This window comes from Hylobates moloch, unplaced genomic scaffold (assembly GCF_009828535.3).
Source record: "Hylobates moloch isolate HMO894 unplaced genomic scaffold, HMol_V3 SCAFFOLD_13, whole genome shotgun sequence".
Lineage (NCBI taxonomy): Eukaryota > Metazoa > Chordata > Mammalia > Primates > Hylobatidae > Hylobates > Hylobates moloch.
In genome coordinates this window covers 2,551,840-2,623,928 of record NW_026652288.1, presented here as the reverse complement: position 1 = coordinate 2,623,928, position 72,089 = coordinate 2,551,840, and the positions used below count along the sequence as shown (strand labels likewise).

At 45.2% G+C, this 72,089-nt stretch overlaps 1 long non-coding RNA gene across 1 annotated transcript; it reads right to left on the bottom strand.

The window, feature by feature from the left end:
* Positions 1 to 35,747: 35,747 nt before the first annotated feature.
* On the bottom strand, positions 35,748 to 55,500 carry LOC116480167 (uncharacterized). Its single transcript, XR_004251206.2, has 5 exons — positions 53,271 to 55,500; positions 53,103 to 53,174; positions 49,086 to 49,842; positions 39,643 to 39,832; positions 35,748 to 37,580 (listed from the first exon to the last, which is right to left on the bottom strand). It is a non-coding gene; the product is annotated as an uncharacterized LOC116480167 (long non-coding RNA).
* Between the last annotated feature and the right edge of the window lie 16,589 nt (positions 55,501 to 72,089).

The window sequence follows — 72,089 nt, the reverse complement described above, 5'->3', positions numbered from 1 at the left end:
GTTACTGATACTGTATCTGTCTTAGAGACAAGCAACCTGAGTTTCACAGAGAAGAAATAATTCCCCAAATCACAGAGCTAGAAAGTGGTACATCTTTTCGTTGATGCCAGATTTGTCATGTTTCAAAACCCATTCCCTCTGCCCAGCCTCTCTGAATCTGAGGAGCACTTGTGAACAGGGGCCTTAGTTCCACATGAAGAGCAGAGTGAAGAGGTGCAGGCAAGACTTCAGCGTGGTCACAGTCCTCTAGTGCTGCTTAGAAACAAACTTTGTAATCTCACTAATGGCCTATCAATCAAAACTACAACGTGATACTGCCTTACTCCTGCAAGAATGGCCATAATAAAAAAAATTAAAAAATAATAAATGTTGGCTGGGGTGTGGTGAACAGGGAACACTTCTACACTGCTGGTGGGAACGTAAACTACTACCACCACTATGAAAACAGTGTGGAGATTCCTTACAGAACTAAAAGTAGAACTACCATTTGATCCAGCAGTCCCACTACTGGGTATCTACCCAGGGGAAAATAAGCCATTATACGAAAAAGATACTTCCACACACGTTTATAGCAGTACAATTCACAATTGCAAAAATATGGAACCAGCCCAAATACCTGTCAATCAATGGTGGATAAGAAAATGTTATACACACACACACACTCCCACACACACACACACACACACCATTGAATACTATTCAGCCATAAAAAAGAATGAAATAATGGCATCTGCAGCAACCTGAATGGCATTGGAGACCATTATTCTAAGTGAAGTAACTCAGGAATGGAAAACCAAACATCATATATTCTCACTCATAAGTGTGGGAGCTAAGCTATGAGGATGCAAAGGCATAAGAATGACACAATGGACGGTGGGGACTTGGAGGAAAGGGTGGGAGCAGGTTGAGGGATAAAAAATGGCACAATTGGGTGCCGTGTATACTATTCGGGTGATGGGTGCACCAAAATCTCAGAAATCACCACCAAAGAACTTACTCATGTAACCAAACACCACCTGTTCCCCCAAAACCTATGGAAATAAAAATACAATTTAAAAAACCCAAAACCAAAGTTAACGTATTGTACACAAAAATTTAAGAGGGAAAACCTCATAAGTGTTCTTACCACAATAAAAGAAAATAAAAGAAAAAAAAACAAAAAAGAAAAGAACTTCAGGTTCCTCTGCGGCTGGGCAGACGTTTTCTTCTTCTGCCATTTCTCCAATTTCCCCATGTGTTGTACTCTTTGGGTTATTTTATACTAGAAGGAGTTGATAGTGAGATGCAAGAGTCTTCTGATTTTTTTAAATTGACAATTATATATATTTATGGGGCAAAATGTGATTCCTTGATATATGTATAAATTGTGGAATAATTAAATCAAGCTAACTAACTCATCCTCACCTTACTTATCAATTGTTTTGGTGGCGAGAACATTTAAAATCTAATCTTTTAGAAATTTTGAAATTTACACTACATTATTTTTAACTGTAGTCACCATGCCGTGCAATAGATCACTAAAACTTATTCCTCCTGTCTAATTAAAACACTGTTTTGACCCACAACTTCCCACTTCCATATCTTCCCACCTCCCTGCTACCCCATCCTGTGGTAACCATCTGCTCTCTGCTTTCAAGAGTTAAGCTTCGTTATATTCCAGATGTAAGTGAAAGCATGAAGTCTTGTCTTTCTGTGCCTGGTGTATTTCACTTACAGTAATGTCCTCCAAATTTACCCATGTTGTCACAAATGTCAGGAGTTTCTTCTTCTTTTCTTTTTTAAGACGGAAGAGTATGACATTGTGTATCTATACAGCATTTTCTTTATTCATTTATTCATTGGTGGACACCTGGGTTGATTCCGTATCTTGGATATTGTGGATAATGCTGTAGGGAACATGAGAGAATGCAGGTATCTCTTTGATATAGTGATTGCAATTCCTTTGGATATAAAACAAGTAGTGAGATTGCCAAATCATATGGTAGCTTTATTTTTATTTATTTTTGTTGTTGTTGTTGATACGGAGTCTCACTCTGTTGGTCTCACTCTGTTGCCCAGGCTAGAGTGCAGTGGTGTGATCTCGGTTCACTGCAACCTCTGCTTCCCTGGTTCAAGTGATTTTCCTGCCTCAGCCTCCCAAGTAGCTGGGATTACAGGCATGTACCACCATGCCTGGCTAATTTTTGTATTTTTAGTAGAGATGGGATCTCACCATATTGGCCAAGCTGGTCTCAAATTCCTGACCTCAAGTGATCCACCTGCCTTGGCCTCTCAAAGTGCAGGGATTACAGGCATGAGCCACTGCACCCAGCCTATTAATTTTTTGAGGGACTTTCCAAACTGTTTTTCATAATGTCTGTACTTATTTATATTTTCATCAACAAAGTACAAGGTTCTCTTTTCTCCACATCTTCATCTATACTTGTTACCTTTTAAAAAATAAGGTCTTGCTCTTTTGCCCAGGCTGGAGTGCAGTGACACAATCATAGCTCACTGCAGCCTCAAACTCCTGGGCTCATGCGATCCTCCCACCTCAGCCTTCTTAGTAGCTGGGGCTGTAGGCATGTGCCACTGCCCCTGGTTAAGTAGTTTTACAGATGCCGGGGGTGGGGCAGGGGCCCATTGGGTTGCTCATGCTGGTCTTGGACTCCTGAGCTGCTTACTGTATTAGACTGAGGATCTTTAATATCTCATCCTGTTTCCAGGCTTCTGAACCTCAACGTGTCCTGAATTGAACTCACTCAAACCCACTTGTCTTTCTGTGTTTCCCTCCTAAAGAATGACACCACCATCCACGTGGCTGTCTCAGCCATCCTGAACTTCAAAATCATCTTTCATCTGGGATCTTCTTCTCAAATTCCAAAATTCAATCACAGGAGTCATTCATTCCAGAACCCTGATATCTCCTGAGTCCATTATTTTCTCTTTAAACTCACCAATGTTACTTGAAGTAAAGACTGAATTATGTATTTTGGGGGTTCTAGATACTGCCTTCCCACCAGCACGTGTTTCCAGTCTCCCCACTTCCCAGGCCACCCATCAGCCTGTCGCCAAAGTGATCTTTCTCACATAAGCATTTGAGCAAAACTTTCTAGGCATCCAATCGCAGAATTCTTCTCCAGACAAAGTTGTAAACTTAGCAACTGACATAGGCATTTAATGGGGCTTCACAATGTAGGGTGAATACATGAATAAATGAATGAAGTAACTGTTTTTCTAAATTTACTTTATATACATAAAATATTATCTACCTTTGAACATTGAGTCAATCATTGGCTCGACACTTTGATAGCATTAAGGGGGATATCAGAAAATATTTTTAATTTCTTATTTAGAAAGTTAAAAAAAAATGCCCTGGGTTGTACGGTTATGTAACTCAACCCTTGAAATGTAAAAATTTTGTCTGTATGCACAATTAATTTTAAAAGTAAAGGAATATATATTCATAGCCTAATCTATGTTTTTATCATGTGCATGGCCTCATAAATATATATATATATATATATATATATATCTCAGTGTCTTTTTTTTCTTTTTAAAATTTGGAAATTAGTAATATGCTGTTTGGAATCTTTGTATAATGAAATTCATTGTCATATGAACCATGCATCCTTAATTTCTCTTAGTTTCTCTATTTGGGGATAATTAATGTATTGAGTTTTTCAAAAGAGAGGTGAGACATGCATATTCCTCAAAGCCTGGATACTCTTGTGTTGTGGAGGAATTTTCAGGGACTGCCCTGCCATAGAGGGTCTCTTTGTCTTATTCTTCTCAAGCCAAATTGTATGTGAAATGGAGAGAAAAATGTTTTATTGCTAATTTCAGTATGCACTCATTGGTGAGCACATTTTCTCCTAATGGCCACCCTCAGTGCTGCAAAATGTCACTGAGATTGTGCAGTGAAAGCCTTAGAATTAACCACTCATATTAATTATAGGTTCTACTGATGAATTCATTTAACTTTGACCTGGGAAGAAAAGTCATAAATTCACATCCATGTACAGGAGGAGAAGAAGGGGAAATGCTATAGAGACTGTGAGTTATTTATTTATTTATTTTTCTCAGCGCTTTTTAGCTCTGCAAACACAGTCTTGCCAGGATTATTTTCAGGTTATTTGTCTAGAGTCCAGAGGAAAGTGACTTTGTTTATTTTGTGGATTTACATGCCATTTCTACAAAATAATCTCTTTTTAAAAATGGATAAAATAGATTATATTAAATCAGAAAGGAAATATTGGTTTTAGTTCCTTGTGTAATCCAGGTAGATTAAGCAAAGCATTGTTGGAAAGGGACTGGACTGTATTTGGAAAGGAAAACAATACAAATCATGATAGTTGGTATCATGAGAATGTCACAAAGAGCAAAATATGAAGGAATGCAACACCTACTCTGCAGTGATGAGAAAGGAAAGAGAAGAGATCCGCAGGCATTCTATCTACAAAGGGCAGAAAGGCCACTACAGTTAGAAGCAGAAGATTTAGGTCGTGGTTGAGGGTGCCAATTACCAGTTAGGTGACCCTGGACAAGTGAATTAACCTTTTGGAGTCTTGTTTTCTCAGCTGTGAAATGGGGATAATGATTCACAGCGTTGTTGTGAGAATCAAATGAGAGAGATAATGGATGTGAAATGGTTTTGGAAACTGAAAGCATTGTAGAAACGTAAGGGAAATTACTGTTTTGATTATTGTATTTTTAAGAACAACTCCACATCTGTAATGCCAACACATAGTCCCCCTTCACAGGCGCAGTGATGACCCCTGCATGCATTTTTTCAGTCAACAAGAGCATCTCATGACTTCTGGTGAGTCTCATAGAATCTAGGCATGCGGAAAAGTTTCTCCTGATGTCAGAAGTGATGAAGACTGTACAGATGATTCTCCATAAAAATCATTGTTCTGCATTTTCTTTTCTTTAAATTATATATTTGAAACTTTTATTATATTTTATATTTTAAACTTTTATATACCTTAGAATCTAGGCTCACATAATTTTAGAGATGCTAGGGAACTGGATAGATCAATTCCGCTTCTTCTACTAAAGCCAGGGAAACTGGGACCCAGAGAAGCTAAGTGAATTGTCCAAGGACACACAGCAAGTAAGTGAGAGAGCTTGATTCCTCTGAAGGTTCTTCTAAAGTCTGTTAGACAAAATTTCTTTTTTCTTCTTTTTTTCAACATTTATTTTAGATACAGGTGTGCATGTGCAGATTTGTTACATGAAAATACTGCGTGATGTTGAGGTTTGGAATATGGATCCCATCACCCTGGTAGTGAGCATCATACCTGATAGGAAGTTTCTTACCTCCCACCCCGGTTGTCCACAGTATCTATTGTTCCCTTGTTCATGTCCATGTGTGCTCAATGCTTAGCTCCCATGTGAGAACATGTGGTATTTGATTTTCTGTTCCTGTGTTAATTTGCTTAGGATTATGACCTCCAGCTCCATCCATGTTCCTGCAAAGAACACGATTTCATTCTTTTTTATAGCTGCATATTATTCCATGGCAATTTTCTTTATCAAGTCTACCACTGATGGGCACTTGAGTTGATTCCATGTCTTTGCTATTGTGAATAGTGCAGCGATGAATGTATGAGTTCATGTGTCTTTTTGGTAGAATAATTTATTTTCTTTCAGGTATATACCCAGTAATGGGATTGCTGTTCAGGTATATACCCAGTAATGGGATTGCTGGGCCAAATAGTAGCTCTGTTTTCAGTTCTTTGAGGAATCCCCAAACCGCTTTCCACAGTGGCTAGGCTAATTTACATTCCCACCAAGAGTATATAAGCATTCCCTTTTCTCTGGAGGCCTACCAGCATCTATTGTTTTTTGACTTTTTAGTAATAGCCATTTAGATTGGTGTGAGATAATATCTCATTGTGGTTTTGATTGATTTGCATTCTCTGATAGTTATGTTGAGCATTTCTTCATGTGTTTGTTGGCTGCTTGTATATGTTCTTTTGCAAAGTATCTGTTCATGTCCTTGGCTCATGTTTTAATGAGGTTATTTGTTTTTTGCTTGTTGACTTAAGTTCCCTGTAGATTCTGGATATTAGGCCTTTGTCATATGCATAATTTGTGAATATCTTCTCCTATTCTGTAGGTTGTCTGCTCTGTTGATAGTTTCTTTTGCTGTGCAGAAACTCTTTAATTAGGTCCCTCTTGTCTATTTTTGTTTTTGTTGCAATTGCATTTCAGGACTTAGCCAAAAATTATTTGGCAAGGTCAATGTTGAGAAGAGTATTTCTTAGATTGCCTTCCAGGATTTTTATTGGTTTAGATTTACATTTATATCTTTAATCTATTTTGAGTTAATTTTTGTATGTGGTGAAGTGTAGGGATCCAGCTTCAATCTTCTCCATATGGCTAGCCAGCTATCCCAGCATCATTTAGTGAATAGGGAGTCCTTTCTCCATTGTTTGTTTTTGTTGGCCTTGTCAAAGATCAGATGGTTGTAGGTGTGTGGCTTTATTTCTGAGTTTTCTGTTCTTTTCCATTGGTCTATGTGTCTGGTTTTGTACCAGTACCATGCTGTTTTAGTTACTGTGGCTTTATCACATAGTTTGAAATTGGGTAGTGTAATGTTTCCAGCTTTGTCTTTTTTGTTTAGGATTGCTTTGGCTATTTGAGCTCTGTTTTGGTTCCACATGAATTGTAGAATAGTTTTTTTCTAGTTCTGTGAAGAATGACATTGGTAGTTTGATAAAAATAGCATTGAATCTGTAAATTTCTTTGGGCAGTATGGCCATTTTTATGATATTGGCATGGACACGGAGTGTTTTTCCATGTATTTGTTGTTGTCTCTGAGTTCTTACAGCAGAGACAAAGTTTCCTGATTGTAGGAAATAAAAAACAACTCTGTATAACTTAAACAAAGAGAAAGTTATTAGAATGATACAAGTGACCCCAAAGACTAACAGGAAACTTGTGGAAACAACTGACCTCAAGAAAGTCTGGAGGCTTCATGGCTAGACCAATGGGGATGCTAACACCTAACCCAAAACAAATCCCAAATATGCCTTCTCTCCAGGTTCAAAGTACCAGGAAGAGGTATCCAATTCAGGAGCCTCAGTCAGCTTGAAGCCTGGCTGCTGGGGTCAGGAAAGGTGGATCTTCTCATCAGTTTTAGATGTAGGGAGAATAGATATGTATATTAATGTCTAATCCTATTTTATACAATTATTATACAATTCTATAATTGCATATATTTTATTCAATTATATAACATATATATGTCAATTAGACATTAGTATATGACATGTTGGACTATTACCCAAAAAGAGAGAGGATTGGATGTTGAACAGCAAAAAACAAGAGAAGAACACTCCATGCCCATCAAAGTCAACCTTTTTAGAGGTGCAGAAACCCTTCTCCCTCTTGCCTAATGTGTTTTAACTATCCTTCATGGAAGCACTGACGCCCCAGGCTCCATCAGCTACCGCACCAGCTCTAAGGGCATGATCTAGGGATGTCTATTTTTCTAGTTAAGATTTAATCCACTTACAATATCTTCAATTTAGGACAAAATTATAAAGTTAACCAAAACCAGTGCATCTTATACAAAATAAAATGAGAAAGGGGATGTCTATAAGACAATGATCCAGTCATTCGGGATGAATCTGCCACCTTCAAAGTCTTTGGGTTCCTTATTCTGTGTATTCTACTCACTCCAAGACATTCCTGGGACTTCAACTTAAAAAAAATAAGAACCATAATTAAGTTCATGTTTCAATCAACTGCTGATGAAATTATTAAAATCACCCTGCTCCTTGGGACAGTTCACTGAATCAAGAATCTCTGCTTCTTGTACCCAGAACAATAAATCCAGCCTGACATGGAAGTGTGTGCTTTTCTTCTCCACTTGGACCCCTTATGCAAGTCCATGAGTATTGTCAAGTTTTTGCCAGTGTAGGCTGATTAGTTTCTACAAATACATATACAGTTTTTTTTGAGATGGAGTCTCGCTCTTGTCACCCAGCCTGGAGTGTAATGGCGTGATCTCAGCTCACTGCAACCTCCACTTCCTGGGTTCAAGCAATTCTCCTGCCTCAGCCTCCCCAGTAGCTGGGATTACAGGCACCAGCCATCATGCTCAACTAATTTTTTTATTTTTAGTAGAGATGGGGTTTCATCATGTTGGCCAGGCTGGTCCTGACCTCAGGTGATCTGCCCACCTCGGCCTCCTAAAGTGCTGGGATTACAGGCATGAGCCACCATGCCTGGCCTACAATTATATTTTAATTTTAAAACCTCTACTCCTTGGTTTGAACTTGTCCTTAACTCCCCAGTGGTCTTAATGGAAATGGACTTGGGTTATAGATCTGAAGTTAGGGAGCGGTATGTGTAACGCAATGGTGCAGTGGGAGTCGTCTCTTGCTGCTCCGTCAAGATCTTAACTGAGATACTTCATATTCACTCTTTTTTGTGTGGTGCTTAGTGCTAAGCAGTCGGAAATACTTGAAATCACATAGAGAGTCTGAATGTTACTTATTTTGGGGGCAGCATGCAAAACCCGAAAGATTAAGGCTGCCCGCGGGGCGGGAGTGGGATCACATTTCATGCCTTACCAGCAATTTTCCCTGGTCAAAACTAAGTGATAAGTTGTCCTTGATGACAGCTCTCCCAGTGGTACTTGGTAAAACGCTGTGCTAATTTGCAAGGAAGTTGGAAACAGCACTCCATACGTGGTCTTTTCTCGCTGCTCCTTGCAACAGCTTACCACACTGAACCGCGCTATTTAAAGGCCTGTTCCTCCCACTAGGCTTTGAGCTCCCAGGATCACCAGAGCGTGGGCTTGATCAGGTCTCTTCATTGCCACACAGTAGGGCTTGGAGAAAGTTTGTCACATTAAACAATCAGCTGGAAAATTTGGTAATGAAGTTTGGTGCCCACAGCATTATCTAAGTTAGAGGTGCAGTCTACAAAATCAACAAGTTCTCCCCAGGAAAGGGCAAACATTCATAACGGATCACATTTAAGCTTCAGGCATTTGGGGCCAACTTTATGTCAAATGGCAAGAGGAGCTCATGGGCTTGGCTTTATTTTATTGCCTCTGAATCTTTTCTGGTCTGGGATTATGAGAGAAAGAAAAATTATTGAGTGAAACAGGGAAGTGAATTATTTGAAAATGAGACCCTTGCTTAGAATCTCTGAAGTGGCACTGGCAGGAATGTGATGTATCCAGTAATTACAGGAGGGACAACATTGATCCAGGGTGACCCTCCCTGACAGCTCGAAGCAACCAGAGGACAGCTTGAACCAAATCGCTGGCCCCCATGATCCCACGGAGTCACAATCAGTGACGGAGCCGCAAAACTCTAATTCACACAAGACACACAAAACCAGCCACTCATTCTGCAAGAGTTATTTTTTGCCACACTTTCACACATAGGAAACTCATCTTCTTTCGTGAGGACGACAATGACGAAAGAGAGGTGCCCTGCGAGGGGCTGCGAGGCCTTCTCACCGCTGCGTCATTCCTTTGTCCCACAGAAGCCCTGATTCTCCCCCTGTCGCCCGCGGGACAGCTGCCAGCACACAGGTGTCAGAGAGCTGGCTAATCATCGCTGTGTTCTAGTTACATTTGTACATTTTTGGAATTCCAGCTTTTGGATGATTTTCCTCTCCACCGAATAAAACAGTAACGGCCTGCACCTGACATTGATGCACGAACACACTTTTCTGCCCTTTCCTTCACTGTCAAGGCATCTGAAATTCACGAGGGCATCAGTAACATGCACAAAGCCCTCAGCAGATTCCATCCGAGGCCAGCCTCTATTCACAGTCCTTGGAAGACTCCAGGAGACACTGGAAACCAGACCTCGGAGCCTGGGAATCTCTGTCCCACTGTGCAAATGATTCGTGGTGCTTTCTCCGGACTGTGTCATGCTATTTCTGAATCTCTTTGCCATTACGCGTCTAGCCATCCACACTCAGCAATCAGTGGGACTGCTGTGTGATGCTCGGCTGGGGAACAGGGCCATATGTTTCCAGAAATACCACTCCAGACTTGCTAGCTCTGGACTTGGGGAGATCAGATGGTTCATAAGTGGATTTGGCGTTGGCAGGCTTTCCACATTTATTTTCTTCTCTGAGGTTTCAAATGAAGATGTTAAGGTTGGTGTCTGCAAATCCAAATTACTTTGGACTTTTTAATTTTAATTATTAGGGAGGGAGTTTTAAATTTTACTTTCCAAATAATTGATATAACTTAAACTTTTATTATAAATAAAGTTAAATGTGCACATAAGTAGAGATTAAATATTAAACAATTAATAATCAATAAATAGACCATATGCCAAACTCAACTCGACCTCAGCAATTACATATATTGCGATGGTCACGTTTTATCCGTCAGTTGGAAGGGAAATACTGTGGTCTGAATGTTTGTGTTCCTCCAGATTCCTATGTTGGAATCTTAACCCCCAAGGTAACGGCATTAGGAGGTGGGGCCTTTGGAAGGGGATGAGGTCATGAGGGAAGAGCCCTCAAGATGTGAAAGGGAACTGGCTTGCTGCCTCGCTTCTCTGACCATTTGAGAACACAGAACGTGCCATTTATTAGGTTAGTGCAAAAGTAATTGTAGTTTTTGCAATTACTTTTGCACCAACCTAACATATACCAGGAAGTGGACCTCAGAAATACTAAATTTTGTTATGCCTGGAACTTGGACTTCCAACTTCCAGAACTGTGAGGAATCCATTTCTGTGGTTTATAAGCCACCCAGTCTATGGGAGTTTGTTTTCTAGCCTGAATGAATGAAGACAGGGAGTATTTTTGAAAGAGGCATTTATTTTTTCCCTAGTGAAAGTTAAGTTTTCTTCCTCCAAAATATTTACATGGTGAACTTTTAAAGAAAAAATATGCATTCAGTGAAGTGCATAAACCTTAGCTATACAGCCCAATTAATTTTTTTTACAAAGTGATCATACCTGTACACCAGAGCCAAGACTGGGACGTAAAACATTACCAGCACCCAAAAGCCCTCCTCACACTTCTGCTAGTCACCACCCCCGACCACTAAAGGTGCGCATGATCCTCGTCTCTGTCACTATAGATTAGTTTGCCTGCTTTTAAATTGTATGAATGAGTTTACGTAGGATGTGTTCTTATACATCTGCCTTCTTTCACTCAAGATTGTGTCTGTGAGATTCTTCGGTGTTATCGTGTAGCAGGGACTCACTCTTGTTATTGCTATGAAGAATTATTATTTCAAACCACTGCAATTTATTTATCTATTCTACATTTAGTGAACTTTTTTCTTGTTGTTTGGATGTTAAAAATTAGGCTTCTGTGAAAATCTGGTCCATATCTTTTAATGCACTGATGTACATGTTTGTTAGATATATATCCAGGAGAGGAACTGACATGCTTGTTGGGTATATGTGCGTACCCTTTCAGTTTTCCAAAATGTTTTCCAAAGAGTTTTCCAAAGTGGATGCACCAATTTACTTTTCCACTAGCAGTGTATGAAAGTGTTAGTTACTACACATTCTTACCAATACTTGACTTTGTCTTTCATTTTCACTTTAGCCATTCTGGTAGATGTGCAATAGTATAGAATTGTAATTAAAATTTGCATATTTATGATAGCTAATAATACTGGGCAGCTTTCCATATCTTATTGAACATTTTGTGAAGAGCCTGTTCAGGACTTTTGCCCATGATTTATTGGACTTTCTGTCCTTTTATATTAATTTGTATGAGTTCTTTATGTATCATGGATGCAGGTCCTTTTCACGATATTTGTACTGTGAAGATTTTTCTCACTATAGCTTGCTTCCTAACACTGTCCTAGGATTGACAGACTTGTTAATTTTCATGAGGTATAATTAATCAACACTTTGGCTTAAGTTTAATGTCCTTTCTACATGAAGGATAAGAAGGTATTCTATATTCTAGATGCTGTATTGTTTTGCTTTTCACATTTAGGTCTACAATCAATATGGAAATGACAATTTCCACATGATATGAGATAGGGATCAAGATTCATTATTTTCCTGTGTGGATATATAATAGATTGATCATACTTTAAGAAAGTTATTATTTTTCCATCATATCACAGTGTCACTTTTGTGGTAAGTCAGGTGAGTACATATGTGTGAATCTGTTTACAGATTCCTATTTTGTTCCTTTGGTCAATTTGTGTATCCTTGCACTAATACTACATTAGATTAATTATTGTATCTCTGTAATAGACTTGAAATCAGGAATTGTAAAGTCTCCAACTTTGTCCCTCTCATCTTTGCTATTCTTTGACATTTGAACTTCTACAAAGGATAAATTTGTTAATTTGCACACACAAACACACACACATCACTGTGTTGGAATTCTGATCAAGATTGCATTGAATCTATATATTGATGGGGGGGAGGAATACATTTAAAACATTAAGTCTTTAATTCATAAACTTAATAGGTATTTCTATTTAAGTTGGTCTAATTATTTTAGATAATGTTTACATAAGATAAAATTCACAATTTTAACCATTAACCACTTTAAAGCAAAAAATTCATTTTTAAGTATATTTACAATGTTGCACAACCATTACTCCTATCTAATTCAGAATATTTTCATCACCTGTATGCATTAAGCAATCATCGCTCATTCCCTCCTCCCTGAGCCCTTCGCAACCACTGATCTCCTTTCTGTCTATAATAATTTGCCTCTTCTGGACATTTTATATTAATGGGATCCTACAGTTTGTGGTCTTTTGTGTCTGACTTCTTTCGCTTTGCATAATGTTTTCAGTGTTCATCCATATTGTAGCTTATATCAGTACTTCATTTTTTATGGCTGAATATTATTCCATTGTGTGTATCCACCACAATTTGTTTATCCCTTCATAAACGGGTGGACATTTGGGTTGTGATATAGTTTGGCTCTGTGTCCCCACCCAAATCTCGTGTTGAATTGTAATTCCCAATGTTGAAGGAGGGACCTGGTAGGAGGTGACTGGGTTGTGAAGGTGGAATTCTCCATGCTGTTCTCATGATAGTGAGTGAGTTCTCACAAGATCTGATGGTTTAACAGTATGTGGCTCATCCCCCTCACTCTTTCTCTCTTTCTTGCCGCCATTAGAAGAAGGTGCTTGCTTCCCCTTCTCCTTCTGCCATGACTGTAAGTTTCCTGAGGCCTCCCAATCATGCTTCCTGTTACACCTGCAGAACTGTGAGTCAATTAAACCTCTTTTCTTCATTAAGAACTACCAGTCTCAGGTAGTTCTTTATAGCAGTGTGAGAATAGACTAATACAGGTTGCTTTCATTTTTTGGCTATTGTGCTATGCTGCTATAATTGGTGTACAAGTTTTTGTATGAACATATGGTTTCATTATTTTGGGGTGTATAACCTGAAATGCAATTACTGAGTCATATGCTAACTCTATGTTTAACTTTTCAAGGACTGGAAAACTGTCTTCCACAGTGGCTACACCATTGCACACTCCTACTAGCAAAGTATGAGCTGTCCAAAGACTTCATACATTGAATCTACACATTCTTTTCAACGGTTGTTATTATTTTTTTATTATAGCCATCCTAATGAGCATAATGTGGTAGGTCATTGTGGTTTCAATATATATTTTTCTATTGACCAAGGATATTGAGTATCTTTTCATGTGCTTATTGGACATTTGTATATCCTCTTTGGAGAAATGCCTATTCAAATCCTTTGCCTATTTTTCATTTGGGTTGTTTGTCTTTATTTTGTTGGTTTACATGAGTCCTTTATTCCTAACACTAGACAATTGTCAGATTTATGACGTTCAAATATGCAAATATGTTCTCACAGTCTGTGGGTTACCTTTTTACTTTCTCAACAATGTCCTGTGACACACAAAAGTTTTACGTTTTGGTGACATACAATTTATCAATTTTTTTTTCTTGTTCTATTTGCTTTTAATGTTATATTTAAGAAACTATTGCCTAGTTGAAGGGCATGAAGATTTACATCTATGTAATAAATAATTTTTTATTTCTCATATTGATATTGTATATCTGCTTTTTTTCCACTATCGGTCTTGCTAGGGAATTATTAATCTTATTTGCCTTTAAAAATGGCCGGGCGCGGTGGCTCACGCTTGTAATCCCAGCACTTTGGGAGGCCGAGGCGGGCGGATCACGAGGTCAGGAGATCGAGACCACGGTGAAACCCCGTCTCTACTAAAAAAAAAAAAAAAAAATTAGCCGGGCGTGGTGGCGGGCGCCTGTAGTCCCAGCTACCCGGAGAGGCTGAGGCAGGATAATGGCGTGAACCCGGGAGGCGGAGCTTGCAGTGAGCTGAGATCGCGCCACTGCACTCCAGCCTGGGTGACAAAAAAAAAAAAAAAAAAAAATTAACTTTGGGCTGTTTTTCTATTCTATTCATTATGCTTTCTATCCTTATTTTTATTATTTTCTTTTTTCTACTTTTTTGGATATAATATGCAGTTTTTTAAAGATAGCTTCTTATAATGAATTTCTAGTTAATTGATTTTCAATATTACTTCTATTGTAATGTATGCATTTATAAATTTTCCTCTAAGCACTGTGTCAGCTATACATCAAGTTTTGAAACATTGTATTTTCCTTGCCATCCAGTTAGCGTATGTTCTCAATTGCTTTGTAATTTCTTCTCTTCTCATGATTTACTTAGTAATGTATTGTTAAATTTCTAAAAATTTGGAAATTTTCTAGTTATTTTCTAGTTATCATTATTGACTTCTTGCTTGATCTCACTGTGGTTATAGAACACATTAAATCATTTAAAATGTGTTTAGAGTTGCTTTTTGGTCCATAATATAAACAATTTTTATAAATATTCTATGTGAATTTGAAAAGTTGAGTCTATTTTGATAACTGTGTTTTTCACACATTTGTAATTTGTTTAATTTTTATTGAGAGAATTGTTTGACAATCTTTCTATGATTGTGAATTTCTCTACTTTTTTAAGTCAATTTTTAGTTTTTGCTTTATGTGTTTTGAAATTGTGTTATTGGGTGCATAAAAAGTTAAGATTTAAATTTTCTGTTAAGTTTTCCTTTTATATTTCAAAATTTCCCTTTTTATCTCTAAAATACTTATTGCTTTAAAGTTCGCTTTACCTAAGTTGAGTTATACTAGATGTATTTTGGTTAGTGTTTTCAATGTATATAATTTTTGATTCTTTTATTTCAAATTTTCTCTATCCTTATGTTTAAATATATTTAATTTAAGCAACATATATGTTAATTTTAAAATACAGATTACAAAACTTTTGTCTTTTATTTGTATTATTTACATTTTCATGTAATGTCATCCCTTATGGTCTGGTATTTAAATCTATTATTTTACTAGTTCTTCCCATTTGTACTATCTGTTCTTTGTTCTGTTTTTCTCCCTTCTAGCTTTGTTTTTGATCAATTGTAACTATTTTTAGTTTTACAGTTAACCTTTGCACCTAATTAGTTATACATGCTTTTACTGTTCTTTTAGTGGTTACAGTAGAGATTGTAAGACTGTAACATGCATCCTTGATTTATTTGAGTGTCAGTTAAAAATGTTTCTTCTATTATTTCCTGGGTAATTCAAAAACACTGTGATACTTGGACTCCTGTTTTTTGTGTAATTGTTGTTATATTTCAATCTTATATTGTTACATTTTGTATAATTGTTGTTTTATTTTAATCTTAAATCTTATAAGATTTTAAAATCATAATGATACTGTGTAATCAACTAGAGTTAACCACATATTTACCTTGATGATTTTCATTTCTTCCTATGTTTCTGAGCTTCTTTATGGATTCATTTCACCTTCTGTTGAAAAACTAGTTTTTGTTTCTTTATATATATCTTTGGTATTGTTCTACTCATGATGAATTCTCAATTCTTTCTGTCTAAAAACTTATTCATTTCACTTTAATGTTTAAGAGCTATTTTTGCTATGTCTTGAATTCTAATTTGGAAATATTTTCTTTCAGCATCTAAAACTGCCATTTAATTGTCTCCTGGCTTCTGTTTAAGCTGCAAATGTAGTTGTCAGTCTTATTGTTGCTCTTTTGAAGGAAATGTTCCACTTTTGTTTTAAATAGTTTTACTAATGTTTTCTTTTTCCTTGTTTTTCAGCAGTTTTACTATAATGTGAATTGACTTTTTGCAGGTGGAATTTTAAAATAATCCCCCAATGACCCCTCACCCGTTTGTAATCATCTCTTTTTCAGTGTGGGTGGGACCTATGTATAGGATAAGACAGCACTCCTGAGATCATGCTATGTTGTGTATAAAGGGATTCTGCAGATGTAATCGGGGCCCCAGGTTAGTCGGCATTGAGTTCATCAAGGGTTAGATTATCCCACTTGGGATCTAAAAGACCACTTGGGTCTTTTAAAGACATCAGATGATGTCTTTAAAAGCAGAGAGGTTTCCCAGAAGCCATGCTGTGAGCTACTTATAGGTTCAAGTGGCCTGTAGCAACTTAGAGTGATCTTCCTACAGTCACTGGAAAAAAAATGGGACCTCAGTCACAAAACCATGTGGGATTCAATTCTGTCTGCAATTCCGAAAGAACTGAAATGAGGTCCCCATGCTATAGATAAGAACCACAGCCCTGGAAGACGCCTGGATTGCAGCCTTGTGAAAACCAAGCAAAGGACCCAACTGAGCCCTGTGTGGCTTTCAGTCCTACAGAGCTGTGAGATGATACGTTCATGAAGTTTTATGCCTCTAAGTTTGTGGCAATAGAAAACCAGTACTTGCATTGCATTTTCAAAATTTTGTTTGCTGCTTTTAAATCTTGCAGAGAGATAATCTACCTTTTAAAATTCGTGGATCATGTCTCATTTTTGTTTTGTTTTTGTTTTTGTTGTTGTTGTTGTTGTTGTTTTTTTTTTGGAAAATATCTAGCCAGAATGTCTTCAAATATTGCTTCCACTCTGATTTTTTTCTCTTTTACCTTTCTTGGTTTCCAAGAACCTGCAGGTTAGACATTTACAGAGTATCTCATGTATTTTACATTTCATGTATTTTGTTCCAAAATCATAGATTTTTGTGTCTCAATCAAAAGCTTGAAGCATGCATGAGATTCTGCCACCACCCGAGTGGGACATACTCCCTAATTTTTGTCTCTTCAGCTCCATTAAAATTTGAAACATCTTCATGGCTTTTGAGCATCTCAGTAGGCCCTTTCTGTTTTGTATCTTGACTGATTGCTCCATACATGCTCCGTTTAAAAGCTGGTCCAGTGCTTCAGGAGGAAATTACATGCAGACATTTGATTTGTTTTCTTGTGTTTCCTGTATTTCTGGGGTCTTTTTTCTTTCAGATCTGGCCGTTTGATGGTACTGAACTTCAGTTTTATCTTCCCAACTCAGTAAGGCTTCCGTTAGACCTAGGCCACAGTTTTCTCTTTAGACTTCATGCCTCAAAGTAAAAGTTGGGAAATGACTATGGCGGAAAAATATGTACAGAAAGTACAGACCAACTCATTTTCCTCCCCCACGCTGGAGTCTTGACTTTTCTAGTACTTCATTGATTTCCAATCTTCCAATGCTTTAAAATTGTTCCATTTTTAATGTTGTTCTCCATAGGAGGGTTCTTCTAATATCAGCGACCACAACAGATCTCAGCTAGTAGCAGTCAAAACAGTGTAGTAGGCATGCTCTAAGTGAATTTTCATTTATCAAAGAACCGACACCTCATACTCTTTAAATACTGCTTGAGGGCCGGGCGCGGTGGCTCACGCTTGTAATCCCAGCACTTTGGGAGGCCGAGGCGGGCGGATCACGAGGTCAGGAGATCGAGACCACGGTAAAACCTCGCCTCTACTAAAAATACAAAAAAATTAGCCGGGCGTGGTGGCGGGCGCCTGTAGTCCCAGCTACTCGGAGAGGCTGAGGCAGGAGAATGGCGTGAAACCGGGAGGCGGAGCTTGCAGTGAGCCGAGATTGCGCCACTGCACTCCAGCCTGGGTGACAGAGCGAGACTCCGTCTCAAAAATAAATAAATAAATAAATAAATAAATAAATACATACATACATACTGCTTGAGAATTAACAAACGAGGAACATGCTGAAAGAAAAGTGCTCATCGTTAACATGAAGCGTGTTCATGATTCATGGCAAAACGTGTTCATGGTTCAACAGGCCTCTAAATAGATAGAAAATACAAATACTTTGAAATAACTAAAAATGCAGATGAAAGTCACCATCATTAAAAATCATGAAGAAAGAGGAACTTCAGTTCAGAAGCTGGGACACAATGCGGTATCACCTGACCTCAGGTAATCAATACTGTGTGTAACCTGCCTGCATTTTATAGAACTTTGAGGCACACCTTTGGGAAAGTTCTCTGTTATACCTCTCAGTTCTGTCACTCATGCCTTGGGGCCAAGCCTTACTTTAGCAGGGGGAATTTCATAGAGGGCGTGCAGTTAAAACACATGGGTTGTGGGAGTTACATGGAATGGGCTTAGAATATTAGTTTACTCAACACATTATGTATTGAACAAATCGCTCACATTCTTAGTTTCAGTTTTTCCATTTGTGAAGTGAAGGTTGATGTGACGATTAGCATGGAATCCCCATCAATTGCCTGGTCCATGGTAAGATATGTGTGTGTGTGTCTGTCTCTCTCTCTCTCTCCCTTTAGGCATTGCCTTTTCATGTTCAGGGGCGTGTTATATATGACACCACTCTATTACTTCCTTCTTACATGGATCTGGCTTCAGTAACTTCTTTTTCAGCCTGTGATATGTGTGTGTGTGTGTGTGTGTGTGTGTGTGCGCGCGCGTGTGTGTGTGTTGGGGTAAGGGCTGGGCTAGAAAGGGATGGATAGTGGGAATTTATGCTGTGGGAAGCTACTCCATCACAATTCTGATGAGTCCAGCAGCCTATTCTCTGAGTAATCCAGGCAGCATTCATTATCCCCACCAGCCAAGAGGGTCAGCTTGGCCCTGGAAGCAAAGAAGGAGAAGGTGGCAATTTCTAACAGAGCAGAAGTGGTGGCAGAAGGATCACCTGTCTGTGGAGACCCTGAAATGATGCAATTACAGAACCAGCATAGGGGGAGATTTCAGGGTCACCCGGGCCAGGCCTTTGGAGGCCCCCTTGTGATGGGGTGATTATGAGGTGCACATGTGTGCAGAGGTTCTGGGGATGGGCCACACCAGACATCTATGTGGAGAGGCAAAGGAAATGGGATGTTACATTCCAGAGCACGCCAGGGAGAATCATTCAGCTCAGATGTCTGTGGAATCAGAGGAGGGTGGGGGGACCAGTGCAGGGGGTACCAGAGCTGGGAGAGAAACAGGCTGATAGGAAGCATGAGGGGGTGTCACAGTAAAGATGGCTAACACTAGCATGAACTGTCCTGGGTGAGTCCAGACAGCAAACTCTGAAGCCTCCAAATCTTCAGATTTTCCTCAAGTTAAGTGATGTTCTTGAATAGGAATATGTGTTTTTAAATTTTTAAAAATTATTATAAGCGGCCGTGGGCTTGGCTGTTACAGGAAGGCAGAGTGTGACCCGTTAGCTCATCACCCGCCTCCTGCCTTGGTCTTATGGGGTCAGAGACATGGTGGGGAAGCCCACTGTGTTTGGGATTCCAGAATAAACAATGGGTGGGTAGCTTGGGGCAAATGTCAAGCTGGAGAAAGCTGCCCCCCTGCAAATTCCTCCCTCAGCCCTTTATTTCCTAGGAGCCCGCAGAATAATGCGTAGCTGGAGGGTGTTCAGAAGGAGTTGTATTTAGATTCCACAAAAGCATGTGACAAAGCCTCATGACATTTTACTTGAAAAAATTAGTTCAGATTTGATGTGAGCACATCCATATGGATTTCACACCGGCAGAGGGACTCCAAGCAAAATGAAACAGTGGACAAGGACAGTTTTCCGGGGTGGGTGACTCCTGGCAGTGCGTGCTGAAGACGGCACTCTCTTCTGCCACGGAGCTTCCATTCTGTGTGCCAGGCCTGAGTGTCCTCAGTGCACACTGACCCAAGGATAACGCGGAAGGCCAGAGTGGACCCACCTGGAGGACCAGTCTTCACCATCGCCACTGTGTCCCAGGAGGATGGGGGAGGGTCCGGTTGCTGTCTGCCGTGCCCCTTCCTCAGCACAGTCATTAATTTCCTTTCTCTCTGCGTCAACAGTAACAGAATCAGAGAACCTGAATGGGAGGAGGATCACCCCGAGGTCACATTTCTGTTTTAATCAGCAAGGAATTTATGGAGAGAGGTGCTGTCATTTGCACCTGCAGCTATGGGGTGCCAAGTCCCTGTAGCTATGAGATGGCTGAGACCACAGCAGGCACCTGCTCTCTACCTGCACAGGCCTGGACATTGATTCCTGTCCTCTATTCCCCCAGGGAACCGGATCTTTATTGGGCCCCTTTAGATGCTGACAGGGCTTCATATGTACAGGGGTGATCAGGCATCTTCGACGATGAGCACAGAGATCAGTGAACCTCGTCTCTCCTGCTGGAAAAGCGGGGTAGCCGTGTGGGAAACTGTGTGAATGTGGGAATCAGGCCAACTCAGATTCAAGTATGGCTGCTTTATTGGCTTTGGCAGCTTTCTTAACCGTTCAGGGCTTCCATTTCCTCTTCAGTGTGCCAAGAAAATAATGCATACTTGGTAGGAATGTGATGCAGGTTAAAATACTGCCTTACATCTCCAAGTGCCCTAGACCGAAGATGGTACCTGGCACATGCCAGAGCAGGTGCTCTGTAAGTGTTTGTTGAACTGAACTTCACTGGTAAAAGCATCCAAAGTGCACCTGGACCCTGATGACACAGTAGTAACGCTGGCTTTGGAGGCAAAGAGCTGCAAGAAGCATAACTAAGTTGTGTTTTTTACCTTTGAGATCTTTAAGGTGTGCATGGTTCTAGGGGAAAAAATCAACCAGCAGTGGCTTGGAACACAAATACACACTGAAAAGTCATCACACTGGGTGGCTGTGAGGAGCCCAGTCCTCTTTACCATGGCTTAGGAAGGTGGGTGGGATAGACACTTTATTTTTGTGTGTGTGTGTGTGTTTTTAAAGGTGTTTGTTGCCAGAACTGTTAATGTCACTGGCATTCTGTGTCAGGCAGAAGGGACAGTCAGACCATGGCCTTCATGGTGCAAGGTGGACCTCACGGCTGAGCTGAGATTCCATGGCTGGTGTATCAATTGAAAGTGAGTTTACAAGCTCCAGGGATCCAGTTTTGCCCGGATTATGTTCATGTTTTGCTTCATAATGGAAAACTGCCTTTGTCAGTTAAATAGAGGGTGGAAATGGTTTACGTCTGGCTTTCATGCCACTCTTTCCTCTAGATAGGGAGATGGTTTCAGAGAACACGCATGGCATGCATCTCAAATACTTCAGAACACAGAGAAAAATAGCCCCGTTCTGTGCAGAAGACAAGCAATCACAGTTCCAACTGTTAAGCTTCTGTATCTAGCAGGAACTTTAGATTTATTATCTCATTGAATTAATTTTTTCAGACCACACCGGAGTTGGGCATTGCATCCACTTTACAGAGGAAGATGCTGAGGAAGCTGAGGAGATGGGATTTTCACCCAGGTCGCCTGTCTCTAGAGCCTGCGCGCTTCCCACTGGGGTTTTGCCTTTTGTGGGATTGAAGTTTGCTTCTTCCATGTTTCTCAGTCTTCCACCTCACCCTGCTTTAATGTGGGGCTGAGGTCAGTGCTGGCCTTTGAACAGTGTGAAGCTCCAAGCATTCCTTGTTTCTTGTTTTTCTTTGAGATTAGGTTGTTTTTGGCCAATTACACAATACTCACTGCAGACTGCAGAGTACAATTCGAACACCACGCTGAGGTATCCACAGAGGCCGGCACCACATCTTCATTTCCCACGTATTATTCACGTGCCACACAGGGGCCTCAGCTGCCCAGTCCACTTAGTGAGAATAGTTCTTTGGCCTAAAAGAAAGAGAAGAAGCAGCAAAAGAAGAGGGCAAGTGGGAACTGCTTTCATTCCCCACTGGGGTGATAAATAAAGGCTTATTCTCCTGATTTAGTTTAAAGAGATATAAATTTAGGCTTACAAAGAGAATAGTTGGTGATAGAGATTTTCTCAAACACACAGGTTGGTCTTACAATCAGAAGACTTTTTTATTTCGAAATAAATGATGCATTAATGAATTATTTGTACTAATATCTCTTGAATCCACCCATTTTCTCCACTGCCACGGCCGTCCTCTCCATCCGGGCTGTTGCCATCCCTGTTGAGGAGTGCCTAGCCTCTCACCTGACCTGTCGGGTCCAGATGTCCTGTGGGGATAGGGTGCACTTTAGCAGAGACCTACCTGACCATGCTCCGGTCATGCAGCCTTCCCTGGGTACCATCCCTGCAGAGCAAATCTCACTCCTGGCCTAATCTCCAGTGCTCTGGGCTGTGCCCACCTCTCCAGCTCACCTCTCCTCTCTGGGACCCACACCTGTGCCCCAACCATGTGGCGTGATTTATGGGTTTTCAGAGTCCTGTGCTCCCTGTACCCCAAGGCCTCACACCTGGCTTCATTGGCGCAGCCCTCTGTCTCCACTCCCTAGGGCTCCTCCACCCTCCCAGGGGTACCCTCCTCAAGAAGAAAGGCCCCGCTCCTCCAGATACTCCCTGTTCCCCTTGCCCAGCCTGCAGGGTTGGGGGTCGCTCCTGTTGGCTTCTGCAGCATCTTGTTTTTACCTTGAATTCCTCCCACTATGTTGTAAGCACTCATTTTGCTGGACTCCATCTGGGCAAGAATTGTCTTCTCATCAACTCTAGCACCTACCAGGCTGCCGGGTAAACAGGTTTGCAGGAACTGTTGAATCAGTAATCACTATTGATGGATTTTTTTTTTTTTTTTTTTGTTATTCTTCATCCAGCATTTATTGGGCAACCACCACATGTCAGGTGCCAGGTTACCTGATGCAGCCGGCTCAGGAAGCAGCAGTGACAAGAACGAGACTCTGGCAGCTCTGGGCATAAGGTAGGGAAGCCCCCAGCCCTGGGGTCTCTGTCTTAGGTATGTTTCAGGCGTGGGGTACCTGGAGCTGGTCAAGGAGCTATTCCTTAAACTCTTAGCCTTGTAAGGGCCTTGAGATGATCTGGCCTGTATTTTTAATAATTGTTTTAGCAGTGGAACCAGTTCTTAAAATATTATCGTGCATGAAATTTAATAAAAGAGCTAAAACTCTAGACTATTCTGGTTGAAACTGGGTAAGGGTCTGGGACTCTCACACACTGCGTATTTCTCATCCCAGTTGCCCAAAAATGGTTTGAAAAAATACAGATCTATCCTAACAACAGTCTGTAAGAGGGGAAATGACTTGTGTAAAACGACACAGCTAGGGGCAGGGAAGGCACTAGGACTTGAACCTGGCTACCTTTAATCCAAAGTTCATCTTTTCAATCCTGTATTCCACACTAATTCCTCCTTGTAACTATCTATCTGTTATCTATGTATCTATGTATCTATCTATCTATCTCTATGTCTCTGTCTATATCTATCAATCATCTATTATCCATCATTTATCTACCAACCAATTATCTATCAATCATCTATTATCCACTATCTGTCAATCATCTATCAATGAATTATCTAGCAACCATCTACCTACCATTTATAATCTATCAGTCAACCAATTAATCATCTATCAATTACCTATCATTTATTATTGTTCATCTATCACCATCCATTCATCATCTATCATCTATCAATTATATATCAACCATCTATCTATCATCTATCAACCAATCATATATCATTCTTCTTCATTATCATCATCAGCAGCAGCCATCTATTTGGCTTTCATTCTGTGCCACAGAGGTAAGCAATTTCCAAACAGTTGTTCTGTATTCATCCATTGGCCATAATTTTCTATGAATCCTGACCTGGTCTTTGCAGGACTGACCCCTCTAGGAACTATGCTGCCGACATGCGATGACCAGCAGTCTGAATGTCCCAAACCTGTTCAGGAGGTAAATGCTACCTTCTGCTTCCCCTTTTCTCATCTGACCTTAGCCTTTGCTGCATCTGAGCCAGGGACTCTTGATGTCCCACTTTCCTTTCCAGTCCTTCCCAGGCACATGCTCCCTGGGCTCCTTCCTCTTCCCTGGACATGGTGTCATAACTGACTTCAGTTTCCCTTGCATCAACCTCAGTCTCTGGGAACAAAGCCCAGTACTGACCCTTTGTGGATGGCAGCCTTGCCCCATGTGCCTTGAGACCTGGGGCTGGGTGCTTTCCCATGCACTTGTTGGCTTCTCCTTCAGTAAGACTCTATGATGCTGGGCCATGGGCTGCTGTGGAGACTAAGCTTCCATCCACTTTGCAGTGCCTTGAGTGCTGGATCTGTGGTGTGGGAGATGGTGAAGGGAAAGGGCTCTGGTCTGCACTATCTTTCTGGTCGCTCCAGAATCAGCCCACAGAAGCTCCATCAATATCACCACATGGCTGCCATAGTCACCCCAGGCAACTTTGTGCAACTGCAAAGCGCAGAGAAAGTGCAGAGGGCTCTGTGGGTGTGAATTCCTGATGAGTCCTAGAGGTGGAGTACATCATTCTCACCTGCCATTCTTGGCCAGAACTTTGACACATGGCTCCCCTTGAAGACAAGGGGGCTTGAAAATATGGTTGCTGGATGGGCTGCTGTTTTTCAATAGCAACTTTACATTATGAAAGGGAGCAGGGATCATTGTTAGACAGTCAACAATCTCTGTAAAACATGGCACTCATCTGATGTCCAGTGTTTTGTAAACTGCTCTTTTATATATTTTGTGCATTCATTGGTTGTTTCAGGCAGGAGAGTAAATCCAGTTCCAATCTGCCCACCTTGGCTAAAGTGGAATTCTCTTACTGCTTTATTCTTCACGCCTCTTTAAAAATTTTACTTGAGTGTTTTCCTTAGAGTTTACTGTATCTATCTATCTGTCTGTCTATCTATCTATCTATCTATCTATCTATCTATCTATCTATCTATCTATCTATCTATCTATCTATCTATCTATCTATCTATCTATCTATCTATCTATCTATCTAATCTATCTATCTCTATACCTTTAATTAATCATTGTCTACCCTCCAGTTCTATAATACCACTCTACTTGTAGTGTAAGATCTTACAACAGTATACTCCTGATTTCTTCTTCCTGTCTTTTATGTTACTGCCTTATATTTTATTTTTACATATGTTATAAACTGACAATGCATGGATACTAGGTTTGCTTTGGACAGTCAGTTATCCTTTAGAGCAATTAAAATGAAAAAATCCTTTTTAAATTTACTTTCACTTATGCCATTTTCAGTTGTCTGCAGATCTAAGTTTGCCATTTTCAGATTAAGTTTGCTTGAAGAACTCCCTTTAATATTTCTTACAGATAAAATCTTGTGGCAATTAATTCTCTCAGTTTTTGTCTCAGAAAAAGCCCTTTATTTTTCTATCCTTTTGACAAATGTTTTTACTTGGTATAGAATTCCAGGTTGACAGTTTTTTCTTTGTGCTCTCAGCACTTTAAAGATTGTAATCTATTGTCTTTTGCTTTGCATAGTTTTTTAACAGAAGTCTACTGTAATTTTTGTTTGTTTGTTTTTGGATGCTATGTGTCTTTTTTCTCTGGCTTCCTTCAAAATTTTTCTTTACCTTTAGCTTTCAGCAGTTTGAATATGTATGCATTTTTGTCTATTTGTTTTGTTGATATTTATCCCACTGGGATTTCTTTGAGCTCAATAGTTGTGTATTTTTGGTGTGTTTCACTAATTTCGGGAAAACCTTGGCCATTACTTATTGAAATATTTTTTCTTCCACACTGCCCCCCTTTTTTCCATCTGGGATTCCAATTATATCTATACTAGATCATTTTCTACCGCCCCATAACTCTTGCATGCTGTTTCCTATTTTGTCACTGTTTTATCTTTGTCTTTCAATCTGGCTGATTGCTATTGACATTCAAGTCACTGGTTCTTTACTGAGATGCCTTAAGACTACTGATGGGCCCATCAGAAACATTCTCTATTTCTGTTCCTGCCTATTGCAGCCTCCCTTCCACTATTTCTAGTATTTATAGTTGACTCTTACATTTTTAAATTTTTTTTGAGGCAAGATCTCACTCTGTTGCCCAGACTGCAGTGCAGTGGCATGATCACGGCTCACTGCAGCCTTGACTTCCCAAGGCTCAAATGATCCTCCCGATTCAGCCTCCCGAGTAGCTGGACTTACAGGTGTGTAACACTATGCCTGACTAATTTTTGTATTTTTTGTAGAGATGGGTTCTCACTCACTCTATTGCCAGGCTGGTCCCGAACTCCTGGGCTCAAGCAATCAGCCCAACTCGGCCTCCCAAAGTGTTGGGATTACAGGTGTGGGCCACCACACCTGGCCTGATTCTATCTTAGAGTTTTCGTCTCCTTACTGAATTTCCCCATTTCTTTTTGCATGTTGCCCATTTTTTACTTTAGCACTTTTAACATATTTTTCATCGTTATTTTAAATTTCCATATGATAGTTTCAATGCCAGGGTCATATTTGTATCTGGTTCTGTTGTGTACTTTGTCTCTTGATTGCATGTATATGTTTGCCTTGCTTCTTTGCATAGCTCACAGTTTTTGAACACTTTTCACAGAACAGTAGAGTCTGAGGAAACAGAATTTATACCTGAAAATGAACATACAATTTCCTTCCCCATGCCTTTAGTGTGGGGAGTTCAGTTAATCGAGTCAGTAGTGGCTCTTGCTTTGGATTTTGTTGTTGATGGGGTCACCCCCAGGGTGTCTCAGCCTTCTAGGGGTCCCTTTTGTTTAGGGTGGATTTACTGGGAGATTTTTGTCAATGACTGTGCCACCTTCAGCTTTAGATCTTCCCTGTGCATCTGCACCTCAGAAAGGCACCCCTTTGTCCTCATTCTTCCCCAGCAGTCAACTGCATTTCCTTGTTACTGGGTGCCTCCAGCCTGGTGCTGGGGTGAGGGTGATGGCATTCCTTCCCATGCTGGGTTAGCTTCAGTCTCTGGTAGGCCCCGTGTCCCTGCATCTCAGGGCTGGGGTCTTCAACCTGATCCTACCTTTCTCCAGCAGTACAGGTGTCTCACTCTCCGGGCCTAAGGTATTTTCCAGCTCCTCTTTCAGGCGTAGTGGGCCTTCTCTTGCGTTCTGGAGTAGAAAGCTTTAGGTCTTCTTTTCCATGGGCACTTCCTCCCTTTATCACAGTGGCTGCCATTTCTCCTCGTCTGTTACTTGGTGAACCTGAAAAAAAGAACCTATGAATTTGTGTGAATTCCTTTTTTCTTTTCTTTGCTTCCAGTGGTTCCATACTCTTGCACTAGCTCACATTTGTTCTTTAGTAACTTGTTCAAACTTTCAGCTGAATTCTTCTTGCTAGCTTCTATGCTGCCCACCAAAAGCAAGTGTTTGAGTTTCATCACTCCTCTATGGCTGTTTCCTTAGGATCTGGGTTCACTGGTGTCACTCTGACTTCAGCTCTCTATTGGATTCAAGTAAAGATATTATTCTATGGATTATATGTCTTTTTTTGTATTGTGGTGAAAGCAGGCATGATGTTATCTAGCTTTCTACCTTTTAAGGGGAAGCCAGAATCTGCTTTTTTTTTTTTTTTTTTTTGAGATGGAGTCTTGCTCTGTTGCCTAGGCTGGAGTCTAATGGAGCAGTCTCAGCTCACTGCAACCTTTGCCTCCTGGATTCAAGCAATTCTCCTGTCTCAGCCTTCCAAGTATCTGGGATTATAGGCATGTGCCAACATGCCTGGCTAATTTTTGTATTGTTAGTAGAGATGAGGTTTCGCCATGTTGGCCTGTCTGGTCTCGAATTCCTGACCTCTGATGATCCGCCCTCCTCGACCTCCCAAAGTGCTGGGATTACGGGCATGAGCCACCGCGTCCAGCCTGCCTTCATATTTTAAATTTACTAGTAGCTCTTTTAGTTCTCTCAATATTTTCTTTCTGAGCATCCTGTTCTTGCAATATGGGTGCAGTATCTTCTCTCATAGGTGACTATTAATGATAATGTCTCCTTCTTAAGTTTCTTTTTTCCATTATAGTCTCTGCTTCCTACAGGTTGCTTTGCTCCCATTTGATTGTTCTGGTCACTGGCTTCCTTGTTAGGAGCACTTCTCTGATGTCTAGAATTCCTTGACCATCAGCTCATGATTAAGAGTGACAGGTCAGCAATCAGTTTCGCAGTTCTGAAAGCTTGAGCAGAGTTGGTCAACCGTGGGCTTCCCTGCAGAGCCTCTGATGTCAGCTTCTTGGTTCTTTCCTCTTTGGTGACTCAGAGTCCCAAAAGGAGGTCCTTCCAGTCTCCCATATGGAGAAATATGTCTGGCTGCCTCCTGAAAGCTGAGTATCTGGTTCCAGAGTATTTCATTTCAGTTTTAAAGGGACTTTACAAATGTCTTTCTGGAATACTATTCCTCTTTCTTTGTTTATTACTCCTTTTTCAAATCTAGGAAAAGTTGTGCCTATTTAGAATGCCTAAATAGACTTGAACATTTAATTAAACTCTGCAGGATGGCCTTGTTCCTACTTTCCTATCAACTTCCTAGGAGTGTAAACATTAGACTTTCAAGCCCAGAACAAAGGACTTTTATGTGCTTCTCCCTTTCAGCCCTGAGACTGGGTGCAGGCTCACAGATCCTCCATGTTTATGAAGAGAAAAAAGTTATGAAGAGGCTGATTAGCCAAAGCCTCAGCCCTGGGCTCCTGGTGAGTGCTGGGCAGAACGTTGCTTTGCTTCTGCATCTATGTTTGTGCCATGCTGCTCAGGATTTTAGACTTTCTTCCAGAGACCAGGAGCTCATCTGCACCAACAAAGAGTGATGGCAAATGGTCAGAGGAAAAAGGCGGCCAGAGCTGGCAAGACTTAGGAGGTGGCCCTGCGGTAGGGAGGAGGGTGTGTTTCTCCTTCTCATCACCGGCTGCAATCCCCTGGGGCTTGGCATCTTGCCAAGCTGTTGCACATCCATCCTGTGAATCCTCCCAATGGCCTGCGAGCCAGGAACAATGAATTTTATGACCCCCGCCCCCCTCCCCCACTTAAAAGTTGGGTACATTGAGGCTCAAGAGGAAAGGACTTTCCTAAGGAAGAGTGCTTCTGTGTGCGCAGCAAAGAGCTGACGTCTCAGGGGCTTGACGCTGCAGCCGTTGGTGGGCGCTAGCCCGAATTAATGAAGTGGGGCTTCACCAACACCTGGGTATGTGCGGAAACTTGGGATGGGCTCGTGTACAGTTAATGAAGAGAAATCCTTGGCACCTGGTTTAAGAAGTGGAGAAGCTGAGGTAATGGGTGCATGGCTGGCTGGCCTAGAAGTACAGAGCTCTCAGGTACCTGTGGGCAGTCTCTACCCTTGGCCATAGACAGGTGGCTTATGGCCTCTGCAGTGCTGTCTGTGCAACTGATTTCTTCATCATGAAGGTTACAGATGAGCTTGTTCTCCACTCTGCATTAACATAAATTCTGAATTAGTAATGCTGAAATAAATAAATTCTCATTGTGAAATACGTGAGAGGGAGGTGGCCGGGCAGGCAGCTGGGAAAGCAGGGCGACTTTGGACAGGAGCACTCTTCGGCTTCATTCACTCTGTGACCCCCAGCCTCCTGCCAGCCAGTCAGGTTCTAGCTGAGGTTTGCCTGCTTTTCCTAGTGTGGCCCATAAGTATCTCCAGGCACACACAGCAGACTTTCCTGGTTGCCCGTGATTGGCCTCTTCATTTGAGTTTCTTTAAAAAACAAAACTGGGTAGGAGCCCCTTAGCATTCCAGCGGGGCTGCCTGTGCTAATGTGCTAGAGGATGCCGGGCCGCTCGTGTGCCCAGAGCTTGAGAAATGACCAGACAGTGCCAGGCTCCTGGTGTTAGCTGTCAGCAGCGCCGGTAGGATAATAAATCAACCTGTCTCATGTCAGGGGTCAGCTCGTTTGATGTTTAAAGCATTTGGGCCAATCTAATCAGCCCGGGCATAGCCCATCCGAGCATGAGCCGCTGCCGCCATGACGAAGCTGAGCTTGCTCTGAGCCGATGTTCCCTGACCTGACGGCTTTGGGGCCTTGGGACCAGGCAGGTGCAAAGTACAGAGTCTGGAGTTGAGGGACAGGGGCCTCCTGCTAGCGTGCGTTAGCCGGGAGAAAATCTTGTATTTGGGAATGGCGGGGGCCAGTTACCAGCTGTTTAGCGTGAGGAAGACTTGGCTTTAATGCTTCATTTGGTAACCCTCTTAGTGCACTTAGGAGCAGGGCCGGCTCTGCAATTTGCGGGGCCCCGTGCACAATGAAATTGTGGGGCCCTTTGTGTAAAAAGTGAGAGTGAAGTACCTTTGACGGCGGTGAAATGTAAGCTTTATCCTTTCTTCCACGGTCTTGCTCTTCACAAGGCAGGTTTTTATTTGATAATTACTGCAGTTCTAAATAAAACAAATAAAAATTTGAATTATCAGCATACATTTTACCTTTCGTCTTCATACTATGCAATGTTAGTTTTAAATGTAAATATGAGGATTTAACTTGCACAAAGAATCATATAGTGACACAATTCGTATTTCACGGCTTGTCTCCGGTGGGTGCCATGGAGAGATCAATCTGCAGTGAGCCAGGGAGGTTGAAGGAGGGACGGTCTCCCAGGCACAGAGCCAGTGAGGAGCGCTGCCTAGGCACTGGCGTCCTTGTGAACCCTGACAAGTGCCCAAGGCCCTCTCGACCCCTGTGTCCTGGCAGGGGACAGACTCTGGGAACCTCTGGACCCCTGTGTCCTGGCAGGGGACAGGCTCGGGGGAATTTGAGCCAAACATTTCCCCTCCACAGCCCACAGCCCCAACGAGAACATACAGGTGGCCCCAGGATCTTTACACCTTGGTGGAGAAACAGGCTCAGGATGTGGGTCAGGAACGACAGTAGGCGCCACCCCACCCAACGCCGCCCGCCCAGGCGGGGATGTGGGCCCTCCATGCTGAGGCCCCCGGGCAGAGGCCCCCCAAGGCTTGGATGACAGCAGGTGGTAGAGCAGAGGCAGGGCGGCCAGGTGAGGATGGCTGGGGCTTTGGAGCTGGTGGCCCGGACCTCACTTTGGAGCTGGTGGCCCGGACCTCACCCCAGGGAGGCGTGTGGTGGGGCCTCGGGTGGCCGAGCCTCCATTGTCTTGTTGATTTCTCTTGCAGAACACAAGTGCAGAGACAACATCAACAGACATTCGCGATAATGACAGCAGCACTGCGACCTTCTGAGCGGGCGGCGGGGCCTGCGTAGGTCGTCCCCATGCAGCCAGCCCTGCGGAGGTGGCGCCCGACGTCCAAGGTCAAAAGTAAGTTATCGTTTGTGATGGGTTCTCAAGCAGGTTGGAGAGAAACAGCTGAGAGTATCCAACACTCAACTGAAAGGCAGCAAAACATTCAGAGCTTGGGAGTAGGGGCCCTCAAGGAGGTGCTGTGTTATTTTTTTTTCTTTTTCTATGTGGGGATTAGGAGGGAAAAGAATATTATCAGCATTTAGAGACTATTTAAAAAATATGCACCCCAGGAAGGAGGAGGAAGAGCCCCAAGTGTGGGTGTGTGAGGAGAGACGGAAGGAAATAGTTCCAGGAGCCGGTCTGGCTCCAGGACTGAGTGGGAGAAGGTGTGGAGCTGAACGCTGAGCTGTCTCAGAGCCATGAGAAAGCACGGGACTGGGACACCTGCCTCTGGCTCCCCTGGAATTCCTCCATCAGCCTATCAATATGACACACACATGCCATTAACTTCTTTGTGCCTCAGTTTCCTTTTTTTAGGATATCAAGAAAATGTGGATTTAAGACAGTGACAAAAACAATGCCATCACTGCCTTAACACCACGTGGCTGCCTCTGTCTTGGGGGCAGGGGGTGTGTCCTCTTAGCAGTCGGGTCAGGGGAGGAGTCTGCAGATGGCAGCTTCCTGCCTGCAGAACCTGGAGTGGGAGAAGCCTGCATCTCAACGTGGGCGATATAGAAGAAGAGGCCTACGAGACATGGCTGTGGGGTTTCGGTTGGAGAAAGGCATGGTCTAGAAGAGAGGAGTGCAGTCAAGGGGTCTGTCTTTGAGTTTCCCGGATCTAGGAAGTTGACGAGGGAAGGGAAGAGGTGAGAGTAATGGAGTTTCCTGTGGAAGGAGCTAGGCAGCCCCCACAGCTCCCAAGGGTGGGACACAGGACGGGGAGGGCCTATGGCGAGCAGCATGGACCGCCTGTCCCAAAACCTTCTTATCCTCCTTTCTCCACTGCAAAGGCCTGAAAGCCTTGTTGCTCTTTTCAAGCGGCCTTGGCCCTGGAGGCCAATTCTGCACAGTTAGATGAAGGGAGAAAATCCCTGTGACCAAGGGGACAATTTTTCCTGAATAAAAATGCAAAGCCTGAAAAGCAGAGTGCGTTGGCGCCATCAGCCTGGTCTCTGGCCTGATGCCTGTAGGAGCCTTGGCCATGGGGGACCGCACTGCGGAGCCTGCCCTGGAGCAGCCAGCAGGAGAGGGCCATCTGGTCTATCGGGGTACCCTGGCAGTCCTCCAGGCCTGAAGGGCCTTCCTTGGACTTCTTGTCTGATGGAGAAAGCCACTGCTTCCTCATTTAAGCTGCAAGCCATCAGGTTTCCCGTTGCTGGTGCCTGGGCTTGCTTGCGGCAGGTGGCGGTGGAATCCCCGGCTCTTCCCGCAGCACCAGCCATCCAGGGTGCTAAAAGGGCCGAGTGAGGGGCTGTGATTTGCATGTCGATGGATCAGAGGCGGCCCCGGGAGGTGGGTGGGGGAGGCAGGGCCTTCTGCAAAGGTGAGAGGTGGAGCTGAGAGGACCTTAAGAAGTCCATGGTTACTGAGAGAGGCCTGGGGCAGGAGGGCAGATGCTAAATTCCCACCTACATCAGATGGAGTCGGGACATTTAGAATACAGCAAGGAAGGTGGTCCTGGGAGGTGGGGAGGGACTAGAGACCATCGGACTGACAGGGTCTCATGGAGATGGGAAAGTGAGTGAGGATGCATCCCAGGAGGTAACTCACCAGGGATGAGACGGTTTGTGACGTGAACGTGCAAGAGAAAGAGAAATGAATTCAGTCATGGGCATCAGACACAAAAGGGGCCGGGTGTGGTGGCTCACACTTGTAATCCCAGCACTTTGGGAGGCCGAGGTGGGTGGATCACCTGAGGTCAGGAGTTCAAGACCAGCCCAGCTAACATGATGAAACCCCGTCTTTACTAAAAATATAAAAATTAGCTGGGTGTGGTGGTACATGCCTGTAGTCCCAGCTACTCAGGAGGCTGAGGAACAAGAATCACTTGAACCTAGGATGCGGAAGTTACAGTGAGCCAAGGTCACGCTACTGCACTCCAGCCTGGGCGACAGAGTGAGATTCTGTTTCAAAAAAAGGGAGGTGGCTCTAGGTGGTGGCACCTGCCCTGGAGCTTGTGAGGGGAATGGACTCTGAGAAGGCCAGTTTGGGTGCCATCATTCTGCATGGCTGTGTTGGGTCCAGGTGTTCAGATGCCTATTCTTGCCACACTCTCCTGGCCATAGCTTTTTGTTTTATTTTTTCATAAAAATGTTTCCAAGGTGCTGGTACTTCCATGAGACCTTAGCCCAGTCCTGATGCCTCAGAGATCATTCCTCCTGGTATGTAAATCTCAAAGCCTGTGACTGCACAGGCTGTGGGGAAACACTGTCCATCTGTAAGAGGAGTGATGAGTGTGCACCCCTGAACCCGTCATCGCATTCAGCATGTACCCCCCGAACCCGTTATCACCTTGAGCGTGTGCCCCCATTAACCCGTCATCACCTTGAGTGTGTACCCCCTGAACACATCATCACCTTGAGTGTGTACCCCCGTGAACCCATCACCTAGAGTGTGTACCCCTGAACCCATCATCACCTTGAGTGTGTACCCCCTGAACCCGTTATCACCTTGAGCGTGTACCCCTGAACCTGTCAGCGTGTACCCCTGAACGCTTCATCACCTTGAGCATGTACCCCCGTGAACCCATCATCACCTAGAATGTGTACCCCCTGAACCCATCATCACCTTGAGTGTGTACCCCTGAACCCGTCATCACCTTGAATGTGTAACCCCTGAACCCATCATCACCTTGAGCGTGTACATCTGAAGCCGTCATCACGTTGAGTGTGTACCCACGAACCCGTCATCACCTTGAGTGTCTACCCCTGAACCTGTCATCACCTTGAGCGTGTCCCCCTGAACCCATCAGTGTGTACCCCTGAATGCTTCATCACCTTGAGCATGTACCCCCATGAACACGTCCTCACCTAGTGTACCCCTGAACCTTGAGTGTGTACCCCTGAACCTGTCATCACCTTGAGTGTGTACCCCTTGAACCTGTCATCACCTTGAGCGTGTACCTCTGAACCCATCATCACCTTGAGTGTGTACCCCCTGAACCCATCATCACCTTTAGTGTGTATCCCCTGAACCCGCCACTGCCTTACAATTTCGGGGACAAGGGAGGAAGGGAACGTGAGAGGCAGGACCCTTTGGGGAATAAGCTCAGCACGGGAGCACGTTCGAGGCTTTGAAGCCTGGAGTCTTAGGAAGCCAGTGCTGCCTAACTGACCTGCCTGAGTCTGAATCCTACAGTGATCCCCATGCAGATTCGTTTCCTCAGGGCATGTTCAGAAGTGCCCATGAAGGAAAGACTAGTGTCTGTCTGCATGGCTCCATCACAGCCCGGAACCCCAGGGCCTGTGCTAGGTTAGCGTGAAAGAAGTGTTTTCGCTTTCCCAGTCCCCAGGTGGGAGTTCCGTGACATTAGTGCCTTGTCCTGGTGTGAGTAGGGGTTTACATCTGCTGTGGGTTGAGAATCAGCTCCCTGTTCAGGAACTTACTCCTCTCTCTCCTTCACGAGATGCACATTTGGTTCTACTCCTCTGGGAGCAAGTCGAGTGGCAGCAGGAGCAGCTCAGAAAACCTCTCGTGCGGCCGGAGAAGGACCAGTCCTGAGGACGGTCCCCATCAGGGAGGAGCAGAGCCTTCGCCTCCTCACACTAGCCCAGACGTCCCGGAAGCCCTGCCTCTCCCTTGCCCAGAGTTTGGGAGCAGCTAAACCGGTGCAGATGCTTAGTGAGGTGGGATGGGACGGGGCCAGGAAAAGGTTTTATTTTTGACCGTCATGGTCTTCAAGCATGACAGCATCATGAGGAAGAGGAGATGTAATTTATTGAGCGAACTTTTCTGAAAGACCACCTAAGCCGGGTGTGCAGGAGACAACTGTGAGGTGCACACCTTCGTCACTGTGTCGGTGACAGGCAGCCTAACCTCGGCGGTGGTGTGCCCTGGATCAGCAGGCCCTGTTGGCCACACCTTCTGTGGAGCCCTGTGTGCAGAGGCCTTGGATGGGGCCAGGCCTCCACTCCCTCTTTGTGGTACCCTTGAGGCCACCTCATGTCTCAGGACCTCGGTTTTCTCACTCCTAAACCGACCTGCTTGGGTAAGAATTTTTCAGTTACCTTTGGCTCCTTTGGCTCACAGTTCTCAGCTTAACAGGGCAGGGAAACGGTCAGTGAATGGGTGTGAGTTAAATGCTAGAAATAGAGTTGACCCTTAGGCAACACAGATTTGAATTGGGCAGGTCCATTTGTACGTGGATTATTTTCCTCCCCTGCTACCCCAGAGACAGCAAGACCAACCCCTCCTCTGCCTCCTCCTCAGCCTACTCAATGAGGATGAAGACCTTTATGATGATCCACTTCCACTTAATGAATAGTAAATATATTTTCTCCTTCTTTTGATTGTCTTAAAAATACTTTTTAGCTTTATTGTAAGAATACACCTATAATACATAGTATATATATTTGTATAGCATGCAAAATTTGTGTTAATTGACTGTTTCTGTTATCTGCAAGGCTTCTGGTGAACAGTAGGCTATGAGTAAAGGTTTGGGGAAGTCAAAAGTTATACATGGATTTTCTTTCCACTCTACACGGGGTCGGTGCCCCTGTGTCTTGCATTGTTTAAGGGTCACTGTAGTATTAAATAGTCTCAAGTCTTCTTGAAGAATGGGAGTACTTCAGAAAGTACTTGGAAAGGACATTTCAAAGCAAAGCTATGAGTCAGGTGGCTGCAATGCTGGGGTCATGAGGTCCTTTTCAAAACTGGTGACAAATGATGAGCATTGTGTTGTCTTTGTGTGCGCACAGTGGGACGGCTTAGAGAAGCCCAAAGGATGGTGCACCCCTCATTCTGCAGCTGCGTGCTGGGCACCTACTATGTGCAGGGAGCTGCTGGCAAAACTGAGGTAATTTCACATGTGTGTCATGAGAATGAAGAGTGGTTCCGCAGTGCGGGGTCTACAAATCTACCCGTGACTTCAGGAATGAAGCTTAGAGAAGGGCACTGCCATTACATCCACAGGGCTGAAATTGAGCAGCAATCTCCTGGCACCGCACAGGAGGAGAGCCAGCACCAGGCTGCCCGACGTGCTACCTCCCTCCCCGCAGAATGCCACTGAGAGAGGCCTGAGCAGGAGCAGGGCAGCCCCAGCTGTGGATGATTCCATCAGGTCCGGTGGCCCGGGAGCTTCTCTCATGCGGATGGCAGGTCCTCGGCTCTCCATCCAGTCCCAGAGGGATGCGGGGAGAGTGGCAGGGACTTACAGGGTCTCAAGACAGTCACAAGAGGGGAGAAAGGGGAGGGATGGGGGGGTGAGGAAGGGTCTGACGGAGACCAGGGGACGAGACAAAGCAGCTTCTAAAAGGAGAGAGGTCAGAAAGCTAAGTGGGACTGTGCCTTTTGGGTGTTGTGGGAGGGGTGGCCTCGAGTTTCTAGAAACTGGTCATCCAGGGAGCCAGTCATCAGAGTGGAGGTTTGACTGCTGGAAATAGTTCAAAGGCAGAATCCAGGCCAAAAGGAGGAGGCCGGGAGTGGAGATCGCTGGCTTTCCCACCGTGGGGTCTCAGCGAGGAGCAAGTGGGAAGGTGTGAATGTTGCGAGAGAGACCCTCAGTGAGCAGAGGCGCTGATTCGAAATTCCCTCGTTGGTGTCTGCCGAATCCCGCGCAGGAGGCTGCAGAAGCCTGTGCCAGCCCAGGAACGTGTGGTTCACGATGTGATCAACAGTACAAAACAATGCTCCAGGCCTGTTTAGCTCATTAGCCTCGAACAGAGAAAATCAGGTGGCTGAATTTGAAGCGTGTGTGATAGACACTGGTGCCCCAGCCAGGGAGGGTGGGTCTCAGGACAGGCCTGCACGGCCTGCTTCAGGCCAGCGTTGCCGACAGTGGGCGGACTCACCCTAGGCCTCGTCAATCATGACCCCGTGGAACTTGGTCAGACAGGCGTGAAGCAAGATCCCCTTGTCCCTGAGGGGAGCAGCTCAGCATCTGGGTGAGAGGCCATCGCAGTGCAGACAGGCTGCAGAGGAGGCAGACACCAGCGGCTCGGTGGCGATGGTGGCCCCGGCAGGCAGGTGCTCACGGCTCAGGCCTCGGGGGTGCTGGCTGGGCCGGATTTATGCAAGGGCCTGGGCAGCAGCATTTCTGGAACTTTTGTTTTTTCTAATCTGGATGGTGGTTTAGTTTCAGGCTCTGTTATATAAGGTTTTTTCTTTTTTTTTTTTTTTAAATTGATGATTTGCTTTCTTTAACATACTTATTTCCAGGGGCAGAAGTTCAAAAAAAGTTTTAAGTTGAAGAACATATTGACACCTATAATAGAAACATATTTAATAATATATATTAAGAACAATGAAATCATAAAATATAGTTTTAATCCTTTTATGCAGGAAGAGGCCTCGGTGGTTGAGCCAGCCCTGGCATTTGCTGGTGAGAGACATGGCAGCCACACTGTAGGGCAAGGGGCATGGGTCAGAGGCAGGGGTCTGGGTTCAGGTCCCATCAGGACGCTGTCCACAGTACGATGGTGCACGTGTGGTCTAGCATAGCCACAACACTGACCTCTTACCGTTGTTGTGGAAATTAGTTGAATACAGACACACACAGGCACACACATGTACATGCACACATATACATGTGTGCACACGTGCATGTGTGCACATGCACACACACACACACGCATGAGCTCTTGGGATATGTGGACATGTGAAGCTCGGGGTGAAGCTGTGGTTCCACCTCGCCTTTAGTACTTTGATGAGGCTGCCTGTGACAGGAGTTTGCACAGAGCTGCCCATAACGGGAGGGTGGCTTGGGAGCACGTTGAATGGTGGGGGTCTCAGAAGAGACATCCTCTCGAGGCCTGCGGACTCTGGCTGGGTTGGTTTCTGCCAATGGGGGTGATGCTGGGGCGGATCTGTCTCTAGCAAATGGAGCCCCCACAGGATTGCCTGATTCACAGGAATCGTCTGTGGCTTTGCCAAGATAAAAAAATAAAGCCCTGGTGTGCAGTTGCCCATTTCCTCCCTGGAGTTCTCTACCGTGCAAACCACTTTCCTCCCATTGGCATGACTTGTTCCACCAATTTTCTGGGTGTTTTGGAAAATGTGGGGGATTTCTGGATAAATGTCGTGCAATTCGTAGCTTCGGGACTTGGGCCTTGCTTTGTGAAGCAGCTCTGTGGGTGGGAATTTTGACACCCGTGTGCAGGCGGGAAATCAAAGTCAGGGAATTGGGACCTTTCTCCTGGCAGCCAGTGTGGAACTTCAGGGGCTTGAAGGATTGGTGCTTCTGTTCCGCGACCACATTCTGTCACGCTTTCTTTGGGATGATCAGATGTGTAATTGCCTGAGTTTTGTGCCCCTGGAATGATAGCAGTGAAGGTAAAACTCGAGTTCCAGCCTTCACCTGCTGCATAATTTTGTGAGACTGGTGCCATGGACACTCTCAGTTCTGACTTCAAAGGTCTCTGTAGACAGCTGCATAGAAACTTGGAAGTCATCGTCCTCTTACAGCAGGATTTTCCTGCCCAAACAGCCATTCAAGCCCCTCTTTCTCATTCCTTCTCCCCTCCCACCTCTAACCCACCCACCTGTGCTGAGTGGTAGGAACAGGACAGGACCTCCCGGGTGGTCCATGAGACACACAGTGAAATGCTGCTGGTTACTGTTCCCACAGCAATGCTGTGGGCAGGAATGCCACTGACCAGGAAACTGGGCCTCCTAAGTTCTGGGGTGAGGAGGGGCGCGCCACTCCTGTCACTGCTGGGCAAACAAAAATGCTTCATTCGGGGAGCCCCCTGGTTATCCTAGGAAAGCACCAGAGACAGACCAGGGAGACGCTGGATGCAATATGACTTGCAATAAAAATAAAAATAGCCAAAATTGTATTTATGACTTCAGTGGTATAAAGAGAAACATTCATATGATACATTAAAATACTTTCTCAAAACTAATAATCTTTTTTAGTCTTCTGAGTTAACAAATACTGTGACCCTAAGCCCTGGACCTCCTGTGCTGGATGATGAGTCAGCCCTGACTGGTCCAGATCCTGGGGAAACAGTCTGAATAAATGAGAAATGGACAAGTGGCTTTTAATAACTTACCCATTTCCCGTAATAAAAATAACAATGTCCATAACAAAAGAGTAATGTGGATATATCAAGGAATAAATTACCTTGTCTGCCAATAGGACTTATGGTGCTTTGCCAGGATGTTTTTCCCAAGTTTAAAATAGAAATGGTTGGTGGTGAGCTGTGTGATGCCATCTCACATTGAATGGCTTCTCTATTTTCCTGACCCCAACATGTATCCTAGTGAGAGAAACAGACTGCCCTGATTATCCACTGAATTCCCAGAAGTGCTCACCGGAGGCTCACCTGTTGTTTTCAGTGAGAAGTTTCTTTGGAAGAAGACTTGTGTGTGGTTTCTCACTGTGTGTGTGCAGCAGAGGTCTGGATCCAAGCGCTGGGAAGCCTAGGTCATTTGTCATGGGCTGGTGACATGGGCTAGTGACATTTGAAGGGCTTTGGCAAGCCGTTCACCCCCTGGCCCTGGCGTCTTAGGAATCTGTAAAATGTATGATGTTCATGGCTCTGATACTGCAGTGGATCTTATCAGAAGTAAAAGTGACCTATGAGATAACACACAAGCATCTTCTTTGTAAAGAATAGAGTGTGTCTGATGTTATCATGAGATGATGATAATAATTTAGTAGCCACTTAGTAGGTAACTTGTCTGGACCTTTGAATACCAGGCTGGTTCACAGAAATATAGGAATGAAAGACCATTGGAATAGGTCTGCACACAACTAAATGGTAGGCAAGCTAACAGTATAATCGAAAGGGAAATTGTGTTCCCTCCTGGGCCTGCACTTTGTGGCTTTACCCTGAGTTCAGGTGGGGAGCATTAGAAGCAAATCTGCATCCCTTATACTGAGAAAAACAACAACCCCATGGCGAGACAGGGAAGGTGCTCAGTAAACTTCAGTTTGCTGACAGTCTGGTGTTTGTACTGGACCGGCTATCCTGGCTCACATCAGAAACCCATGTCTTCCCTCAGCATGATGAGAAGACCCAAGGAGATTTGTCACTTAGTGCCATGTCAGAGCTTGACTGATGGGGCACACTTAGACTTTAATGCCTACGGCACCTTTTGCAGTTGTGAGTGTGAGGGAGGATGGAAGGAGAGAAGAATTCTTTGAGGGATTGGGTTTAATGATGTAAGAAAGCATTTTAATGATGAGAAGGCTGCTTTCAGAACTCAAAGGACTATCTGAGCCCATTGAAAACTCTAGCCCACTCTGGCAACAGCCTTTCTGTCACACCTAAGTGGTGAAAAAAGGAAAAAAGAAAGGCTAAGAAGCACTTGTGAAGGTCACAGTCCAGGAACATGGACTCACTAAAAGACTGAGACCTCATCTTAGGGTCACGGAAGGCTTCTCTTCCTGATACCTTATGATGATATCAACTAGGCTTCTGTGTAATAACAGGAGATTACATTGAAAAGAACTGTGTGCCTCAGATGTTATCTAAGTAGGAGGCTTTAGGGAAACCTACAGACAACAGCAAAGGCAAAAACAAGGACACTAGAGAAAAATTTAGCCTTTGAAATTGCAGCTATATTAGAGTCAACACAGCCCAACTCCTTGACAGATAGATAAACATAAAACTTCACACTGAAGGTAAGAAACTATTTATGTCAGGTTTATTTATCTGATGTATCATGTCCACTTTTAAGAAAAAAAATACAAGGCATGCTAAAAGGCAAAAATCACAGTTTCAAGAGAAAAACCAACCACCAGAACCAGACCCAGATATGGCAGAGATTTGGGAATTATCAGACTTGGAATTTAAAACATCTATGATAAATATTTGAACGACTCTAATGGATAAAGTAGACAGCATGCAAGAACAGTTGGGTAATGTAAGCAGCGATGGAAGCTCTAAGAAAGAAGCAAAAGGGATTACTAGAAATCAAATACTTTGTAACAGAAATGAAGAATGTCTTTATGGGCTCATCAGTAGACTAGACTCAGTTGAGGAAAGAATCAGTGACTTTGAAGATATGTCACTAGAACCTTCCTAAAATGAAAAGCAAAAAGAAAAAAACATGAAAAAAAATCAAATAATTATGGGACAATTACGAAAGGTGTGTGGTTTAGTCCATTATCATGCTGCTATAAGGATATACCCAGGATTGGGCAGTTTATAAAGGAAAGCAAGTTTAATTGACTCACAGTTCCGCAGGGCTGGGGAGGCCTCAGAAAACTTACAATCATGGTGAAAGGAGAAGCAAACATCCTTCTTCACATGGTGACAGCAAGGAGAAGTGCAGAGTGAATGGGGGGAAAGCACCTTATAAAACCATCAGATCTCATGAGAACTCAATTGCTATCATGAGAACAGCAGCATGGGGGTAACTGCCCCCATGATTCTACTACTTCCCATTGGGTTTCTCCCATGACATGTGGAGATTATGGGAACTAAAATTCAAGATGAGATTTGAGTGGGGACACAGCCAAATCATATCAGTGTTACATGTGCAAACTGGGGATATCAGCAGGGGAAAAACAGAAACAGAAATATTTGAAGTAATATTAGCTAAGAATTTTCCAGAATTAATGGTAGACATCAAACCACCAATCTAAGAAGCCTACAGAGAAGCCAGGATAAACACTATATCAGACTTCTCTTTAGAAACGTAGTTTCTAAATGCAAGCGAGAAGAGTGTGGATAATATATTTAAAGAGCTGAAAGAAAAACATACCAACCTCAATTCTGTGTGCAGTGAAATTATCCTTCAAAAGTGAAGTAGAAAGAGCTTCTCAGACAAACAGAAATTGAGGGAATTTGTCTCCAGTTGACCTACTTTGTAAGAAATGTTAAAAGAAGTTCTTCAGAGAGGAGGTAAATGATATAGGCCAGAAACTCAGATATAATAAGAAAGGAGGAGTCTTAAGGAGGGAATAAATACAGGTAAAAATAAACCATTTGTTTTGTAAAAATTCTTAATTAACTGATAACAGTTTTGTCAAAATAATATCAATAATATATTGATTATAACTTATAGACAGTGAATTGAGTATCAGCAAAATGATAAACCAAGAGGGGAAGAATCAGGAGTGCTCTAAGGCGCCTACACTACTCATCAGGTAGTGTAGAGTTATTTGAAAGCAGGGTTATATTAGTTGTAAGTGTACACTGTAAACTTTAGGGCAATCTCTGAAAAAAATTTAAAAAGAAGTATAATTAATGGAAAAGTGAAATCATAAAATACTCAAAACAGAGAAGATGAAAAAACAACAAAGAACAGTGTAACAAATAAACTGTTTCAAATACAGTAGATACTAATCAAACTTTATCAATAACCACCTTAAATGTGAATGGTTTAAATATACCAATTAAAAGATACTGACTGAACTATACATTCAATACAAGAAACTTACTTTAAATATAACAAAGATAGATTAAAAGTAAAGACGTGGAGAAAGATATATCATGCCAACACTAATCAAAAGAAAGCTGGAGTAACTACTTTAATTCCAACCAAAGTAGACCACAGAGCAAGGAACACTGTCAGAGTTGAAGAGAGGCATTGTATAATGATAAAGAGGCAACTCTCCAAGAAGACATAACAATCTTTAATGTGTATGCACCTAAAGACAGAGCATCAAAATACACGAGGGAAAAACTTACAGAACTGCAAGGAGAAATAAGTAAATCCATTATCATAGTTGGAGACTTCAACACCCTTCTATTAGAAATGGACAGATCCAACAGGCAGAAAATCAGAAAGGAGATAGTTGAACTGAAACAGCTCCATCAATTGATATTGATAGAATGAAATTGATATTTATAGAATATTTCATCCAACAACAGCAGAGTACAAGTTCTTTTCAGGTTCACATGGAAGGTTCACTGAGATAGACCACATTCTGGGCCATAAGACATATCTTCACAAATTAAAAAAAATAGAAATTATATAAGTGTGCTTTCAGACTACAGTAAAATTAAACAAAACAAAATCAATAACAGCTAGATAGCTGTAACATCTCCCAAATATTGAAATTTAAAAATGCACTTCTAAATAGCGTATGAGGCAAAGAAGTCACAAAAGAAATTTTAAAATATTTTGAAATAGATGAAAATGAGAATACAATTTATCAAAATGAGTGGAATGCAGTGAAAACTGTGTAGAGGAAAATTTATACCATTGAACATACATATTTAAAAAATAAAGATCTAAACTCAATAATCTAAGCTTTCACCTTATGAAATTAGAAAAAAGCAAACAATCTAAAGTAAGCAGACGAAACAGGCATAATAAAAATTAGAGCAGAAATACATAAGTCCTCACAAATACCATTGCGACTTCAAGTGAAACAACATATGATGAAAACACTTTTTTTTCCTCATCAAATTTGTAACAAAATGATGTTGAGTGAAATGGTATCAGTCCAGGATGCGAGGTACATGACTTTGCTGCAAGTTGCAGTTTCTGAGAACTAACCAATGACATAAAATGAGAACTTCCTATAAAAGAAACTGAAAACAGAAGAATAATAGACAAAATCAACAAAACCAAATGCTAGTTCTTTGAAAAGCTAATACAATTGGTAAAGCTATAGTCAGGCTAACTTAGAGAGAGAGGATACAAATTACTAATATCAGAAATGAAGGCAAAGCTATCACTGCTGATCCCATGGACATTATAAGGGTAACAGAGGACTATTACAAGCAACTTTATGTCACAAATTTGATAACCTAGATGAAATGGATCAACTACTTAAATGGCACAATCTGCCAAACTCACACCAGAAGAAATAGGCAATCTGAATAGGTCTACTAAATAAATTGAATCAATAATTAATAATCTTTCAAAACAGAAAACACTAGGTCCAGATGGGTTCACTTGTGAGTTCTACCAAATATTTGAGGAAGAAATACCAATTCTTTACAATATTGAAGCAGAGAGAACACTTTATAACGCATTATATGAGTCAAGCATTACTCTAGTATCTAAACCAGATACAGTCATTACAAGAAAGGAAAACTAACTCATATCTCTCATGAACATAGATGCAAAAAATTCCCAACAAAATATTAGCATATTTAGTCTAACAATGTATACAAAATTATATATCATGACCAAGTGGGATTTGTTTCAGGTATGCAAGGCTGATTCAACATTCAAAAATTAATGAATGTAATACAGCACATCAACAGGCTAAAGAGGAAAAATCATTTGATCATATCAACAGATGCAAAAACATCATTTGACCAAACTAGGAATAGAGGATGCACTCATTTTCTAGGGATGCTCTAACAGTACCACAGACTGGGTAGCTTGAACCACAGAAATTAATTTTCTTACAATTCTGGAGTTCAGAAGTCTGAGATGAAGATGTTGATAGGGTTGATATTTTCTGAGGCCTCACTTCCTGGCATGATGGCAGATGACTGGGCCATCTTCTTCCTCTGTCCTCACACGGGCTTCCTTCTGTACATGTCTGTGTCCAAATTTACTCTTATATTGGATTAGGGCCCACCATAGTGAACTCTCTTTAACTTAATTACCTTTTAAAAGAGCCTATCACCAAATATAGTCACATTCTAAAGTACTGGATATTAGGACTTCAACATATGAATCTTAAGAGATGACATAATTCAGTCCATAACAGAAGGAAACTTCCTCGACCTAAAAGAACAAAAGAACATCTATAAAAACCAACCGACAAAACCAACTACGACTGCTCTGATGAAAGAGATCAAAGAATAGCTAAATAAAATTGATATTAATGTACAAAACGACTAAACGTTGTTAAAATGTCAGTTTCCCCAGCATGGTCCATAGATTCGACGCAATCCCAATCACTTTGTTGAAACCAACAAATTGGTTTTAAATTTTGTTTATTTCTTTAGAGATAGGGTCTTGCTCTGTTGCCCAGGCTGGAGTGCAGTGGCATGATTGTAGCTCATTGTAACCTTGAACTCCTGGGCCCAAGCAATCCTCCTGCCTCAGCCTCTCCAGTAGCTAGGACTACAGGCACATGCCACCATGCCCAGATAATTATTATCTTTTGTTTGTGGAGATAGGATCTTGCTATGCTGCCCAGGCTAGTCTGGAACTCCTGGCCTCAAGCAATCTCCCTGCCTTGGCTGCCCAAAGTGCTGGGAATTATAGGCATAAGCCACGGTAAAAACCTTCCATACAGATTTTAAAAACTTGTCCTGGTTTTAAAATGTGTATGGGAAGGCAAAAGATCCAGAATAGCCAATACAATATTAAAGAGGTATAAAGGTAGAAGACTGACACTACCTGACTTTAAACTTACTATTAAGCTAAACAATTCAGAACATGCAGTGTTGCAAATGAATGGACAAATATATCAATGGAACAGAACAGACAGCCCAGAAATAGACCCACACACATATAGAGTCAATAAAGCAGAAAAGGCAATTCAATGGTGAAATTACAGTTTTGTCAACAAATGGTGCTGGAAAAAATGGACATCTCCATGCAAGAAGACAAAAACAAATAAATAAATCTAGACGGAGACCTTGGAGCCCTCACAACAATTAAGTCATGAGGGATCACAGACCTACATGTAAAAAGCAAAACTAAAATAATTTCGAGAAAATGAAATAGAAGAAAATTTAGGTGAAATTAGGTTTCATGATGAGTTTTAGATATAATACCTAAACCATCATCCATTAAAGAAAAATTGATGTTAGACTTTGTTAAAATTAAAACTTCTGCTCCATGAAAGACATTGTTAAGAGAATGAAAAGACGAACCACAGACCAGGAGACAATATTAGCAGAAGTCATATTTCTAATGTCTTTTTGGACTTGTATTCAAAATATACAAAAAACCCCCCTCAGCAATAAGAAAACAAACAACCTAATTAAAAATTTGGCAAAAAATCTGAACATGCACCTGATTAAAAATTTACAGATGGCAAATATGCATATGAAAGATACTGAACATCATATGCCATTAGGGAATTGTAAATTTTAAAACAATACAACTCCATTATACACCTATTTAGAATGGCTAAAATCCAAAACGCTGACAGCCCCAAGTGCTGACAAGGGTATGGAGCAGTGGAGACTCTCCTTTTTTGTTGGTGGGAATGCCAAATGGTGCAGCCACTTTGGAAGACAGCGGGGCAGTTTCTTACCAAACCAAACATTCTCTTACTAGATGGTTGCTATTTACCAAATGCATTGAAAACTTACAGCCTCACAAAATCCTATACACAGGCGTTCAGAGCAGCTTTGCTTATACTTACCAAAAATTAAAAGCAAAAACTGAGAGAAGACATGTCCTTTGATAGGTGAATTGATAAACTGTAGCCCCTCAATACAATGTAATATGACTGAGCAATGAAAAGAAGTGAGCCCGCCGCCATGAAAAGACAAGGAGGGGCATCTGACATCACTAAGTAAAGGCAGCCAGCGTGAAAGGGCTAGATGCCGTAGGATTCCAATGGTACAGCATTCCGGAAAAGGCACGACTGTGGAGATGGTGAAAAGCTCAGGGGTTCAGTGTGTAGGGGTGGCATGTGGAAGGCGATTCTTAGGGCAGCAGAACTATTCTGTACGATTCTGTAGTGGTGGATACATGACATTGTGTATTTGTCAAAATCCATAGACAAACAAGGAGTTTGTCCTAATACATACACAACAAAAAAAATCCATACACAACAAGGAGTGAGCCCTAATGCAAGCTCTGGCTGTGGTTAGTATCATGTATCAATACCGGCTTATCAATTGTAAGGAACTTACCCCACTAATGGTAGATGCCAACAATAGGGGAGTGGGCAGTGGTGTGGGGAGACAGCGCATAAGGAAACCATCAGTACTTTCAGCTCAATTCTGTTACCCAAAACTGCTCTAAATAAATACAGTTTATTAACTTAAATAAAAACCTCTCTAGTTCTGCAACCCAAGAATAAAACTCTACATATTTAGGTATGTTTTCTTCAAGTATTTTTCTAGGTGAATTTTTTTTTCTTTTTTTTTTGAGACAGACTCTTGCCCTGTTGCCCAGGCTGGAGTGCAGTGATGCGATCTTGGCTCACTGCAACCTTCACCTCCCAGGTTCAAGCGATTTCTCCTTAGTCTCCCGAGCAGTTGGGAGTACAGGTACCCACCACTATGCCTGGCTAATTTTTGTATTTTTAGTAGATACAGGGTTTCACCATATTGGCCAGGCTGGTCTCAAACTCCTGACTTTGTGATCCGCCCGCCTCGGCCTCCCAAAGTGCTGGGATCACATGTGTGAGCCACCGTGCCTGGTCGTAGAATTTTTTTAATGATTCAGTTGGACTTGGTATTGGATATGTTGACTCGTAATCTAATGTATTGCTTTCCAATAAATCTTATAATAAATGTTAAGTATTCTGCCATGTCACTAAATATTCTATTAAGACATGGTTATTAATGGCTACCTAATATTCTATTATATGAACGATTTTTATGAATTGAAGTTTAGAATGCTTTTATCATTAACATTCTTCTATATAAGTCCTTCTGTAGGTTTTCAATGATTTCCTTTAATAAGTAAGTTTTTTTAATTATTAAAGTGGAATGACTAGATCAAAAGGGATCAACATTTTTAAGGCTTCTGATGCATGATGCATGGTGCAGTTTCACCTTCATTTTTTTTTTTTTTTTTTTTTTCAGATGGAGTCTCACTCTGTCACCCAGGCTGCAATGCAGTGGTGTGATCTTGGCTCACTGCAAGCTCCACCTCCTGGGTTCACACCATTCTCCTACGTCAGCCTCCCGAGTAGCTGGGACTACAGGTGCCCACCACCACACCCGGCTAACTTTTTGTATTTTTAGTAGATTCGGGGTTTCACCGTGTTGGCCAGGATGGTCTTAATCTCCTGACCTCATGATCCGCCCGCCTTGGCCTCCCAAAGTGCTGGGATTACAGGCGTGAGCCACCGCGCCCGGCCTCATCTTCATTTTTACCAACTTGCATCTTCTCCAAGTTGTGAAATTTTAGAGAGTAGAATGGGTGGAAGTGCTGATTAAAATTCTTCAACAAAAACTCATTTCAGTCCAGCCAGCGGTAGGTGAGCAGCTGCTATTTGCTGAGAATGCTGCTAAGTGCAGAGGACCTGAAAATGGGCAGGAGAAGGTCTGTGTCCTTGCCTTGCCCAGCGTGGTGGGAGACTCATGTAGAATGGTGTGCCCTGCATCCCATGGGGCACGGGGAGGGCCAGCGAGGGGCTTGGTAGACAGGAGGCTTCAGCTGGGCTTTGGAGGAAGAGCTCATGCTTGGAGGGTGTTCTAGGCGGCGGGAACAGTGTGGGCAAAGGTGCGGTGTCAAATGCTGCACCGTGTGTGGCTCTGGAGGCTCAGCACGAGGCTGGAAGTGGCCTGTGGGGCTGGGGACAGGGATTGACTTTACACAGTGTCTAAACAAGTTTTAGGGTTTTGGGGGGTTCATAAAATATTTTAGTGGATAAATGACATGGCCAAAGCTGTGAGGTTTTTTTTTTTAACCTTTTGTTTACAAAATTTCAAACACATACAAAAGAATGGTAAATTGAACCCCCAGGCTCCCACAGCCGGCTTCAACAATCACTAACACACGGCTGACCCCACTATGTTTAGCCCCTTCCTACCTCCCTCCCCACAGGTCACTCTGCAGCAAACCCATCTTTGCCCGTTTTAGAACAACTCTCTATCAGGTAAGGACACTGGCGTAAAAAAAAAAACAAAAACACACTACCATGGTGACACCTGACATGAGTAACAATAATTTCTCATCATTATCTATCTAGCTCAAGCTGCAAACTTACCTGTGTCACAACTGGTTTGTTTGGATCAGGTACAAAAGAGGTGCAAACACCTGCTTCGATTCTTCTCCGGTTTGATCCGGACCTTCCTTCTCTGTCCCAGGGTCTCCCCATCTGGTAGGAGACTCAGCTCCCAGGTCGCTTGGTGGTGCTGGGTCGCCGCTGGAGCTGACGAGTCCAGGCACCCACCACCGGACGCCCTCACATGCCTGGCACGGCACCCGGGCCAGTGTGGGCCACTGTCCTTCGTGAGTCCCCATGTGGCCTCTGTTTCCTGGCCACCACCTCCCAACACCAGGTGGGTGGGGAAGGGCCGGCCCATGGCTCAGCATGCTTGGTCATCATGTTGGGGTCCATGTGGGTACCTTGTTACTACTTTTGTTGAAGATGCCATCTGAGGGTTTCTAGTTTTGCTATGCAAGTTGCTCTGTTTTAGTGAGAACTTACAGGAGTTTCAAAAATGGCACAATGACAAGCACCTTGCCTCTGCCATTTAGATGTATGCTTCAGAGGAACTGTGAGCAATGTGTCGCGGGGACGTGAGGGACGCTGCTCGGAGCACTGTGGGGTGAGGTGGTGTGGCTGGTGCAACAGCATCCATGAGGGGATGCTGAGGCTACAGCTTGGGGTGGGAAGGCATGAACCCTAAAATATACAGGATGTAAACTTTCCAGACTTGGCGGTTACTTCAGTGCTTGATTTTGTCATTTGCTTGATGACATCTTCATTCAACACATACTGGTTGATCACCTTGCATCACCTCACAGGAGTCAGACATTGGGAATAAAAGAGAAAATAAGACAGATTTTGTTTATTTTTATTTGTGGAATGCCAATATGTGCTTTCCTGTGTTACAATCATGGTTGTTAATAGTACATTATAAGCTAGAGGACATTCTTAATATTTTTAAGAAACAGAGTTAAACACGATTGCTACAACTCTCTCTGTGCTCTCTGCCACAAGCTCTGTGCTCTGTGGGCTCCATGGTGCAACCCCTCCCTGCCCACCTCACCCCTCCGGCCTCCATGTCTTAGTCCTGGTCATGGGTTCTTCTCTTCCACGGCCTCCTTACTTTATCCTGGAACACTGCATTTCTCACCCTAAGAGCACTGGTCCTATAAGTGCTTGTAGTTTAAAGTTTCCTTCTGGTTTATGGCTTCCAGACCTAGAGGTCAGCCCCAAACTCTGCCCTAACATTTAAAGCAGCCTGTTCATTCCTTGTTAGTCAGCTGGGTGTCCTGCAGGACTTTAAATTTACATCCAAAACCAAACTCATTACCTTCCTCCAAATCGGCTTCTCTCATTACCTTCCAGGTGCCTGAGCCCAAGCCTGGAGCCAGCACAAGCTCTGTGTCCTCCCTTCACATCCTCTTGTCCCCTCCATCCCTCACATGTTCCTTAAGTCCCACGTCCAGCTGATTTTAACTCCCATGTATGTCTTGCCTCCTTTGTCTTCCTGAGCCGACCACCAATGGCCTGGGTTAGAAGCCCATCACACCCAGGCTGACTGCCTCGAGAGCCACATGATCTTCCACACCCAGTCCCACCTGCTTAGGTCCACTCTGCACACAGCAGCCAGGGTGGGCTGCTGACACCATTGTCTATCCAGATCTCTCGTTGACAAAGCACCAGCTCCATTCACATCATGCATTGGGTGAACCATAAATTTCCGTCCTTGGATCACAGAACCCTGGAGTGGACTGCTTTCCCTCCACTTGAGCCTCCGTTCCTGCCACGCCCACCCTGGTGCTCATTCCCTGGTCACCAGGAGCTTCAGGACCCCTGCCTCCTGCTTGCACAAGCTCCTCTCCCTTGCTCACCACTCCTGACTCCCTTCCCACACTGGCTTATCCCCGACTTTCACACACTGCACCTTCTCAGGCATCACACTCTGCACCCTCCAAGACTTCACACCCTGCACTCTCCCAGCCTTCACTCCCAGCACTTTCCCAGGCTTCACACCCTGCATCATCCCAGAATTCACACCCTGAACAACCCTCCCCTACCTTCACACCCTGCACCCTCCCAGGCTTCACGCCCTGCACCTTCCCGAACTTCACACCCCGTACCCTCCCAGAGTTCACACCCTGCAACCTTGCAGGATTCACACTCTTCACCCTCCCAGGCTTCACACCCTGCATCTTCCCAGAGTTCACACCCAACACCTCCCCAGGCTTCACATCCTGCACCTCCCAGGCTTCACACCCTGCACTCTCAGAGACTTCACACCCTGCACCCTTCCGAGCTTCACACCCCACACTCTCCCAGAGTTCACACCCTGCACCCTCCAAGGCTTCACACTCTACTCCCAGGATTCATGCCCTACACCCTCCCAGGTTTCATACCCTGCACCCTCACAGGATTCACATGCTACACCTCCCCAGCTTCACACCCTGCACCTTCCCAGAGTTCATACCTACCACCTCCTCAGGCTTCACACCCTGCATCCTCCTAGAGTTCACATCTGACACCCTCACAGGCTTCACACTCTACACCCTCCCAGGATTCACGCCCTACACGCTCCCAGGTTTCACTCCCTGCAACCTCACAGGATTCACACTGTACACCCTCCCAGGCTTCACACCCTGCATCTTCTCAGAGTTCACACCCACCACCTCCTCAGGATTCACACCCTGCACCCTCCCAGGCTTCACACTCTACACCTTCCCCGGATTCATGCCCTATACCCTCCCAGGCTTCACACCCTGCACCTTCCCAGAGTTCACACCCAACACCTCCCCAGGATTCACACCCTGCACCCTCCCAGGCTTCACACTCTACACCCTCCTGGGATTCATGTCCTACACCCTCCCAGGCTTCACACCCTGCACCCTCCCCAACCTTCACACCCTGCAGTACCCCAGGCCTCACACCCGACACCCTCCCATGTGTCACACATGCACTCTCCCAGGCTTCACACCCAGCACCTCCCCAGGCTTCATACCCTGCACCCTCCCAGACTTTACCCCCTGCACTCTCCCAGGCTTCATACCTGGCACCATCCCAGGTGTCACACCTGTACCCTTCCAGGCTTCACACCCTGCACTCTCCCAGGCTTTACACTCTGCACCCTCCCTGGCCCCAGGAAGTTTTTCCTGAATGGGCCAGGGGGCCTGGTGCCCTGCCAAGCTCTCATACATCTGTGCCCATCTCCAAGGTAGAACCTGCCTAACTCGCCTGTCGCCTTAGGAAACACAGGGCTCTCTTTGAGGACTGTGCTCTCTTAGGAGAGGCTGCATCAAAACCCACACCCATCTGTTTATCTTCAGTGCCTGGCACACCGAAGAACAAATGATGAACGTCCCACAAAGGTTTGCTGAACTCAGCCTGGAGTAAATAACTCAAAGAAGGTCAAGAGCTAGAGCTGTTGCCAAATCTCCATCAGCACAGCCCACCACAGGACAGCCACTAACTTTGCGACATTGATTCAGAGCCTGCTATACTCCACCACATAGCTGCTACCAACCACTGCCTGCTCTGGGGGCTGTTATCACATACCTGCCTCCCCAGACTAGAAACTCTGGGATCAACACCTGCCTTACGCATCTCTGCACCTCCAGGCCCCTGCCCTGTGCCTGGCCTAGAGCACCCGCACGTATATGCTCACAGAGTCAGAGCCACAATGATTGGTGCATCCCAAAGTTGCCCTTTCTCTTTGCATCTTCATGCAGACAAGAGGAGGGATCACTTCCGTCATCAGTGACACTTGGTGTAGGAGCTGCCCTGGGTCCATTAGCAGGATTGACATTCATGCCACCTCCCTCCCAGGTGACTTGGATCAGGCACCGGCATTTCCCGAGCGGCGACCTCAGGGTTCTAATTGCTGCCACCTTCAACCCACCCTGACTCCATCACAGCCCGGCAGGTGCCATGCTCACAACTCAGGAGTGACAGCCACGTTTGACATGGAGGCCTGGTAACTTCTCTGCACCGCATTCCACCCATGATTACATAATTAATATCCGACACAGTTCATTCACTGACACACAATCTGCTGCACCTCCAGACGTTGCTACTTACGGCTCAATCTTTGCAGGATTCATTAGGTTTGGTTGTTCATAGAGTCTGCTTAATTTCCAGCTATGCCCTGTCCTGTTAGAAAAAAATTATAATCTGTAACAATTACACAGTTCAGTTGTTTAACAGAAAGTAGATTTGTCATAATTCTTTTGCGAAAAATGGCTTCACCTCCAGAGAATGCATCGTGTTCCTGCAGTCCCTGCAGTGGCCCTGAGGCTCCCACGGCTCCCAGCTGCAGAGGATCCAGCCTCGCATCGTTCACCACACCCGGTTTCTTCCTCCACCAGGGGAGTCTATCCCTGCACAAGCGCTGGTGGAGCATTTTATGTGGAAAGTCACTTATGATGGACATTAAACGAGCTATGTGCAGAAAGGACTCCATGCCCAAGTAGGTTGGAGAGAGATTCAATTTGAAAATGAAATATATATATTTAGGGCAATGCTTATCAAAGATTTACTATGCAAAGTCTCAATATTTGGGACTTCCTGAGAGGGGAGTACAAGGTGCAGTTCTGAGCAAACCTGCCTGTCTCCAGAAGCCCCTCCCCCTTTGCCTTAGGACAGCTGGTGGGACTGGCTCTGGGCATCTCTCGGGACCTGGCACTGAACTCTCTCCACTCACGTTCAGAGGGAGACACAACACATAAGCAATGATGGTGCATCCTCCTCCACCATGGAGGGTCCCTTCAGCAAAAGGAAGTATCTCATTCATTCATTTGTCCACCTGGTACTTCCTGAGCCACTTCTATGTGCCTGTGGGAGATGTTTTAGGCTGGGTTCTCTGGAGGCTCTCTGAAGCAGAGGTCTGTGTGCAAACGTGCATCAGGCAAGTGCTTCCTGAGGAAGTCTGTGGGACAGCAGAGGACGCAGTTGGAGGTGGAGAAAGCCAAATGCAGGGTGACTGAGGCAGAGCCCTGTGGAGGGTGGCTCCAGCTGAACCAGCCAGGCCCTAGCAGGCCAGGCATATGCGGCTCCTCTGAGGCCTGGGATGGGCTCCTGTACCTCTGTAGGAAGGTCTGAAAACCAGAAGCCAGAAGGAAAGTTTAAACTACAGGCACTTGGAGGACCAGTGCTCTTAGGGTGAGAAACACAGTGTTCCCAGGGCATGAGGTGCAGGCTCCCAAGTGTTCTCGGCTCTGCACTAGAGAAGCAGCAGGCCCAGGAGCCCCAGAAGGCATCTGAGAACGACTTGCAGCCCCAGTAGCAGCTGGGGGACATGTACCGTGGTGGGTGCCTTCACCCTGCTCTGCTCAGAAACTCGGTTCATCTTCTCACCCCAGTCAATCTTCAAGTTGGCCTTAGCACAGCATCTGGCATAGAGTAAGCGAGTGACCAGGGTTTTGAGGGAATGAATGAATGAATGATGATGGAATGGATAGACAAGTCCATCGTGTTGCACCTGTGGTGAATGCCTCCCATAGCTCCCTACTGGGAGAGGCAACAGAGCCTCTTTGCATTGGGAGCAGTGCCTGAAGACAGACTACCAACCGATTGCACGTCCTTATTCCCCATGTGACATCGAGCAAGGGCCTTAGCGTCTGCTTCTGTTCTCTCACCCGTGAAGGAAGCATTCAGTGAGTGACTCCTGGAAAGAACTCAGAAGAGCAGATACTCAGCAGACACCAGCACAACCATCACCTCCCCCCATCCAAAAAGAAACACAGAGCAGCTCTCACAGGCAGCCTCTGAGGCTTTCTGCTGTCACCTTCGGCTCCTCCGCCCCCATCCCCTCCCCATACACAATGGACTTTCCCAACTGGACAGCTCATGGCTTCCTGGACAAATCCTGGGTGTGCTGACAGCCCTGCCCTCATGCCATACTCTTTCTGTCCTCAATTTTGAATTATTTCTGTGCCCTCTCCCTATACAGCCTCCTTCCCACACTCAGCCCTTCCCAACTAAAACTCATCTGTTCCCCTTCCAGGTCAGCACAGTCTGACCCTCTCTCACGTCACAAATCATATTTGGATGCAATTGTTGTGCTCATCTCTCTAAATCCTCCGTGCCTTCCACCAAGGTACCTCACACATCCCAGACTCAGGAATGGGGCAAGAGCAGGCAGAAGGGGTCTGTGGCTGCACATGGCTTATTTCAGGGATGGTTGTATGGGGTGAGGATGATCACACTGCATCCAATAACTAGATGTGGCATATATTTGCAGGGATGGTTGTATAGGGGCGGGGACAACCATGCTGCATCCAATGAAGAGCTTCCTCCATCCTCGTGGAACCACAGGTGGGGACCCAAGCAAGGAACCTGTCTTAGTGACACTCTGCCAGTCTGTGAGACTCAAGCTCCAACATAACTACATTCCCACAGCTCTGTGGTCATCAGAAGAACAGATTCAGTTGCTCAGCTGGGGACCTTGGAGTTGCTTGGGAGCCAATAGGAACCCATTTAATTTCATTAGCCTTTCTCAGAAACCCACAGAACATGACCAGAATATGTCAGGACAATGCAGACTGTGAGGGGGAGGTGGCATTCTTGAGTCCACATTGTTATTTTTGTTTTACAGACACAATCATCCATAATTCTGTTCCAGACAGGAGAAAACCAAAAACCAAATCCTGCCCACAAGAGCACTTCCCAAAAGAAGCCGGGGGAAATCTCCCAGTCACAAGAACAGCCCTAGTGAGTTATCTGCAGACCTGAGTGACAGGGAGGGGACGAAGCTGAACCTGCTTAGCTCCTCTGACCTGACCTGTGGGACTCTGGGTGCCTCTTCCCTCCCCGCCCCTCGGTGCGGCCCGGCTTTAGGGGAAGACATGCAAGAACACAAGCCAACGAAGGGGATGAAAACAGGAAGCCCCGCATGTGTTCTGAGGCTGCCTGGACCTTTCTGGAGACACCTCATCGGTGGCATTAAAAGAACTCATAGTGGGGCAAGATCAGGCGCAAAACCCAATGTGTATTCATGTTTCCACCCAACATGTGAGGCCGACATCAAGCACCAGGCCCCAGGAGCACAGAGGTAAATGGGACAGTGAGGACAGGAGAAAGTGGGCCGGGCCAGGAGTGAAGGCAACAAACAAATCTGCAAACTCAAAATCTCTGTTGGTGGATGCTTTGAGGATGGGATACACAGCTGGCAGATGTGCAGAGAAGCCTCACTCTTGAGCTAACACCTGAATCACAGAGATCTGGGGCCAGGTCCAGGAGAAAAGCAGCTACATAGGTGACAGCAGTGGGGGTACCCGGGGGGAGTATCTGCTTTGTTAGAAAGCTGAAACTGGATCCCTTCCTTATACCTTATACAAAAATTAATTCAAGATGGATTAAAGACTTAAATGTTAGATCTAAAACCATAAAAACCCTAGAAGTAAACCTAGGCAATACCATTCAGGACATAGACATGGGCAAGGACTTCATGACTAAAACACCAAAAGCAATGGCAACAAAAGCCAAAATTGACAAATGGGATCTAATTAAACTAAGGAGCTTCTGCACAGCAAAAGTAACTATCATCAGTGTGAACAGGCAACCTACAGAATGGGAGAAAATTTTTACAATCTACCCATCTGACAAAGGACTAATATCCAGAATCTACAATGAACTCAAACAAATTTACAAGAAAAAACAACCCCATCAAAAAGTGGGCAAAGGATATGAACAGACACTTCTCAAAAGAAGACATTTATGCAGCCAAAAAACACATGAAAAAATGCTCATCATCACTGGCCATCAGAGAAATGCAAATCAAAACCACAATGAGATACCATCTCACACCAGTTAGAATGGTGATCATTAAAAAGTCAGGAAACAACAGTTGCTGGAGAGGATGTGGAGAAACAGAACACTTTTACACTGTTGGTGGGACTGTAAACTAGTTCAACCATTGTGGAAGTCAGTGTGGCGATTCCTCAGGGATCTAGAACTAGCAATACCATTTGACCCAGCCATCCCATTACTGGGTATATACCCAAAGGATTATAAATCATGCTGCTATAAAGACACATGCACATGTATGTTTATTGCAGCACTATTCACAATAGCAAAGACTTGGAACCAACCCAAATGTCCATCAGTGATAGACTAGATTAAGAAAATGTGGCACATGTACACCGTGGAATACTATGCAGCCATAAAAAAGGATGAGTTCATGTCCTTTGTAGGGACATGGATGAAACTGGAAACCATCATTCTCAGCAAACTATTGCAAGGAGAAAAAAACCAAACACTGCATATTCTTACTCATAGGTGGGAATTGAACAATGAGATCACTTGGACACAGGAAGGGGAACATCACACACTGGGGCCTGTTGTGGGGTGGGGGGAGCGGGAGGGATAGCATTAGGAGATATCCCTAATGTAAATGACGAGTTAACGGGTGCAGCACACCAACATGGCACATGGATACATATGTAACAAACCTGCATATTGTGCACATGTACCCTAGAACTAGAGTATAATGAAATAAATAAGTAAATAAATAAATAAATAAATAAAAATTAAAAAAAGAAAGAAGAAAACGACTTGGGGCTCTGTAAGTTAGGAAGAGAACTTTAGGTCTAATTTAAGGTAAAATTAAAACCTTCAAGTGCTTTAAGCAGAAAAGCAACATGGCCTGGTTTGTGCTTTTGAGCAGCTTCCACGCACTATGGGACAAGGGCTGTGACGAGACACAGTGAGAAGGAAGAAAGTGGGGAAGTCTCTGGGGGCAGGCTTGGAAGGACGGTGAAGGACAGTCCCTGGAGGGCTCAGTCAGACAGTGGCAATGGTGGTTTAGGCAAAAGGTGGCTGTGGAGACGGATAAAGACGAGATAATGACCTAGAATACTGGGGGCAGGTGTCACAGTAATGGCAGATGCATTTTAACCTGGGGTGACAAGCAGTTTTCACTGCATGGAGGAGAGGAAGTTTTGCTTATGCCGGGGAGTGGGAGCATAGATCCACTGAAGGCTGACAGCCACCCATCCACTTTCAGGACAGCGTGAGAGGCGGCATGGCCCAGTGTCTGTGGCTGGGAGCAAACAGCGGCTCCAGGCTCCACTCTGCCGCTCAGTGGGTGACCCTGAGCAAGCACCCAATGTGTGTGTTCGGTGGCCCTGTCTGGGGTGGTGCATCCCATGCAGAAATGACACTCCTCTTCCATGAGATCACCATCGGCGCCTGAAACATCACAGTTCAATAGTTGAGTGCAGTATAGAGTGGAGACACTGAGGCAGAGCTAAAGCTTCGTAAGTGGGTTAGATTCATCATGTTTTACACAAAGACTTGCACTAGAGACCTCTGATTGGGATGAGGAGGCCATGGCTCCACTAAGGAGAAGCTTCCTGTGAGAAGCAATGAGGCATCAGGAAGGGGAAGAAAGCACAGATTGCAGTGGAACTCAACAGCTAAGGAGACAGGGAGGAGAGAGCCATGAAACCATGAGGAGATGGATGAACTCAACAGCTAAGGAGACAGGGAGGAGAGAGCCATGAAACCATGAGGAGACGGATGAACTCAACAGCTAAGGAGACAGGGAGGAGAGAGCCATGAAACCATGAGGAGACAGATGAACTCAACAGCTAAGGAGACAGGGAGGAGAGAGCCATGAAACCATGAGGAGATGGACTGATTTAGCAAATGGCATGGAGAGAATCATCTAAATGGGAAAAAGCCAAATTACAGTTGTACTTCATACCAAAAATTAAATTCCAATAAATTAAATAGAAAAATATAGAAACAAAATACGGCTGGGCACAGTGGCTCATGCCTGTAATCCCAGCACTTTGGGAGGCCGAGAAGGGCAGATCACTTGAGGTCAGCAGTTCGAGACCAGCCTGGCCAACATGGTGAAACCCCATCTCTACTAAAAATATTAAAATCAGCCAGGCATGATGGCATGCACCTGTAGTTCCAGTTACTTGAGAGGCTGAGGCAGGAGACTTGCTTGAACACCTGAGGAGGAGGCTGCAGTGAGCCGAGTTCACGCCGCTGCCCTCCAGCCTGGGCAACAGAGCAAGACTCCATCTCGAAATAAATAAATAAATAAAAACGCCAGTAGTTTCCGTGTGTTTCCTGAACAGCCTATAAGATAGAGAGTGAGGTAAGAGGGTAGAGTTCAGGGATCAGATAAATTTAGGGTCAATTCTAGGACCCACCATACATGATGTTAGACAAGTTACTTAACCTCCTTCAGGTCTTGGTTTTCCTGTAAAAACAAAAAGAAGAAATTCCGTAAAGACTAAATTCAACAGTGCGTCCATCGCATCCAGCCTAGCAGATGACAAGTACCACTTTATGTGAGCCAGTTTACCGTATTCATGTGTATTTTATAACAATTTTCAATAATAGCAAAAAATGCATTTTTTTTTATTTTACTGGCAACCCTTAGGCCTTCAAAACATTCTGCTTCTCAGAACGTTCATTGAATTGCAGTCAACCAAACTTCTTCTGTGCACCCCAGTTTCACTTCAGGATCCCCCAGAAGCAGGCGCCCTCATGAGGAGGGTGCTTTGGGGGCCTGAATGGTGGGTGCACACAGCAGACATGAGCTCTGAGTTCCAGTCCCGGCTCAGCATGAACACGGAGGATGTCCCAGGATGCACAGCTTGGTCACAGGAGTGACAATAGCCAGCCTTGACGATGGCCCCTGGCCGGCCCCATGCACCGGGATTTACAGAGACCACAAAGCTGATCCCCATCACAGCCCATGATCTCTGCTTTGCAGATGAGGAAGCTGAGATTAAATTAGGTGACCTGTGCAGAGCTGGAATTCAGGATGTGGCAGAGCTGAGGCTTGAGTCGGTGAGGTCGGCCAGGCTCTGCAAGGAGTTCCCTTCGGTGTGACACATTCAGCTTTCATCCATCTGTGGAACTCACTCTGGCAGGCACAGTGCCAGACAAGGTGGCAGCGCCCTCACAGAGCCCGGCTTCCAGCAAGAGACAGGCAGCTTGGCCAGGCCAGCGCCATCCGGACGTTTGAGAAGTATTAATTGACAGTCAGGGAATGCTCAGCAGAAAGAATTCAAACAGAATAGCGAGGTTCTGGGAAGCCTTCCTTTCTAAGAGGATGTTTTTGAAAACCTGAGAGTCTTTAGCAAATTGAATAGTGCATGCAAAGGGCCCTTGAAACCATATGCTTTCCTCAGCTTCCTCAGGTGCAGAACACAGGAACACAGACCTTCAAGGTGTGTGCCTGACTCTAGGACCAAGCTGAAAATAAAATGGATCAAAAGTCCACTCAGGGTGAATGTGAGATCTCTCCTCTCAGGACTCTTAAGAGCGGTTGTCAAGGGGTGAAAAGAAAAACTCCACGAGCACTTAATTCCCCAATTGGGAGCCCCGGGGACACACTGCAGGCGGCAATGAGAACAGGCCTGCCCAGGCCCTCCTGCCGCCACCCTAACCCTTTAAATTAGAAAGACAAAGCTTGTAACCTGAGAGGAAAGGCAATTGGCCCATCCTCTGAGCCTCTAGAATACGCGGACTTGCAGGCCAGCATCAGCATCTAGGCTGCCACCCTCAGGCAGATTTCTGAGTCTCCGTGTGAAGCAGGAAGCCACAGGGAGGTGGCTCACCAGGTCCCCACTGAGGCCCCAAATGATGACCTGGGCCTTAATCTGTTTTCCAAATTCCATTTGTGGGAGTTCCAGTGAACGACTCTCTTTCCTATGGGGGTAACTTATCAGCCTCTCATCCTCCTGTGATAGCTTCAGGGTTACACAGTGGCCTCCTGCTGCTGACCTGAACTGCCCACGTAATCTCCCAACAGGAGTGACCTTATTTAGGTGATAGAATCTTATAACTTAAATAACTGGAGGATGGCCTATCTGAACGTGACAGATAGCATATTTTCTGTCAACTACACCATGAACCAGTTTTCTACCCATTTTTTTTTTAGATCAGAAATAAATGGAAAAGTGGAAGATCTTGCAAGATATTCCCGTAAGCGGTGACTGAGCGTCTACTCCGCGGGAGGCACAGCGACTTCTGAGTGCCATCTGAGTGTGGAGGAGCTCATGCTCTACAGGAAAAGGAGAACTCAGGGCAGAACCAACACGGTGCGGGGCAGGGCACTCCCAGGGTCTGCAGAGAGGCCCAGTGCAACCCTGAACTGAGAGGAGGATGGGAAATCTCATTCCTGACCAGAGAATCAGGACAGGCCCGCAGCAGGCACTCACAGCCTTGTGACAGCTGACCTCCGGAATCACATGAACCCAACTGAATTTCGCTGGAAGTCTCACCTCTGGAAGAGTGTGTGGATCCCCGGCCAGTTAATGAGGAACATGCCCTTACGTTTGCAGATGTCTAAAGAAAACGTGCTTGGGAAACAACTCGCGTCGGAAACCCAAATCTCATGAAAATGCACGGGGCCTCTTGTTGGCGCTCCCCATAGGAAACAAATGCTCTTTTCACCAAACAACTCGTTTCTGGGCTGCCACCACATTGTCACGCTCTTGGACTAGCTCACCCCGATGGGGAGCTGTGCTGCAGGGTAGGGGCTGGGAGTCTTATCAGGAGATGATGTTCCAGCTGGTCTGGAAGCCTGAATCAGACAGGAAGCATAGAACATCTCTCAATGGCATGAGGCAGAGGTGGCTGCACCTGCAGGTACAGCCAGAAAGGCAGGGCTTGAGTGCTCCAGGTTCTTGGACTAGCACACCCCCATGGAAGCAAAGAATAAAAATGATCTTCTGGTCTGAACGTAACGACCTTGTGCCTGGGTTACTGAGACTGCGCCAGGTGCCTGCTGGTGCTCACAGGTGGGAAAGTGCTCTGCACTGGGACAGGTATCCTGAGAGCGACTTGGGAGGAATTAAAATGACCCAGAGAGGTGCAGTGTGGAAGAGCTGATTTTCAGGAGGCTCACTGGCTCCTCATGCTTCCAGAGGAGGAAGCATTTGTTTTTTTTGTGGCATTTGTGCACCCGGGGAAGGACGGATCATTTCCACCCAGAGCACAACTGGCGGGAGCCTTTCCCTTTCCCGGGTTTGGGTGCAAAGAGGCCAGAGGAACCATCTTCTCAGCCCCAACTCCTCTCCTCCACATGCTCGTAGCAGGCCTCCTCTTCACGCTGTGGGTGCCCGGCCACCACCCCTGGGGCTCCCTCGAAGAGTTCTGTCTTTCCTCTCTCTTCTCACTGTGACCAAGCAAGACCCGACCATGAATTTCTAGCCAGACTTGCCTGCTCCTAAAGACTTTGCTGGCAAAAGCAGCCCAGAACCCGGAGTACTCAAGCCCTGCCTTTCTGGCTGTACCTGCAGGTGCAGCCGCCTCTGCCTCATGCCATTGAGAGACGTTCTATGCTTCCTGTCCGATTCAGGCTTCCAGACCAGCTGAAACATCATCTCCTGATAAGACTCCCAGCCCCTACCCTGCAGCACAGCGCCCCATCCTTCCCCCTTCCTGGATTCTGCAGCTCGGCTCTCCTATGTTGCATCTCACATCACGAGTCACAACATAACGTGACCCACATGTATGCATCTCCTGGAGCACAGGGAGCTTGTCCTGCTCTCTGGGGGCTGCCCTGTGGCCCAGCAGGTGCCGGATACACAGTAGATGCTCAGTAAATGTTAACGCCCCCATGCAGACGGAAGAGGCTTTGCATTTGAGAAGAAGCAAATCACGATCCACACAACTTAGTTAGAAGCCCTGTGTGTTCCGGGGGACGGAAATGCACCATCTGAGGTTCACAGCAGGATCCATTAGCGGGAAGTACCTGCAGCTCAGGCCTGTGAGGGAAGAGCCATGCCTCCCGCAGGGCTTCTGTAAGAAACACACAACCGTGAGCCGAGCCCGTCCCACAAACCTGGTGTTTCATAACCCAAATGAGACCGAGTCGTCAGCATGTGGTTTGTTGGAGTCACGGTGACCAGAAGAACACTCATCTCTCAACAGTAATGAAGATTTTCTCCAAACTCACAAAGTCCCAAAGTTTTTCTATATGACCGTGGACACCACTTAAAGTCTCTGACATTTTCTGCCTGAAAGATAAAATTAAGAGGAGATGGAGGGGTGGACCGTGTTACCACGTAGCCAATTCCACACTGCCTTGCTCTGCCCATGAGAGGGGAGCACTTCCCTGCATTGGGCATCCTGAGCTCGGCCGTGGCTGTGCTTGGACAGGTGGGACCAAAGCGAATACACTGCAGACTGCATCCCAGCAGTGGTGTGGTTGAGCCTCTCGTCCAGTGCTCCCCCATGGAAAACACACACGGGGCTGACCCCAGTCCAGAGCAGAGGCGCCAGAACCTGCATAAACCCCAAATGGTGCTAGATCCGTGTTGGGCAGTTCCCAAGTGTGAGCGTTGCTACGACGGAGCAGGGCACAGGGAGAGCTAATGTTTGGGATGGAGCAGTGAATCCGGAGGAGGCCTGCAGAGCAGACATAAGGCGTCACATCTGCGGGCAGGCATGCTGTGACTCACTGACTCGCAGTAATGCCCCTGGCTGCGGAACCTCCCAGAAGCGCAGCCGTGTGGACACTGCAGACCTAGGTGCAAGCAACCATCTTTGCAACAGCGAGAGTGAATGCTGACGATTAAGTTCGTGTGTTTTACCAAACGGGATCCAAGGTAAGTAACTAATCTCAAAGACCCGGATCTATTCATCTGAGAACCCTGTCTCTGACCATTAGACCAACTGGCCCCTTCATGCTTCCAGAAGACGGTGCAGTCAGAGATGCCATTTTCAGGCCCCCGTGTAGGTGGCTGAGTCTGTCTGCCCCTCTCTTCTCTTCCCTTCTCCTGCAAGAGCTGTGAGCAGCAGGACCTAGTCATCCTGCTGCACTTTGCAGAGCACTCCCCCTCCAGCTGAGGAACACAGCGGGAGCAGGCATGCCCTCAGCATCAGGCTCACACTCGGGGGGCTCCCGAGGCCATCCCCAGGAGGGGACAGGTGGTGTGGGAGGGGGCGCCAGAGGCCAGCAGCCTCGGACTCTCAGATACACCCCGTGAGGCCAGGGTGTGACTCCAGCCTCGCTGCAGCTGGCCAGCCACGTTAGACGTCACCACGCAGCATCTTTCCCTGTTACGCTTTGTCACACCACGGGCTGATTGGACTCCAAACAACAGCCGATTTGGAATGGAAACACCCCTGTATTTTTAAATGAAATAATATTAATTTGGACAGTGAGCATATGATCAGAATTCCTTGTAAATATATTTACATTGAGTGCCTGGGGAAGAAAGAGTCCTGGTTAATTGTAATTAATCATGGATAATTCATTACTTACAGTATCCAGCACGGCTGGGGGGCTCTGCTAGGCTCAGGATCCTAAAAGCCTGCAGACTCCAAGCCGAACCCAATGTAGTGAAGGTGGCGTCGCCCTGGGTGCTGCCTGACAATGACAAAAAGGAAGCAGGGGTGGGCACAGCCTCCCATGCCAGTCACCCTCCTGGGTGTTATTCATTCGGAGACATCGCAGGGTCCAGGACCCAGAGGGGAGCAGCGGGTCAGGACGCAGTTGCCAGGATGCCCCTGGAGACCTCTCCTCGTGCCGAATCCCTGGAAGGGAGGCTTCTCCCGGGACCTCCGTCCTCCCTGCCCCTGCCTGAGGAGCTGGGGCAGAAACGGGGCTGAGCATCCTCATATTCTGTGCAGAGGAATCTAATTTACTAATGCAGGAGTGGCTGGCCTGAGAGGAAGAGCACAGTGGCTAGAAGGAAAGGGCCTGGATGGACACGGACGGTGGAACTGATGGGGGCAGAGGAGGGAAACCTGCAGCCACTCAACAGGAGGACGCAGGCCACCCTCCATGGGGGAGAGCCTCAGGGATCAGCAGCCACTCAACAGGAGGACGCAGGCCACCCTTCACAGGGGGGAGCGTCAGGGATCAGGGGGTGCCCAGAGAAGTCTGGGAGGAGGAAGGAAACGTGGCTGTTGCTTCAGGCATGGGGAACAATGGTTGGAAGGTGGAAGACAGAGCTTGTTTCAGGGAATGCACTCGAAAACCTGGAAGGCACACAGAAACCTTTCCTCCTCCCTGTCCTCGCTCAGCCATGTTCCTGCTGCCCTCCTGGCACCCGTAGCACCCGCGACCTCTATGCATCCTCCCATGGCTGCCGTGCTTAGAACGGCACCACCTCCTGCCTGCAGCCCCACGACAGCCCTTGGACAGCTCCTGGCTCTAGCGTCTCCTCCCTCAGTCCCGCGGTGTCACTGCCACTCATCCAGAGTGCAGATCTGATCACTGCTCACTTTAAAAACTCTTCAGTAACTTCCCATTTTCTTTCATAAAAATGGCAGACTCCCAGCCAGGCTCACCGTGGAAGCCCCCTGGCTTTGTGCCTCTCCCCAGCTTGAAGGCCTCAGTTCTTGTCACTAGGACCACCTCCTGGCCGCTCACCAAAGCACACCTCATACACAGCCATCCCCGCAAATGGCAGATTTGGTTCCTTTGGCACAGGGCTAGCTGCATTCCTGGCACAGAGGAGATGCCAGATGCCATTTGACATGGGAGCCATCCGATAAGAGCTCCCACTAGGGCGGGCAAAGGCTCCAGCTGTGGAATCACAGCCTCTTCCACGGGCAATGGAGACACAGTCCGTGGTGCAGGTGTGCGTGGAGGATACTCTAAGGTCCTCCCACAGAAACGCCCGACACCCTGGGATGGTACGGGTGGCTCCTGACACCCCGGGATGGTACGGGCGGCTCCTGACACCCCGGGATGGTGTGGGCAGCTCCTGCACTAGCTCTCTTCCTCTCAAGGACTTAATGGCTACAGCAAAAGCAGAGGCCTGCTTGGGGGAGCAGGGGGAGCCGGGCAGCACGGTGTCCTCCCAGGAGCACTTGGCTCCTCCAGTTGCTAGGGTCTGAAGGAGAGGGGCTCAGGGAAGCTCTGTTTCTGTGGGCTCTGCACCAGAAGACATTTAAAACTGATCAGTGTGCACGCAAAAGTAGCCAAAGACTCAGCGCATTAAGGAGGACCCTGGCGTGGGGTCGACAGGGAGTGCGCGTGGGCAGCCTCCCATGAGGCGGGTCTGGGAGTGCCCTGGCCTCAGGCGGCGCCTGCACCCTCCTTCCTCTGCTGATCTGTCTTGCCTTGGAGCCCTAGCAGAGAGAGAGCTGGCATTTTGTATCACTCTGGAGAAAATATCTAGAATCAGCGAGTTGTGAAAGCTTCAAGGAAAGTGAGATAGCAGTTAAGTGAGAACGTCAAGGAAGCAGATTTATGTTCAATAGCTCATTAAAAACGGCAAAGCTCTTCCACAATTCCAGCTGTCACCATGCAGCTGTGTTCCTGGAGTGGTGGTGAGTGTCCCCACAGTGGGGAGGTGCAGGGATGGATGGGGCTTCAGGGACTCGCTGGAGAAGAGATTGCTAAGTTCCTGGAGGCCTTTCCAATTTTGAAGGCCCCAAAAGGGACCTGAGTGGTTTCCCGACTTGAGAACTGTCTGCATCAGCCCAGCTTCCTGCACAGTGTCTGCACCGGTGCACACCTTAGAGGGGAGCTGCGCCATCAGATGAACCAGGACCCTGGCGGAGGGAGGGGGGTGCAAGCAGGCCTCCCATGGCACCTGCTGCCTGTGGTTGAGGGGAGCCTGGCAGGGCACCAGCCTCATCCACCCCTGGCAGAGACCCCCTTGCACAGAGAACACAAACAGTACAACCACAGCTGGAATCCCACGCACAGCTCCTGATTCACCTTCCCGCTCACTGCAGTCCACGGGCTTCAATCTTCTGTTGACATTGATGACAATTTTACATGGACGGTAGCCAGGTCTGACAGGGTTGAAAGTGAGAAATTTGCTGTGCCAACACTTAGGCTCAAATCCTGGGCTGAGAACTTAAGGGCTACTTGAATGCATGTGACTCAATTTTTTCTCTGTACCTCAGTTTCCCTCTGTGTCAGACACACTGATGTGGGGTTGGCTGTGAGGCAAGATGAGCTCCTGCTTTGCACCGTGGAGCTCTGGGCAGATCTCCACTCATTAATGGTGCCAGGAAATGTGGAACCATGCTGCCTGCCGGCAGAGCCTGTCCCCCCGGGAACCTTGCTGTACCCTGCGGGTTCACCCCACCTGAACCATGCACAGGGCTTTCTTTTCTGCCACGTTCTCCATCCACTGTGGAGGATGCAATCACATTTTCACATGGTGACCAGCATCTGTCATTCACAGAAGTGGCTCAAATCACATGTGATCGGAAGAACAATTATGTTGAGAGTTATTTTTTAGCATCCTGCTCTTTGACACTTTTGAGGAGATCAAATGTCAGAGATATTTTTTTTCTTTTTTGCATTTGCTCAATGCATTATCTCTAAGGCTAAGTAGGTTTCAAAAAAAAAATCTGAAGAGCATCCTATCCAATTTTTAAAAATGTTTCCTCTGTCAATGAATGAGATCCAAAATGGGGGTGTGACTCATCTTCAAGCTGTGGCATTCGTGGCAATGCTTTCTGATGTCACAGTGGATAACTCCACTAGAAGTAACCAACTTCTGAATGATATTGGCGAAAAGAAACATCATAAAGATGAGCAAGGTCATTGATTTAAGACGTGAGTAGCTATTGTCAACGTAAACACCAAAGAGTCTTCAATGATGTACAATTAAAACTCCGCTCCAGCTCTGATCAGTTTTAACAAGCAGGCACGCTCTGCAGAGAGGCAGCCCAGAGAAAACTCTCATCCCAGAGAAGCCGAGCTTCAGGCTGGCCGTCTACCTGCATCTCTCAGGAAGAACATGACTTGGGAAGTATCACTTGACCACTCTGAGCCTGCTTCCTGCCTGAAAAAATGGGGTTAGGGACATCTGGAGAGGTGGGTGAGTGCTAAGGATTCAGTAAAGGTAGGGTAGCTGTGACTGGCACATTCTGGCTCACACAGTAATTATCAATACCCTTCCCCGTGCCAAATGCGGAGCAATCCTTACAGAAATAAAGTGACTATATCCATTGCTTTAGAGCCCCACAGAAGAAACAGGTCTTCTGCATACTGACAGCAACCTGAGCTTTCCAGCAGTCCACAACCAGGGCATCAGGTCCTGCACTGGACAGAGATTCCCCCAAACTACCTGTGTGAGGACGAGCAGCTCAGAGGCACTGGCACATCTTGGTGAGTGCAGATGACAGAAGCATCATGCACAGGTTCCAGCACTAGTTCTACCACTAACTAGCTGAAAACCCTGGGTTAGTTTACTTAACTATGCCTGTGCCTGAATTTTCTCAGAGGATTGTGAAAGCGTTAAGTAAATGTATGCATGGGCCATATTTAGAACACAGTCTAAGTTCTCAATTAATATCAGCCATTCCTTTAGATCAGGAGTCAGGAAACTGCAACCCCATCTATTCATGTAAATAAAGTTTCATTGGAAGACAGTTTTCTCATTCTTTTACTTGTCAATTGCAGTTTTCATGAAGACTTGAGCAACTAAAACGGACCACGTGCTGCACAAGCCTTTCATATTTACGGTCTAGCCCCTTACTGGAAAAGCTGACTCTGTCTAAGTTTACCAGACCGTTCATTTCCATTCACAGGAATAATTCAGGATATCTGGATGTAGCCATGAGCTTGTCTCTTTTAGGTCTGCTAGTACACAAGCAGCCTAAGGAGACACCTGGCCATCCCAACTGCAGGGCAGGAACCCACACAGATCTTTGCACCATGTACCATGGGAGCAGGCTCCTGGCCGTCCCCATGTGACTGAATAACAAGGACACCAGGCCCCTCACATCCCCTTTTCCATCTTTCCCAGGGACTAGGAACTGAAACTCCAGTCCCTGAATATTCTTAATGAGTGAGTTTAATTATCACATTAACACTTTCCACTTAAAAAAATGTCATCATCTTTATGCTGTTATTCCAATTAATTGTGTTGGAAAACACGGAGCCTGAGCTTCAAAGAATAAGGTGCTAGTTTTTGAAGTATGATGCTGTTTGATAATGGAATCATCACAGAGACTTCAGCATCTGGAAATGCGCTGGAACATTGTATAATGTTTTACGTCTATGCATGCCAGCAGTATAGATCTATACACACAAGCAAATGGAGAGACATCCTACATGGTATAGTCAGATTCCCAGTTAGCATCTAGAAATAGCCATTGACGCATGTTTCTACATTTCTGTTCATTCAGTTGGCCTCTAAGCACTATTGACAAATATACACGAGAGTGCAACCATTTTGTCATTTATCTTTACCAGAAATCATAAGGTTGGGGTTTCCGTGGGGTCTCCTTCAGCAACCTCTTGGCATCACGGCATGAAGACAGGAACTACCTAACTGGACAAGGTAGCTGCTTTCACATCATGGTTGTGACATTCGTGTTCGCATCAAGTCCTCTTTTATTGCAAATGGCTGGCAGTCATGGCCATCACCGTGAACACGGAGGTGGTGGACAGGAGGATTGTTTGTGCCCATCTCCAGCGCCCAGCACTGGCCAGGCCGGGCTGCAGGACAGAGGGTTCTGCGCAGGGGAGAAGTGCGGTTAGACTGAGACTGAGGCCGGGCCCCAGGTAGGCACCTCAGTCAGTTATTACGCCAGTCACACATGCGACAGGGCAGGTGGCTACTGGTCATTGCCTCGGCAACAGGGACAAAGCGGGCCTAGTGAGTGGCCATCCCAACAGGAGATGAGCAAAGCCCAAGTAGGTTTCCCCATGGAGGAGAAACCCCAGATCCAAATCTCAAAAACCCACCTTCAAACCTCAAATCCTGGGCTAGGAGTCCTTCCTCTGTGTTCACGGTGCCCTCTCCACCTGCCTTACTGCCTGCTGTGGAGGTTCTTAGTCTCACTTGCTATTTCTCCCCCCAGAGCACTATGAGTTACCTGAGGACAACAGCTATGCATTGTATTAATTATACACGTCTACTCATCCCACAATTATTTAAGGTGACTTGCAGGTCTCCACACAGCTGAGAATTCTCTGAGTAAATTTAAGTGAAGAAAAAAGGTAAGAAAATTAAAAGCCAGAGGTAATATCAATACACAAACTCATTTGAAGATGAATGATATTAAACTGTCAGTATGTGACCATTCTTTAAACCTATGAATGTGGTATTTTCCTATGCTCCAATCCAGTGCTTTATCTCTGCTTCTTCAAGGTCTGATGCCCTATCTCACATCCATTAGGCACTCAGTGAAGTTGGAAGGAAAGGAGGGAGGGAGGGAGGGAGGGAAGGGGGGAGAGAATGAGGGAGAGAAGAAAGAGAGAAAGGTAGGAACGGCAGGAGGGAAGGGGGAAGGAAGGAGAAAGGGAAGGAGGAAGGGAAGGGAAAAGGGAAGGGAAGAGAAGGGAAGGAAGGAGGGAGGGAAGGAGGGAGGAAGGAAGGAAGGAAAAGAGGGAGGAAAGGAAGGAGGGAAGGAAGGAAAAGAGGGAGGAAAGGAAGGAGAGAAGGAGGGAGGGAGGGGAGAAGGAAGAGAGTGATGGATGACTTGGTTTTCTATGCTGACAGACAGTGACTCCTCTGAGGTCCAGCTGAGTCGTTGTGTGGCTCCCCTCACTGTGATGTGGCAGGAAGGGTCACTGTGATCAGGGAAAAGCCACTTTATCTATTCCGCGCCAAGAGGAAGAGCTATACTGTACAAAGGAAAGATACAAGGAAACAGTAAATTCAGCCAGTCAGGTTCATATAGACATTATATAAAAATCAAGTAAAAATGACTACAGCATAATACAGGGATAAGAACAAATACTTGGTGTATTTACTGTATGATGTAGGGAAGACATGCTAGGTGTTTTAACAAATAAATCACTGAAGCACAGTGGAAGGATTTTCCTCACCCATGTAACAGAACCTGGAGGCTCAACAGGCCAATAGGGCACAGCCCCTCCAGAACTCAGGCTGAGGAAAATCTACTACCTTCAACAGGGGGCTTCGGACGTGGTCCAGGGGACTGTCTCAGGTCAGCAGGAGGGTGAGGGACAGGATGGGACATTCCCAGATGTGGCCCATGGTGCATGTGTGCATTTTCCATGAGCCAGCATGAAGCCACACAGTCCCACCTCATTGCATAGGAGGCTGGAACGCTGTTTAGTTGTGTGTCCCAGAAGAAGAAATCATGAACTGGAGTGAACAGCCAGAAATCTCTGCCTGTTGCTCAGCCCAACAGGAGAGAGAGAAGTCCTCCTTTAATCACAGGTGGTGATATGGTTTTGCTATGTCCCCACCCAAAATCTCAAATTATAGCTCTCATAATTCCCACATGTCATGAGGGGCACCCAGTGAGAGGTAACTGAATCATGAGGGCAGGTCTTTCCCATGCTGTTCTCATGATAGTGAATAAGTCTCATGGGATCTGATGGTTTTATAACGGGGAGTTTCCCTGCACGAACCCTGTCTAGCATGCCGCCATGTAAGATGTGCCTTTCTCCTCCTTTGCCTTCCACCCTGATTGTGAGGCCTCCCCAGCCGTGTGGAACTGTGAGTGCATCAAACCTCTTTTTCTGTATAAATTGTCGAGTCTCAGGTATGTCTTTATTCGCAGTGTGAGAACAGATTAATACGAGTGGCAAATGAAATATTTTCATGATGTAGAGAAAAACATTAATGAGCATTCAAACAGCTTTATGAGACAGGTAAATTGATACTAGTATTTTGCCAGTGGTAAAATGGAGACTTTCAATAAATAAATGTGGGAGCTCTACAACACATGGTGGCACTGCTACAGAAAGCAGTGAGATGAAAAGCTCCAGATTTGAATTTTTGTGGGGGGTGGAGCAAAGATGGTCAAATAGGAACAGCTCCGGTCTACAGCTCCCAGCGTGAACAGCACAGAAGACGGGTGATTTCTGCATTTCTGTTTGAGGTACCGGGTTCGTCTCACTAGGGAGTGCCAAACAGTGGGTACAGGATAGTTGGTGCAGCGCACTGTGTGTGAGCCGAAGCAGGGCGAGGCATTGCCTCACTCGGGAAGCGCAAGGGGTCAGGGAGTTCCCTTTCCTAGTCAAAGAAAGGGGTAACAGACGGCACCTGGAAAATCGGGTCAGTCCCACCCTAATACTGCACTTTTCCAATGGGCTTGGAAAACGGCACACCAGGAGATTGTGTCCCGCACCTGGCTCAGAGGGTCGTATGCCCACGGAATCTTGCTGATTGCTAGCACAGCACTCTGAGATCA